Source organism: Mastacembelus armatus, unplaced genomic scaffold (genome assembly GCF_900324485.2).
Source record: "Mastacembelus armatus unplaced genomic scaffold, fMasArm1.2, whole genome shotgun sequence".
Classification (NCBI taxonomy): Eukaryota; Metazoa; Chordata; class Actinopteri; order Synbranchiformes; family Mastacembelidae; genus Mastacembelus; species Mastacembelus armatus.
Window position 1 is genome coordinate 2,255,076 of NW_022872938.1, and position 63,989 is coordinate 2,319,064.

The following is a 63,989-nucleotide window of genomic DNA, read 5'->3' on the forward strand; positions in this document are numbered from 1 at the left end:
TACAACCACGACCCACATTTAATTCATTGTACTGCATTTAATAAACCTTGGAATACTCTGCTTCAGTGTCCTGGGTACTTGTGTTAGACGGGGTTGTGATCCATACAAATTGATACACAAATCATGACAGCAAAGACAAACAATATGCCACACCTTTGACAAAATAACTTTTATTAGAGCTTCAGTGAAAGATAAAATGTGAGATCCACTACAGCAGGGTATTCAACTAAAATGTAAAGAGGTCCAGTTAGAGAAAACTTCTTGAAGCAAAGGTCCGGAAGATCATAATGTCTAACTAGAAAAGGTAATTTCGGAAGAAATTACGTGGGAGAGCTGATACGCTGACGAAAAATACGAGGAGTAATTTGAAGTCAAAAAAGCAGACGAAAGAAAAAAGTGCCAAGGAAGTAAAGAAGTTGACAAAGTAGAAGAAGTTGAAATAAAAGGAAGGAAAATGAAGTTGAAAGTAAAGAAAAAAGGCAAGAAGTAAGCATGAAAAGAGAGGAACTGAAAAAAAGACAGACAAAGAAGAAAGTACAGGATGAGTAAGAAAGGGTTGAAAGGCAATGAAAGTAAGAAAGAAAGGTGATGAAAGAAAAAAGTGCCAAGGAAGCAAAGAAGTTGACAAAGTAGAAGAAGTTGAACGAAAAGGAAGGAAAATGAAGTTGAAAGTAAAGAAAAAAGGCAGGAAGTAAGCATGAAAAGAGAGGCACTGAACAAAAAGACAGACAAAGAAGAAAGTACAGGATGAGTAAGAAAGGGTTGAAAGGCAATGAAAGTAAGAAAGAAAGGTGAGGAAAGAAAAAAGTGCCAAGGAAGCAAAGAAGTTGACCAAGTAGAAGAAGTTGAACGAAAAGGAAGGAAAATGAAGTTGAAAGTAAAGAAAAAAGGCAGGAAGTAAGCATGAAAGAAGAAGAAGACGTACTTTATTAATCCTCAAGGGGAAATTAAATTGTTACAGCAGTTACTAAAGTTATTAAATGTAATATTATTTAAATTATACAAATTGATTAAGTAATTAATAAAGTAATTAATAAAGCAATCAACGTGTATGTAGAAAAGTAAAGTAATTTGTTTTTGAGAGTTGGAGTGTGTATGTGTGTGTGCATGTGCGTGTATGTGTGTGCGTGCATGCATGCGTGTGTATGTGGTGTGTGTCTGTGTTATTGTTTATATTATGGAATTATAGAGTCTTATGGCCGTGGACACAAAAGACTTCCTGAATCTCTCAGTCTTGGTTTTAGGAGGAATTAGTCTGGGGCCGAATGAACTTTCCGTTCGCCACAGATCCTCATGAAGTGGGTGGGCAGAATTGTCCAGTATGGAGTTGATTTTGTCCATCATCCTCCTCTCTGCCACAGCCTTCAGAATGTCCAGTTGATGGACATACTCCAACCTGTTAGTTGTATTTGATGATAGTCAGTAGCTTGTTGCACACGTCAAAGGAACAGAGTCTCCTGAGGAAGAACAGTCTGCTCTGTCCTTTCTTGAAGAGTGCATCTGTATTGTTTGACCAGTCCAGTTTGTTGTTAATGTGGACTCCAAGGTATTTGTAGGAGTCCACAATCTCTACTTCGTCTCCAAGGATGGAGACAGGGACTGGGGTCTTCCTGCTCCTCCTAAAGTCCACCACCAGTTCTCTGGTATTCTTAATATTGAGCTTTAGACAGTTGTTACACCAATCAACAAAGCTTTTTATCAAGTGAACTCAAAAGAGGGACACTGAAGAAAAAGACAGACAGATAAGAAAGTACAGGATGAATAAGAATTGGTTGAAAGGCAATGAAGGTAAGAAAGAAAGGTGAGGAAAGACAGAACTAGGAAGAAGAAGAACAAGAAGTACTTTATTAATCCCCAAGAGGAAATTAAATTGTTACAGCATTTATTAAAGTTATTACATTTAATATTATTTAAATTATACAAATTGATAATAATTAAGTAATTAATAAAGTAATAAAGCAATCAACCTTCATGTAGAAAAGTAAAGTAATTATTTGTTTTTGGGGGTTGGTGAGTGTGTGTGTGTATGTATGTGTGTATAAAAAAAGGAATATAAACAAACTAAAATAATCAAATAAAGGGGGATAAAGGGTGTGAACATGTCCTGCCTAGTGAAGACGTCAAGGCCAACAATGGTGCCTACGGCAATCTGCCAGGAGCCAAGTGCTTGGTAAGAAGTGAAAGAAGTACGTTTCATGTCATTTCTCGGGGGTGTGCACATATTTACCTGGTTCACCTGAGATTATTTACATGTGAACAGTGAACAGAGTACAAGGGGGGGGGGGGGGGTCGCATTACCTATAATGAGGTGAGACGGGAAAAAACGGACTTCTCCTTACGTTCATACGGATTAAATAAGAAGTGATGATTTGTTTTCGACTTGAATTGTTTCACTCAAAAGAAAACATTTCAAGCTTTCTAGCCATATAATTCTTATTTTTAGGAGCCAAGTATTCGCTGAGATTCTGGTTGTTTTATTTACGCGTCTGTGAAGAGAAATGGCAGAGACAGACAAGGCAGAGATCGCACCCTGTCGGCTTTCTTTATTTAAAAAAAGCACGACGTTTTGTTGTTATTATGATGGTATACCACTAAAACCAGATTTGAATGATAGATTTCTTTTATCTGTACGATCAGAATTGACGGAGTAATTTCAGTTTGTTTCGGCCTTATCAGGAAACGATGCGTCAAAACGCGCCGGCGCTTGCGTCGACCCCAGAGGGTTTTAAGCAGCCAGTCGGGTTTAAGCAGCCAATATATATATATAGCTCGGTGGCTCCACACCAGCTAACGGGGCTAGGCTAGCTGGCTTTGACATTAAGCAGCCAGTCAGTCTAATTAGCAATCACAGATAGCCGCTGTTATGCTAATGCTTTGTTTTGATCTGTTGCTATGGTGACCTAAGCCCAGAGTGGGAGGGGGAGTGACACAGCGCTTTACACACGCTGAGTGAATGAGACGCTAACAAAACTTCACCTCACACAACGGAGGACTACAGAAAAACTATAAGACCTATCGAAATAATTCTTTCACTAACAGTGCCAGGGGGCTTCAACGAAGAGACTGATCTGCTTTTTGTGAAGATATTCCAAAAAATGAACGATTGGTGGCGAGTTAGAAACAGCCTTCATTTGCGTTTTCCCCCAAAACCCTACGACGGTTTTAGAATGGGAGTGAATGAGAGATTGAGCAGTCACTCTCTGTCTGTTTGGCCACGTTGCGAAAAAACCGTAGGTCCTATGAAAATAAGAAAAGCATTGCCTGAAAGAGGACAAAAATCTCTACTACTTTTGAGAAAATGGTGTATGAAGAGTCAAAATTGTGGCCGTGACGGCGAGTTAGAGAGAAAAATTTTCCATAAAGTTAACAGCTTCTCCCGCTCTAGCTGTGACGTCACACGCTCTAGCCTGCTAGAGGATTCTGCAATACACACCAATGGAAAAGTTGAAAAATGAGCAAAAACACCCTAAAATATAAACTGCCAGAAATCAAAAAGTATAAAAGATATCAAGAAGCTGACTTAAAGACTAAAAGTTTAAAGGGTCTAGACCGGTTTAAAGTTGAAATGACGTTTCTAGCCCAAAGTATGACGATTTGGGAAGCTCAAATAAAGAGGAAAGTTTCATGGAAGTTGATAGTTTTCTCCATAGAAAACCATTGTAAAAAAAAGGTGAAAAAAGTTGAATAAAAGAAAAAGTATAAAAGATAAAAAGAAGAAAAGTAATAGCAGGAAAGTCCTCTGAAAGATGCACGTTTTGAAGTTTGAACGGAGTTTCTAGCCCAAAGCGTCTGGAAGAAGATAGCGACCGAAGAAAAGGGCGAAATAATAATAATAAAAAAAACTAGAAAAGGTAATTTCGGAAGAAATTACGTGGGAGAGCTGATACGCTGACGAAAAATACGAGGAGTAATTTAAAGTCAAAAAAGCGGACGAAAGAAAAAAGTGCCAAGGAAGCAAAGAAGTTGACATTAGTAGAAGAAGTTGAAAGAAAAGGAAGGAAAATGAAGTTGAAAGTAAAGAAAAAAGGCAAGAAGTAAGCATGAAAAGTGAGGATCTGAACAAAAAGACAGACAAAGAAGAAAGTACAGGATGAGTAAGAAAGGGTTGAAAGGCAAGGAAAGTAAGAACGAAAGGTTAGGAAAGAAAAAAGTGCCAAGGAAGCAAAGAAGTTGACCAAGTAGAAGAAGTTGAACGAAAAGGAAGGAAAATGAAGTTGAAAGTAAAGAAAAAAGGCAGGAAGTAAGCATGAAAAGAGAGCCACTGAATAAAAAGACAGACAAAGAAGAAAGTACAGGATGAGTAAGAAAGGGTTGAAAGGCAATGAAAGTAAGAAAGAAAGGTGAGGAAAGAAAAAAGTGCCAAGGAAACAAAGAAGTTGTCAAAGTAGAAGAAGTTGAAAGAAAAGGAAGGAAAATGAAGTTGAAAGTAAAGAAAAAAGGCAAGAAGTAAGCATGAAAAGAGGGGCACTGAACAAAAAGACAGAAAGAAGAAAGTACAGGATGAGTAAGAAAGGGTTGAAAGGCAAGGAAAGTAAGAAAGAAAGGTGAGGAAAGAAAAAAGTGCCAAGGAAGCAAAGAAGTTGACAAAGTAGAAGAAGTTGAAAGAAAAGGAAGGAAAATGAAGTTGAAAGTAAAGAAAAAAGGCAAGAAATGTGCAGTTACTATCCCCACCAACTTGCAGTGTCTATTTGTTGTTTATTGTTGCTGTTCTTTTCTCTCTGCTCTATCCACTCACCCCAACCGGTCGAGGCAGATGGCCGCCCAAACTGAGCCCGGTTCTGCTGGAGGTTTTTTTCTTCCGTTAAAGGGAGTTTTTTCCTCTCCAATGTCGCCAAGTGCTTGCTCATAAGGGAATTGTTGGGTTTTTAGTTTTAGTTTTTGTAAAGTGCCTTGAGATGATTTGTATTGTGATTTGGCGCTATACAAATAAAATTGAATTGAATTGAATTGAATTGAAGTTGAAAGTAAAGAAAAAAGGCAGGAAGTAAGCATGATAAGAAGAAGTACTTTATTAATCCCCAAGGGGAAATTACATTGTTACAGCAGTTACTAAATTTATTAAATTTAATATTTTTTAAATTATACAAATTTATAGTAATTAATAAAGTAATTAATAAAGTAATAAAGCAATCAACCTGTATGTATTAAAGTAAAGTAATTTGTTTTTGGGGGTTTCAGTGTGTATGTGTGTGTGCGTGTGTTATTGTTTATATTATGGAATTATAGAGTCTTATGGCCATGGACACAAAAGACTTCCTGAATCTCTCAATCTTGGTTTTAGGAGGAATTAGTCTGGGGCCGAATGAACTTCCCATTCGCCACAGTTCCTCATGAAGTGGGTGGGCAGAATTGTCCAGTATGGAGTTGATTTTGTCCATCATCCTCCTCTCTGCCACAGCCTTCAGAATGTCCAGTTGATGGACATACTCCAACCTGTTAGTTGTATTTGATGATCGTCAGTAGCTTGTTGCACACGCCAAAGGAACAGAGTCTCCTGAGGAAGAACAGTCTGCTCTGTCCTTTCTTGAAGAGTGCATCTGTATTGTTTGACCAGTCCAGTTTGTTGTTAATGTGGACTCCAAGGTATTTGTAGGAGTCCACAATCTCTACTTCGTCTCCAAGGATGGAGACAGGGACTGGGGTCTTCCTGCTCCTCCTAAAGTCCACCACCAGTTCTCTGGTATTCTTAATATTGAGCTTTAGACCGTTGTTACACCAATCAACAAAGCTTTTTATCAAGTGAACTCAAAAGAGGGGCACTGAAGAAAAAGACAGACAGATAAGAAAGTACAGGATGAATAAGAATTGGTTGAAAGGCAATGAAGGTAAGAAAGAAAGGTGAGGAAAGACAGAACTAGGAAGAAGAAGAACAAGAAGTACTTTATTAATCCCCAAGAGGAAATTAAATTGTTACAGCATTTATTAAAGTTATTACATTTAATATTATTTAAATTATACAAATTGATAATAATTAATTAAGTAATTAATAAAGTAATAAAGCAATCAACCTTCATGTAGAAAAGTAAAGTAATTATTTGTTTTTGGGGGTTGGTGAGTGTGTGTGTGTATGTATGTGTGTATAAAAAAAGGAATATAAACAAACTAAAATAATCAAATAAAGGGGGATAAAGGGTGTGAACATGTCCTGCCTAGTGAAGACGTCAAGGCCAACAATGCTGCCTACGGCAATCTGCCAGGAGCCAAGTGCTTGGTAAGAAGTGAAAGAAGTACGTTTCATGTCATTTCTCGGGGGTGTGCACATATTTACCTGGTTCACCTGAGATTATTTACATGTGAACAGTGAACAGAGTACAAGGGGGGGGGGGGGGTCGCATTACCTATAATGAGGTGAGACGGGAAAAAACGGACTTCTCCTTACGTTCATACGGATTAAATAAGAAGTGATGATTTGTTTTCGACTTGAATTGTTTCACTCAAAAGAAAACATTTCAAGCTTTCTAGCCATATAATTCTTATTTTTAGGAGCCAAGTATTCGCTGAGATTCTGGTTGTTTTATTTACGCGTCTGTGAAGAGAAATGGCAGAGACAGACAAGGCAGAGATCGCACCCTGTCGGCTTTCTTTATTTAAAAAAAGCACGACGTTTTGTTGTTATTATGATGGTATACCACTAAAACCAGATTTGAATGATAGATTTCTTTTATCTGTACGATCAGAATTGACGGAGTAATTTCAGTTTGTTTCGGCCTTATCAGGAAACGATGCGTCAAAACGCGCCGGCGCTTGCGTCGACCCCAGAGGGTTTTAAGCAGCCAGTCGGGTTTAAGCAGCCAATATATATATATAGCTCGGTGGCTCCACACCAGCTAACGGGGCTAGGCTAGCTGGCTTTGACATTAAGCAGCCAGTCAGTCTAATTAGCAATCACAGATAGCCGCTGTTATGCTAATGCTTTGTTTTGATCTGTTGCTATGGTGACCTAAGCCCAGAGTGGGAGGGGGAGTGACACAGCGCTTTACACACGCTGAGTGAATGAGACGCTAACAAAACTTCACCTCACACAACGGAGGACTACAGAAAAACTATAAGACCTATCGAAATAATTCTTTCACTAACAGTGCCAGGGGGCTTCAACGAAGAGACTGATCTGCTTTTTGTGAAGATATTCCAAAAAATGAACGATTGGTGGCGAGTTAGAAACAGCCTTCATTTGCGTTTTCCCCCAAAACCCTACGACGGTTTTAGAATGGGAGTGAATGAGAGATTGAGCAGTCACTCTCTGTCTGTTTGGCCACGTTGCGAAAAAACCGTAGGTCCTATGAAAATAAGAAAAGCATTGCCTGAAAGAGGACAAAAATCTCTACTACTTTTGAGAAAATGGTGTATGAAGAGTCAAAATTGTGGCCGTGACGGCGAGTTAGAGAGAAAAATTTTCCATAAAGTTAACAGCTTCTCCCGCTCTAGCTGTGACGTCACACGCTCTAGCCTGCTAGAGGATTCTGCAATACACACCAATGGAAAAGTTGAAAAATGAGCAAAAACACCCTAAAATATAAACTGCCAGAAATCAAAAAGTATAAAAGATATCAAGAAGCTGACTTAAAGACTAAAAGTTTAAAGGGTCTAGACCGGTTTAAAGTTGAAATGACGTTTCTAGCCCAAAGTATGACGATTTGGGAAGCTCAAATAAAGAGGAAAGTTTCATGGAAGTTGATAGTTTTCTCCATAGAAAACCATTGTAAAAAAAAGGTGAAAAAAGTTGAATAAAAGAAAAAGTATAAAAGATAAAAAGAAGAAAAGTAATAGCAGGAAAGTCCTCTGAAAGATGCACGTTTTGAAGTTTGAACGGAGTTTCTAGCCCAAAGCGTCTGGAAGAAGATAGCGACCGAAGAAAAGGGCGAAATAATAATAATAAAAAAAATAATAAAGAGCGAAGATAACATAAGTGGGAGAGCTCAGCTCTCCCACTAATAATAAAGAGCGAAGATAACATAAGTGGGAGAGCTCAGCTCTCCCACTAACTAGTTAGTGTGATATATATTTAAGTAGCCTAGTAGTTTTATCAACATCTGCATGTAATGAATACCTGACTGTCAAATCAAATGAATTCAGTACAATTCAAAAACTTTCTGACAATATTTACTGTCATGTAACACACAACTGAACATATATGTATGGCTGTAGATATGTATAATGTTCTCTCATTAACTAAGTTCTCGCTCTTTCTCCGTCTCACTTTACAGTTTCTCTCTCTTTGTTTTCTACATGTATCGCTCTCTTTCTTTTTCTTTGTACTGTCTTTTCATGCATTGTTGCCAACTCGTCAGTAAGGAAAGTAGCTATTGGCACATGGCTGTAATTGTGATGGACGCTTTTGCCAACTTCAGAAATGGAAAGTAAGAGACGATTGTGATTCCTTATAAGAAATAAGGGACAGAATAAGGGACACTCAAAATATTTGTACTGTGCCATATAATGTAGCATGACGGCCTGCAGTTAATAAGTTCTCAGAACTAAATACATTTGCCTTGCTGTAAATGACTGAGGCTGTTTGAGTCAAATGCAGTGATTTATTTTAGACAAAAAACATTTTACTTTTTTATTTTTTTATTATGCCATGCATCAGTACAGATCACGCACATACATGATCGCACGCGCGATTCATTTGCAGTCGGGACGGGGAGGCGTGAACACTTCCTGCTGTGACTGCAGCTGGGAGGGACGGCCTGCTGCGAGAGGACTGGGCCGCCTGTGAAGGCTTTGTGACGGGGGAGGGGCCCGCGGCTGCAGCTGATTTGCCGTCTTACTGCGGCAAATTGAGAAGTGTAAGAACGGTGCAGTACAGACACAGAGTCTCCAAAAGTCTCAAGTAACACCAGAAAAAGTCGCCAGATTTGTCGCTAGTCGCTTTAAAAAAAAGTGTCGCTAGAGGGGTCTGAATACTCGCTAAATATAGCGATAAAGTCGCTAAGTTGGCAACACTGTTTTCATGTGTAACTTGCCTCTAGCGCTGTTTACACTGTAGAGTCGTAATATTTACCGCCTGGGATGCACAGACTTGATTGCATTTTATTATTGTTTACTTGATGTACAGCACTTTGATCTTCCTTGTGTTGTTGTAAAGTGCTTTATAAATAAACTTTGATTGATTGATTGATGGGATGGCTCAACTCGCATGCAATTGTCTGTGCGTTTCCACTACTGTAAAGTCTAAAAAAGCTGCGCCGGTGGAAATAGAAGCGCCCCGTTAGGTTTTAAATCACAACCTTCTGTTTTGGCTGTAGGTCCGGGTCCGTATGGGGCGGCTTCTGGGTCCACACCCGGACCGCGGTCCGCCTGTTACTGACCTATGCACTACAGCCTGAAGCAATGAGGCTTTGTCAGGACATCCGCTCAGATGCAGTTCTCAATGCGAGTCAGCAGATGCCGCGCTTCTGACTGTATCAAATGGTTCGAATCAGTGTTGTTTTCAGGCCAGTTGTCTCAAAGTGGTTCAGTGCTTCATAAAGCTTCGATCTCGCCATCACTAATATATAATACCTATAACTGATGCCTTATCAGCATCAGGTGTGGCTGATTTCATTGTTTCCTACTGGAACACATAAACACATGGGAAGAGAGAGCCCATGGGTTGGAGAAAACCAGGGAACAAGGCAGACACAGATAAAACTAAAGATTAACATAAAGCTACCGGAGAATAAAACAGGCGATACAGGAAATAGAAACAAAAAATGAAAGTCCCGAAATGGGAGATAGAACATGGATCATGACAGAGAGATATATATACACACATAAAAACATACACTTGCCTTCAGAATTTAGCCACTTTCATAGCAAGGGTACTGTAAGAAATTTAACACGACACACACCTAACTTTGTAGGTATGTGAAACTACCCAGGATGAAAATTTTTTGTAAATACATTAGTGTATCCACGGCCCACAGAAAGTGAAGTATTTGGGATTTTGTGTGTTTTCACACAATGGAATTTAACATACTTCTCTTACGTCAATCATCAGATTTCTGTGTGATGTTAACATATTGCAGATGTCAAATTGTGAGCATTTTTTTTATGTTATAATATGACAAAATGGCATTATGATGAATTTCGATACTTCACCAAATAAACAGGAGACGCATCATAAATTTCAATTGCATTCCTTGACAAACACCAAACTTCAGTGGTTACTGAGAATGATATACACATGTGCAGCACGGCAGACTGACATAGAGCCACCATGTGGAAGCCTAGCAATTAGTGTTTCCTGTCTAAAGGTTGTAAAATTTGGCCCACTCTCATTAAGTTCTGTACATTTGATGGACATCCCATGCTGAGAGTGAAATATTAGATACATGTCAGGGCTTGCGGCACTGGAGGTGCTCGGGCCTGTCGCTGCAGCTTGTGGCTGTATTAGATACTGAAAATGCCCTGTTAGTATGTGTGTGGAAATTGCCGTACAGTGCCAAGTGGTTAAAAGTCCACTTTCAAACAAGATTTTGTTGGTGAAGAAGAAAAGTGCCGTTCACATATAAAAACATTCTTTACACTTGCGTGCTGCTTGACAGAAACAAACTCTGACCATTTCTGCTTAGCTGTCTCTCCCTTTCGTAAAGCATAAAGAGCCTGTGCTTCCCAACAACCAAACACGCACTGTCTCCACAATGCCATTTTGATTAAGCTAAAATAATAACAAAGTAGCGGTGGATCAACAGCTAATCCAAACCATCACCAGAGTAGATCAAGGTTAGGGTTAGCACTGCCTAGAGAGGGGCGGACTTGTAGGAGTGTGCTTCCTGAACAAGGGGGGGTCTGAGGTTTGTAGAACGGAGCGTTTTGATCTCATAGCTCATGCTTTTATGTATGGACAAATTCAAACTTCAAACAAATGTGGTTGCTCATATCTTGTGTTTGCAAATGAGGTTTTTATACCGCTTGATTATTGATGTGCATTTCAGGTCTTGATGGACGAGAAATGGAAGAGAAATATTTATGGACTGTTTATAAAATTTTTTTACACAGTAATCAGTTATACTTTGTGTGAACCAAATTTAATGGACCTCCACACAGCGCTCCAGCTACAGAGGATCATTCTCTGGGCACCCACCCTCCAGAGGAGGTCCTGTATACCAGAGCTGCTCCGCTCTTAGACCCAGAACATCCTCTGAAGCATATCTTTACCTGCCAGCCACATGAATTAGCTAATTGCACAATGGTCAAAGCTGTTGTCTCAAACCACAGTCTACTTTAAAGCTCAAAACCTCCAAACATAGAAATGTTTTCCTCTTCAAATGATGATTTTAATACTAGAATCTGATCCAAATCTAGTATGATTTAATTTCTTTTCCTCCATATTACCTGACTGAACTCACTGTGAAATTATTTTTATTAAAACAGTTATGATTTAGAAACATGAATGTTAAATAAAATAATCAACATGTTTCTATTAATATTAATATGGTTAACAGTTCTGCCATCCAATACAGCATCACTTTGTTTTGGACTGTGTGAAAATAAAGTATAATTGCTGCTGATTGCAGTGTACTGGGCTACTGTTGTGTATTGTCTCAGGAATCTAGGTCAGGCAGGTGCTATGTAACCTGTGTGTGTGTGTGTGTGTGTGTGTGTGTGTGTGTGTGTGTGTGTGTGTGTGTGTGTGTGTGTGTGTGTGTGTGTGTGTGTCCTTGAAAGCATATCTGTGTAAAAGGAAGTACCTAAAAGAACTCATAATGACAAGTGTGAATACTGACCTGCACTTAGACCATGCATAGACAACGATGGGATATGTTTGAGTAAGCATAGAGGCTGTGGTTGTACACATTAGAGAACACCTGTTACTGCATCATTGACCAAGAAATAAATAAAGGATTGAGATTGGGAAAGGAGGGGGAATCACACAAAGCCCAGAAGGAGAAGATGGGAGGGGTGTGATCTCTTAGCATCTTTAAAAAAGAAATTATGTTTAGGTAAGACACAATTATGTCCAAAAAAGAGAAGTTAATAGTGGTAATGAGATGAGAGAAGGGGGAAAGGGGGAAAGGGTGAGGATCAACCCTCTGACCATAGTTATAAAAGCGGGGAGCTTGAGAAACATTGTCAGTCTGCCCTGGGGTGACTCACCTTGTCTGTACTGTGCTTTTTGAATAAACACCTGTGCACTTGGATTCAGCTCTTCTGTTTGTGTTCCTATTGAAGAGGATTGCCATCTATACTTAGTGAGTTTGACACAGTTATAGTGTAGTCGGATTGGAATCTTCACAAAAAGCATCAAGGTCGTCCAGGCACGACACTACTAAGTAAATATTCATCAGCAGTACTTGTACAGATAACATTTCTCTCATCACACCTTAGCAATGGAATAAATAACTGTAAGGAGAAGACAGCAATGCTGAAAGGGAGTTTTTTGCTGTGACTTATCTTGCATAGACACAAGTTATCCTGTCCAGACACATCACTGACCAGGTGTGTTTCCACCAAGACATCCTCCATGTAAACTTTAATCTTAGTGGTCATAAGCACTGTTTTGTCGGATGGGTGCTAAGACTTATTCTCTACATGTTTCAGGTCTCTGCGCCCTCCCACTGTCTGTGAAAATGACAAAAGCTCTGGCCTTCCTTCCAGCACACTTTGGGCTCCAACTCCAGCTGATAAGAACACATTCATAGATACAATAACTCAGCAGAATAGTTACTGCTCAGAAAGTGACCAAAAGTGAAATTTGGATAAGTCACCAAGTGCTGTTAAGTTTATGGGAAAATGAGAAAACCTCAGTTAAAATCCACTGATCAGAAAGTTATGAAGGATTACTTCAGGACACAATGCTGACTTCATTACTTAATAGATGTGTTTCACTTTTCCTCTTATCGGCATGCACTGTGAAAAAGATCAGTGTGTGAGCTTTTTCTATAATCATCCTAATAATAAATGATGTAAAAATGTAGTCTTGGTCAAAAAAACCTCAGACCCTTAGTTCATCCATCTCTGTCATGGATCTGAATGTTTTTCCGACTGTGTACGTTACTGTCATAGATGTTGTCACTGATGGGCTTACCTGAGCAAATGAGATAGATGGAGGAGGAACAGGATGTTGGCTTTGGACAGACCCTCAGAGCAGATTCAGAGTCAAGACAGTCAGACCAGATCCACCACACAGATCTGTAGGAGACCTCCATCTTCTGCTCTACAGAAACAGAAGAGCCACAGTCCAGCTCTCGACAGACAACATTTGCTGTCTTCAGGGTCCAGTCATAGCCATTCACTGGTCTCCAGTCTCCCTGATGTATCAGCTCTAGTGTACCTGCACAGTGCCTGTGTCCTTCCACCAGTCTGACAGTCTCTGAACAGAAACACCACAGTCATCAGTGAAGGAGGTGGAGTTCATTCAAACATGAAACTGAAACTGTACTACTGATTGTGTGGTATGATTTTTTTGATGCCTTTGTTTTGTCTCTTCACCTGTGGACTTCTGTTTTCCTTCTGTCTGGAGTCCTGAGGAGGAAATCAGATAATAATCATCAGAATAAAGCAACATTTTGACAGCAGCACAGCTGTGGACAGCCCAAACACTCTCAGGCTGTTTGGCAAAGGCTTTTCTTTTATAAGCTCAGAAACATTTCAGTGAACTCACCCTGGAGTCTTTTTACCACTTTAGTAGAGGTGTGAATACACACAGCATTAGTCTGCAGACTGGTTTATACACAGTTAAAGGAGCAGTTCCACATTTTAGGAGGAACAATGGTAGAGGCAACACAATTTTCAGAATAGATTTGAAAAATTGGACAATAACTACAGTCATTTATACTGCAGGTATTTTTAACATGCTCTGCTTATTCCACTATGACTGGATAAACTGTGAAAATGAGCAACAGTTTGGTCAGGCCACCCACCCACATAGAGGTAGATGGTTCAATTCAGTTCTATACAATTTATTCATACAGTCCCAAATCACGATAATAAAAAATCTCATGGCATTTTACATACTAACAGTAAGGTGAAGTCCTGACAGTATTACAGAGAAAAACCCAACAAATTCCTGTTGTGCTGCATTGGGTGACAATGGAGAGATATCTAGACAATACACATGTTGTTTATGAGGTGACCTGTGAGCTTTAAATCCAGATGTTTGTTCCTGAGACAATGGTTGTCAAAGTTGCCTCACAATTAAAACATTGAATGCCTTACAAGTGAGGGACCCACTGAGTCACCAAATACATGAAAACACTGATGAGTTTCATGTTTATTTAAACAATGTGAGCAGAGCTGCATTTTATGCCTGTTTCTGAGACTTTGTGCAGGTGAACACACATCTGCTCTACTTTGGTATTTTGATGTTGATGTTCAGTCTGAGATAAATGAATGTCTTTCTAAATTTTGTCCAGATATTCCTGCTAGATATACGCTGACATATAGACTACATTTACATGGGCAGCAATAATCCGACTATTGACCTTATTCCAAATAATGCAACCACAGGGGGGCACAATCCAGTGTCTTCATGTGCCTGTCCCAAGTCCAGGTAAATGCAGAGGGTTGTATCAGGAAGGGCATCCGACAAAATTTAAGCCAAATCAAATATGTGAATCACAAATATGACTTCCATACTGGATCGGTCGCGGCCCGGTTAACACGACCGTCACTGGTGCTGTTGACCTACAGGCTGCCAGTGGAAATTGGACTACTGTTGGTCGAAGAAGGAGAGGAGGAAGGTGTGTTCGTAGGCAAAGAGAGAAGAGGAAGGGCAGGAGTGTAGGACTTAGAGTAGGGACTTTGACTGTAGGGACTTTGTCAGGGAAAACTAGAGAGTTGACTGATATGATGGAGAGAAGAAAGATGGATATCTTGTGTGTTCAGGAGACCAGGTGGAAAGGTAGCAAGGCCTATAGATTAGGAGCAGGGTTCAAACTGTTTTATCATGGTGTGGATGGAAAGAGGAATGGAGTAGGAGTTATCCTGAAGGAGGATTTTGCCTGGAATGTTCTGGAGGTGAAGAGAGTGTCAGATAGGGTGATGAGTCTGAAGCTGGAAGTTGAAGGTGTGATGTTGAATGTTGTCCGTGGTTATGCCCCACAGGTAGGATGTGAGTTAGAAGAGAAGGAGAAATTCTGGAGGGAGATGGATGAGGTGATTCAGGGTATCCCTAGTGGTGAGAGAGTGGTGACTGGGGCAGACTTCAATGGACATGTTGGTGAGGGAAACAGAGGTGATGAGGAAGTGATGGGTAAGTTTGGTATGCAGGACAGGAATGCAGAAGGACAGATGGTGGTAGACTTCGCCAAAAGGATGGAAATGGCTGTAGTGAACACATTTTTCCAGAAAAGGGAGGAGCATAGGGTGACATATAAGAGTGGAGGCAGGAGCACACAAGTTGATTACATCTTGGGCAGACGTTACAACCTGATAGAGATCAGTGACTGCAAAGTAGTGGCTGGGGAGAATGTAGCCAGACAGCATAGGATGGTGGTGTGTAGGATGACTCTTCATTATGGTATGGCCTGACTCATTATCGTTTATATAGAAAACACAGAAAACAAGTATTACATATGTAACCAGGTGGTAAAAGCACCTATAGTAGAAATTAGTGCTGGTTGATGGACAGGCTGGGGTTAGGGTTAGGGTTAGGGTTAGGGTTAGGGTTAGGGTTAGGGTGAATACATATATATTACATACATATTATATTTCCTGAGAGGTCAGGGGCATTTATATATATATATATATATACATATATATCAATGCTGTGAATATTGTGAGTTGTCTCTGCCCTATAAAGGTGCAACATATGTTTTTTCCATTTGACACGTGCTGGAATTTGTTCTCTATTGTAGCCTGTTGGTGTAGTAGCAGGCATTGAGTTGTCTGCATCCCTGTTGTTATTAATTTGTGTCTTGCTTTCATTCCAATTTTATAAGTTGTGTTTTTCCTCTGAAAAATAAGCAGGGAAGTTTTTTTCGACAAATAAAGGAGGAGGACAGGTAGGACCCAAATGCAGAACACAAGTCAGGATTTATTTCTTCTTCCTGGGAACACCAGGGCACAGAAAAAAGAAACACACAAAGAAGAACCGAATATAATGGGACAACAAACAGCCGACTGAAATGGCTGCACAACACTAGCATACACATAAGCCATGTATAATGCTTCCACAAACGCAAAGGGAAGCAGGGCACCTAAATAGAGGGGTGAAACAAAAGGTAATTGACCTCAGGTGAAACAAATTAAGTTAAATTAGTGTGTGAAGCTTCCAGGGACCAGTGCAGGGGAAAAAGGAAGTCTTTTCAAAGTAAAAGGTCCCCAGCAGGAAGTCCCAAAGGGGAACCATGACAAAATTGAAACCTATAATGTCATTTGATGTGCAGTGCATGCAGTTCATCCTGGCTTCACATATTTGCTCACTGCAAAGCTGCAAAACAAATTTAAATTGCTTCACAAATGATGTAGGCCAAAATTATGCACTGTAAAAAATAAACTAAAATGTTTTTATACAGGATTCATAATGAAGATTAGATCAAAAATCTGTCAAAGACAGCCACATGCTAGTTGAAACAATTGTATTAACATGAAAATTAAATTAAAGTCACTGATGTCCAGAAGTAGGCAGATCCACGCATCTTGATTATGAATTAGTCTATAAGCTTTAAAACAGATGTTTGCTCCTGAAATAATAACTGTCAAAATTGTCCCCTGGGCACAGTTTAAACATTGAAGCCAGCTAATAGTACAAAACTATTAAGATGATTTGACATGCACTATGTGCATCTGATTTGTCAATCAAACCTGGCAGCCAAACTCTCCAAAATCTCCACATCAAATACTGACTGTAGCAGCAACAAATAACAATGTCAGATTATAAAACTGGGGCATTTAGTGGGTGACGGAACATAATGACCTCAAGAAGGGAAAGAGTGAAGCTTAATTAATTTCTGTGGAAGTTCCTTTGTCTTTTTTTGTTTAATGCCTGACTTCAGTTTACTGGTAAATCATTTAAACACAACTCCACATGTAACAAAGTTTGTCTCTCACCATGACTCTATCTACATGCAGACAGAAGACCTAAAACAGTTTGAGGATTGTCTCACTGTATTTAATATTATACAGAGGCTGAATTAATAAATAATCCTCATCTGTTACAGGAAAGTAACACGCTGCATTTAAACACAATATAGCTGAGCACAGAGAGCAACATGAGACTAGATGGAGAATTAACAGCACCACCAGTAGATTATTGCATCATTAAGGCATCACTGGTGATATGTTGTTTCCTATAGCTAAACTTTTAAAATCATATTTGTATTTTCATTGATTCTGAATGTAGAAGAGGTGTAAATGTCATTCTAGTAATTTCCAACCACGTAACTAGACTTTTTATAAAAAGTCATGAAAAAAGAAATTATTATTCAAAGCAGAGTATTGTTCTACATCTCCCAACATGTCTGGAGGGATCTTTGAATATGACACATTGTAATTTTAATGTGAAGTATTTTACAAAGTCAAGTTTCGTTTTTCTCTTCTTGCTGTGATCCTTTGATATGATGTGTGTGGGTGGTACTGATGGTGTGTGTGAGCAGATTCAGTAAAAGTAGTGAATAACACATCATCTTTAAACATAGTCCTACCTGAGCTCCACAGCAACAGCAGCAGCACCAACAGGTGATCCATGTCCAGGTAAAGTCTCTCAGTCTGTGTAATCATCACATGTGCAGTCCTCAAGACACATCTGCAAGAGGAAGAGGTGGAGCTGCGCTCCAACATATCTCATCTTTGTACCTTTAGTGTGTTGTCTCTTATGACTGTCAAACGTATAAATGATGTTTCTGCTGAGTCAACTACACAATGCATTTCTGTGAAACACTCTCAAACTTTAATTTGATAAGAAGCTTCTGTCAGATTACATATTGCGAAATTGTTGCTCTGTTCACAGGATAAACATGAAATGACTGAACTACTGATTAAGTGATCTGTGTTTCCTCATCAGCTCTGACATGTTTGATAATATCAGATGTTAATTTTTCCTGTTTCCTGTTCACTTATGAAACTTTCAATTAAACAGTCGTCCTGGCAACTATCAGTGGACATCCATTTTCACGTCTCTTCAGAGATGTTCAAGTCAGGGTTCTGGCTAGGCCACTTTAGGTCATTCACTTTAGGACATGTGTCCCTAAACCACTTCCGTGTTGTCTTGGCTGTGTGCTTAGGGTTGTTGTCATGTTGGAAGGTGAACCTCTGGCCCAGTCTGAGGTCCTAAAGGTTTCTATTGAAAATATCTCTGAACTTTGATCCAGTCAGCTTTCCTGGTGCTGAAAAACACCCCCACAGCATAATGCTGCCACCACCATGCTTCACTGTTGGGATGGTATTTGGCAGCTGATGAGAGGTGCCTTGTTGGAGGCCTTGGTTTCATCACACCAGACAATCTTGTTCTTCACAGTCTGAGAGTCCTTCAGGTACTTTTTTGCAAACTCTAATCAGCTTTTATGTGTTCTGCACTGAGGAGAGGTTTCCATCTAGCCACTCAAATAAAGCCCAGGTCAGTGGAGAGCTGCAGTGGCAAGTCAAGTTTATTTTTATAGCACAATAGATACACAGAGTAAATTGAAGTGCTTTACAGTAATAAAAGACAAGTTAAAAGTACATAGGCAATAATTAAAATGAATAACAGGAAAATCTAAATTTTAAATAGAATAAAAAACTTACTTGGACTTAAATTAGAACATAATGAATGGAGATACAACACTTTCAGTTGTCATATGCCGAGCTCCACAGAAAAGTTTACAGCTTAGACTCAAACATTTCCAGAGATGAGGATTGTCTACCATCGTCTGGAAGACTATTGAAACTGAAACATTGCTACTCCATGTATAGTCCTGGTCTGGGCATGAGCAGAAGGCCTGTCCCTGATGTTCTCAGAGTTCGAGATGGTTCATATGGAACCATCATGTCAGGGATGTACTGTGTAGCTGAGCCATGAAGAGACTTATAGTAGTGCTTGATCTGAGCAGATTTGAGAACAGGAGTAATGTGGTTGTACTTCCTGGTTCTAGTCAGGACCTGAGCAGCAGCGTTCTGAATGTACTGTAGCTGCCTTACAGCTCTTTTTGAGAGCCCTGTCTTATGGGCCGGTAGTTGTTCAGTACTGTGGCATCAACACTGCTCTTCTTTAGGAGAAATTTTCATGGCCCTTGGAAATGTTCCAGACTGTAATGAGTTATTAACTAATTGAGTGAGTTGTGGTAACAAACTGCTTAGTGCTGATTTCAGAAATCTAGTGGAGGCAGCAGGTGGATGAACTCACACTGGAGATGATCTCTTCAACTGTTATGTCATTGACAGGTGTAAAGTGTGTCAGTTCTACCAAGTGTCTCCTGGATGGCTGCAGAGTTGGGATCTGCCTTGTGCAGTTTATTGCTTGTTTAATACCCTGAATCTTGTCATTAAAACTAAAGGAAACTCTTTGCATTTAGATGTTGAAATTAGTTCTGATGACAATGGAGACGGAGGGTTTGTTCATCTACTCACTGTAGCAAACATGGAACGTGAGGTGTTGATGATTTCAGAAAAATACATTTCTCTCTTTCTACGTAGAGTTTCACTGAACACACAACATCTGCTTATAAATGTCATAATGAACCTGGAGCCTTGATTTATGTCATTTTGGCCTTCCAGCACTCCCTTTCTGTGCCCTGACAGTGTCCTGGTGCTATCATTTATGTGTCTTTTCAGAACAACTGTAGGTCCAGCTGCATGTTTGGGAATTATGGACAGATCAAAAAAGAATTATCAGACAAAGCAACATCAATCTAGTCTAATCAAGTAAATTTTAGGTAGTATATACAATGTATACACTACATTTTTCTCACAGATTTTGGAAACTAGGAGACTGGGTATGAGAAAGTGCACGCCCAGGATGGAGAACTAACTGCCAAATGAGATTGTACATTTTTGGGTTATAACAGTATTATGGAATAATCTTTGTAAGGGAAGATCATTTGCATTAGTGTATAAAGAGTGGCCTCAGCCCAATAGGAACTGAGCAGCTGGGGATGTAACTGAGTGTATATGGGTGCTGCTCCTTTCCTTGCAAAGAAAGAAAACTTAAAAGACAATTTGGTCGGTCATTCTCTTTACTGCTCACCTCCGAGTTTTTGCCACAACGAACACACATAGATCAGTTTTAATTTTCTTAAATACCTGATTATATTGAGCATATTGAACATACTATTTTCAGTGCTTTTGCACTTACTTTTATTAATTTTGCAACTTATTTCCCAACTCCATCGTTTTGTACTTGTTTTGAGATTCTTATCATTGTGGCCTTTCGTGTGTGTGTGTGGGGGCTTATTTGTGTTCATTTTGCATCTCAGATTCTGATTCAGTGACCTATTCGCATGTGGGTCATGCTGTTTTGTGTCTCTTTGAGGTTATTTTGTGGAGTCTTTTAATAGCCATATCTCCTCATTACTATAAATACTAGGCTAAATTAATAAAAAAAATTGAAAAAAGTATTTACATCGTTTCTCAAATGTGAACACTCCCCCAGTTATTTTTTATATTGTCTTCAATAATGTTTGGAACTTTATTTAGCGTTATTAGATGTTAATGTTGTTTGTATTTTCGCACTGTATTTTTACTCCTCATTTGTTTGCAAACTGTAAAATAAACAATCTGGCACAACGTCCCCACAGTTCCGCCCAAAGCGGAAATGACGTCGCTGCAGAAAATGGCGTCGGCGGAGCCTGTGGACTGCTGTGGTTTAATTTAGGGCCGAGTGGGGGGTCTCTATCTATATGGCAGATGGACGATAACAGGGCAGTGCACTGCTGCTATCCGATTTCTTGATCCCGGAATCGAACCCGCAACTTCATGTCCGAAGGCGCCAGAGCTGCCTGGTCGAAGAGGGGTTGTGGGGATTCGCACCGCCGAGGTGAGACGGGGGATGTAGCGGCTAAGCTAACGCTGCTCCCCCGGTCGAGCAGTGTCCGAGCCCCCGTAGCTGCTGTCAGCACAGCTGGGAGTCGTGACAGTAAATCCGGCTGGTCGGACAGCTGACCGTGGAGGGAAATATCTTGATATGATGATCAATACGTGTTAAACATTAACCAGAGAGTTAGCTTAGCCAGAGCTGAGCCGTGAGCCTTTGTTTTGGCTCCAGGTGAGCAGCTAATTTCTCCCTGCTGCTGTTGGCAAGAACAAAGGCTGTAACGGAGGCGAGACTTGTTTCTGTCCCGCTGCTGTGCTGCCAGTGTCGGTGTGAATGTGGTTCAGTAGGTCAGAGTAAGACCAAAATAACACTAACAGCGTCGCCTTAAGCGTTACTGCTGCATACTGCCCCTCGGTCTGTCGTGGCTAACACCAACAAAAACAACCGAGCCGTGACAGGTTAACCACAAATTAGTATAACTGAGCTGTTTGTCAGCTCGGCTGCAGTAACAAGACTCAGTTTGCGCAGACTCTTTACTTTTTGTTTCCCTGAGGCAAACCAGGTCTGAGCCCCATACAGGTGATTACACACATTTACGACGCTGTTTCTGTCACTTATACCACGATTTTACTGTAAATACGTTGAATTTCTGTTGTGATGTCTAGTAACATAGCTCAACAGTGATGCTGTGGGTTATTAGATGAATAATAGCCAATGAAGTGATGATCAGTTGTTTTTTTGTAACTGATGCATATTTATAATCAGGAGAAAAGGACCAGTTTGTTGATCACACATTGACAGATGCCAAATATATGAAACAGATAAACAAGCCATTGCTTATCTGTTTCATTGTGGCTCAAACAATTAGTAACTAAATCAAGATCACTAGCAAATTTTAGAATAAATACTTTGTTAAAAGTTAAAGTTCATAAATAGTGTTGTTGTGTCTTATGCGTAAGTAAACTGCTTGTATTTTAAGGCATTAAGGCACGATTTATTTATTACATTTGTAAATCAGATATGTTAGGTTAAATAAGAAAGATTAACCCATAATGAAATAATTAGTTTTAGCCTTAAAAATAACATTTGTTGCCACTGTAGTTCAATACCTGCAGCACCCTTCCCCATGAGTTAGGAAACAAACAACTTCACATTCTTCACTTTCTTGGAATTTTAGAAGTATGTAGTTATCAAAATATGATTTTTACATAATCAAGCACTCAATCTTTCATGTATATTTATTATTTGTAATGAAATTGAAAAGCCGTAACCTGAAAAACCCCTGAATGAGACACAGATGTTGTGGTACTCTTCACTCCTCTTTCTCCTTCATTATGTGTTTTTTCTGTTTTCCCTTAGAACCAGGGAAACATAAACACAGGAAATGCGAGCGGCCCCTTAGTGCTCAGCTGTCAAAGCCTGTGATTACTCACCCAGGCTCCAAAAGGTATGACTTTAGACTCTTCACCATTGCTTCTTAAACCTGAGCAAGCCTCATTCTGTTACTGTTAACTCAGCATACACTGTACCCATCAATCCTCTCTTTCCTCCTCCCAGCCATCTGCTTTATTTCAATCCAATGCACACTGAGCTGACAGGGTACATGAGTGTTTTACGGTTAGAGTCGTTTGTTGGCACAGTGCTGAAGTCTTCTTTCAGCCAGAGTGAATCCCTTTTACCTCTATGACTGATGATATATAGCTGAGCATGACCTTAGTGCACAGGGGGGAAGGTCATTACAGCAGCACATTTGTTCTGTGTCCAGCACTAGTGATTTATAGAACTTACATGAACGAATAATAATGGTATTATGTACCATTTCATTTACAGCTAAAATGTTTTTATTACTGGGTGGCAGATTTAAAGGATGAGTCTAGTCATTTTCAATATTTTCAACACTCAGCATATAGAGGCTAAAACCATAAATGAATTGCATGTGCTTGCAGTTAATGTCTGTCTCTCTCCAACATGGATTAAGTGGTTCGTCTGTACTGTAGATCTCCATTGTTGTTCAAATTTGATTAAGAACACATCATAGACACACCACTGCAGTGGTAGACATGTTTTTGTTATTTTTTTTTTCATTTCAAAAACCCAGATCTAAATAGTTTTTAAAAATACTCCTGCTCCTGCTCTTCATCCTATTCTGCTCCAGACATTCTACCTTTCTTGAAAAACTGCAATCTGAATTTTAAGAGGATATGTGAAGTCTAAGTAGCATTTTACGTTTTTAAAAAATGTTTAGGTCTAAGGTTACATAATAAAGAATTGTGTCTTTAAATTCAGGTGTGTGTATGTGTTTGTTGCTGGTGTATTTTAATTGTTGAGTGAAAGAATAGTCTACAAAAGGAATGAAGAAGCTAATACAGGTTGGAGACTATCAGATTTTAGCTGTGAGCAGAGGAAATTCATTGTTGGTTTTAGTCTCTTTATGGGAACTGTTGAAAATAATGTTCATAGACAAAATGACTGGTCCTATCCCCCCAGGGGACTGTATCTCCAGTCCTGCTTCTTTTACAACTGTTCCTGCCGTTGCTGTCTGAACACACCTGATCTAGTTAATCGGCAGGGCAGGGACAGTTGGAAAACAAACAGGACAGTGGCCCTCAAGGCCTGGAGTTAGAGACCCCTGTAAAGGGTGTTTCTGGTTCATTATGACTTGATTAGAGGCTTGTTTCTGCAATTTTGGATAGCATTTGTAACAGTTCTATTAATGCTTTATTAATTCAAGTAATTGCTGAACCACAAAATAAATTACTGTGGAGACGTCTGGTCAACAATCAGACAAGATAAAACTGAAAGGTGTGTCAGGAGCCTTTTTTAAACAGGAAATTATGAGCACAAGTATATAAAGTGTAGTGGGCCAAAGTTGAAGAAGGGTATATCGCATAAACTTTAATAGTTGTTTATAACTGAGCAAGTTTTTTTTAACCTGGAGATTTGTTTGCAACCTGTATGACTGCCTGATTCGTGTGTGTATTTGAATGATTGGCAAATTTTCTTTTGCATTTGTAATAGTAGAGTTAAATCCAGAATTAGTTTTTGATTTTTCTATATTATTTTTAAATTATACAGTAAATTATGCTAGAAAGCGTTCAGCCATACACAGTTTATTTTTAAATTACAACTTAAATGTTTTTAACAACACAAAAACAAAAAATCATTGTGTTCAGAATTATTCATACCCTGTTTCAATAATCACTTGCAAAGCCTCTATTTGTAATCACAGCCTTCAAATGATTCCTGTAATTGCTCACAAGTTTATTACAAAAGTCTTTAGGAAGTTTTAAGCACTCGTTCTTTGCAAAACCTTCAAGATCCTTCAGGTTGTAAAGCCTCCTTGCTGCGACCCTTTTCTTGAATTCAACCCATAAGTTCTCAACGGGGTTGAGATCAGGACTTTGACTAGGCCATTCCAAAACATTCACATCATTGTCTTGCAACCATTTCTTCACCACTTTGGTCATATATTTTGGGTCGTTGTCCTGTTGGTAAGTCCAACACTCCCCCAGGTCCAGATTCTCAGCTGATTGCTTGATGTTTTCTTCAAGAATCTTGAGATATTGCTCTTTATTCATAATGCCTTCCACTTTAACTCAGTTGCCAGTACCACTTGCTGCAAAGCACCCCCAGAACATTAGGCTACCGCCCCTCTGCTTCATGGTGGTTTGTAGGCCTCATTTTTCTTTTGCCACACAGAAGCCACATCTCTGAGCTCAATCTTTATTTCATCTGGAGTGTCTGCCTTGATATATTCACACCAGTTGAGCTCAGTTCTGCCAGCAAAGCCTTTGTAGTAATTCTTGGATTGATCTGGACTTGTCACTGAATCTTTTTGCTAAACCGAGTTGACACTGTTGCCTTCCGACCCCGTCCATGGAGAATTTTCAAAGTGTTACACTTATTGTATTTTTTTACAATACTTTGCACGATTGAAACTAGCAGTTTAAATTTTTGTATCCTTTTCCTTCCGTTTGGGCATCAATAATCCTAGCTTGCAAGTCTTCACCATCCTGTTTGGTCTTTGGCATGACAGTTGCTGTGTTGATTCCAAAATGAAATTTAAAGAGCTACTCAACTTATATAGGGCAGAAAACTGGTCTTGAAAATTCAAGAAACATTTACAATGCTATTTAATACATTTCTGCCCAAAAAACATTAGTTTGTTGTAACATTTCATGGTTGGTTGACAATGATTACAAGAGGGTATGAATAAGTTTGGACGTAGTAATTTTTTGTTATCATTCTCTAAAAGGTGTTTGCTTGTGTAGTAATTCAGAACTAAATGGTGTGTGCTGTTGTTCATTCTATATTATTATCCCATTTTTTGGGTGGAGAGCTATTGTATAAATTTGAATGCTTCTTGCCTCTGTAGTTACATATGAATGTAATGTTCAGGAGTCCACATACTTTAGGCTGTGACTGAAGATGCCACAGTGTGCCTCACTGTGTGGATTATTTATTGCAGTCATTCATGCTTTAATGTGGCGGTTGTGTTGGCTTTGTCGTCCAGGTGATTGACGCTCAGAAAAGGGAGATTTTAGCATCTACTGGACACAAGGGGCACTGTCCTCTGATTGGCTCGGACAACCCCTCTGACATGCCCGTGGCCAATCAGAGGTAAGTGTGCTGTGTGCGCGTGTTCATTCACATTTTTTGTGAGTAATTGAGTTTGTGTAGGTGTGAAAGTAACTGTTTCTTTTTGCTACTCTCTCTTATGGGTGAAATTAAAAATATACATTTTGTGTGTGTGTGTGTGTGTGTGTGTATTTTTTAGTATGTGACTTGTGTACATATATATGTCTGTGTGTTTTCATACTGAAGATACTGATTAATGAAATGTAGGATGCTTTTTTTTCTCATGGATTTCCTCTATCTATATTTTCTATTAGTCTCACGGTGCTGCAGTGAAGTAGGGTATTTCCCCAGTGTGTGTGTGTGTGTGTGTGAGGAATCACACACAGTGCATTTAGCCGTGAAAGTGCAACAGCTTGTTAGGTTGCAGCTGCTGAAGAGCTGAGTTTTTAATGCTGAATGTCCTTGCAGAGTTGGAATTAATGTTTCAGCCCCACCAAACAACTTAATCTTTTCCTTGTCTTTGTGCTTTCATCCCTGCTTTATGTTCAGAGTAGATAAATGTGGACAGGTTTAGTTTTTAGACTTTATAGAAATGTTTTGACCCTTTCAGCCTGTCTCCCTTTCCCTTCATGCTGCTTTTTGCTCTCCTTCATGCCTCTAGGTGTGTTATGTCGGGGGCGGATGTGGAGGTGTACCTGTCCCAGGTGCACGATGGGAGTGTGTCATCTGGATTTCGGGCACTCTATGAGGAGCGTCTGCTTCTCGATGTCACACTGTTAATAGAGGAGCACCACTTCCAGGTACACCAATAAAGCTGAAAACACACATTTTAGAATTAAATTCTAATAAATAATAGATTTTCAGCTGTTTTATTCCTTGATGTGTTGAGATAATGATAACATGTATTTATTAGACAGTTTTGTGGAAGGAGACGTGTGATGCCTCTAGTCGGAACTGTGCAATTAATCAAATTTTGTTATCGATTTTGGGTCTCAACAATCACAAAAACTATGTAATTGAGGGAAAGAAATGATTATTCCGTTTTTCCAGTTATTTTGACCTGCGTTCTTAATGACGCGCATGTGCACTTTCACCGCTCCGGAAGCCCAAACTCTCTCAGCCTATACTGTTGTCGAAACAAGTCGCGTATGTGGTATCTGGTGGCGCTTAAAAATCAGCGTGGGTGAAGATGGAAAGAGGTGGAAATAGAGCAGCCACAGAAGTCTTTGGACAACAAAGGAGGTGGAAGCAATTCTGTTGTTTGGATTCGAAGAAGCGGACGTGGATCAAAAATGTATTATGTGCCTGATTCACTGATTCAAGATTTGCTACGTTGTGGTGTTGGCACCGCTATTTATGCATGGATATATTTTATATTATTTGTTTTAAGCAGAAATCATTGTTTTGTTCAATAAATGCAACATATTTCCAAAGTCAATGAGTAATCTTGTAAAATAATAGCGATTTCAATAATGGCCAAAATAATTGTGATAATGATTTTTTTTTTTTTTTTACATAATTGAACAGCCCTAGTTGGAACACACCTTTCTTTTTTTAAAGTATTATTTTTTTGGGCAGTTTTTGCCTTTATTTTGACAGGACAGTGTAGATAGACAGGAAGCCAAGGTAGAGAGGAGGGGAGGACATGCAGGTATACAGGCCTGCGTACATGGATGGGCACGCTACCACTACACCACCAGCGGCCCCCGGACCTGCCAATTCTGGTGTTCTCTGGTAAATGGCACTGCATGGTCTGGGGCTCTGAGCAAATCTCATAGTAGAGGAAGTTGGGGCTCATGGAGTCTGTTTCTGACAGGTTAGTCAGAATCATGTACACCAGTAGCCTGCTGGAGATTGTTTTTGTTGGGCTTTCCTAGAGAGAGCTCCTTCTGTTCCTTTGTGCACTAAGGAGCAGATATCAGTTCTGCTGCTGGGTTGTTGCCTTTCTACAGCCCTGTCCAGCTCTCCTGCTGTAATGGCCAGTCTCCTGGTATCACCTCCATGCTCTTGAGACTATGCTGGGAGACACAGCAAACCTTATGACTGCATAGATGGATGTGCCATCTTGGAGTTATTGGACTAGGTTTTTGCAAACCTTCACCCTGACTGGGCTGAAGTTACTGCCTCATGCTACCAATAGTAGCAGAAGCAAGGACACAAAAAGGACAGTAGCAAAACACAAAACTTGAGAAGAGTCAGTCAGGAAGGATAAGGAGAGAGCATTTGTCTGTGGCCACCACATTTAAAACCATTCCATTGCTGGGCGTTGTCTTGATTTTGCCTCTCCATTGCACCTGTTGTCAGTTTAATGTGCACCAAATTACGGTAATAAATTTTTGGGTCAATCCAGTGCTGCGAATGTTTTTTTTTAAGTTTTGCTTTTTTTCCTTTTTTTTTGCCCTCAGTTCCCTGACAAGCTTTGTACTGTAAATTTGCTAAACTATTAAAGCTGGGATTTTTTTTTTTCTAATGAAACAATGTACTATTGTGGTGATTCTAAAATAATTGAAGTAAACATGCACAGATGAACCATAACTTGTAGTACTCACATTGCATCTGTTGACGTAGATTGGTGGTATTACCTTTGGTCACTGAAACCTTTTCTGCAGTGTTAACATTTGACTCCTTTTTGTTCTGCTATCTTCACTAAAGCCAAAACGCGTCCAAACAACAGACATGGCATTTTTCTTTGGTTCTCGATTTGCTTAGTTGGCTCAGGATCTACGTTGCAGAGTGAACAGGGTGGAGTACACACAAAGTAGTATTATTTTAAGGGGACATTACAATGTTGAAAGATTTACAGACATGTGACTGTCCGCTCTGCTTCTCCTACAGGCCCACAAGGCGCTTCTGGCCACCCAGAGCGACTATTTCCGGGTCATGTTCACAGCAGACATGAGAGAGAGGGACCAGGACAAGATCCACATGAAAGGGCTGACAGCTGCTGGGTTTGGCCACATCCTCCGATTTATGTACTATGGCTCACTGGAGCTTAGTATGCCCACTGTTCAAGAGATCCTGCAGGTAACATCATACAAATTAATCATTCAACCACAATATTAAAACATTAGTAGGGTAAGTAAATAACATTAATTATCTAATCTTAGTGCTATTTATTAAAGGCTATATATATATATATATATATAAGTCAGCAAATAACTTGATGTGTTAGCAAAACAATAAAATGGGAAAGAGTAATAGTGCGTTCTCGCCCATGCCTTCAAAAATCTGGACCAGGACAACTCCCATTCATTTCAAAGGAGAACTGGTTTTGAAGCTGTGCCAACAGCAGGTGTTGTTGGCTGTTTCCAGTCTGCAACGGTCACTATCTACCAAAAGTGTCCAAGGAAGGACAGCTGAGATGACATGGTGGACAATGAATCTGTTATTCTGGATGTCCCACTGTCACAAGTTGCCAACTATTTGCCAACTTAAGTGAACTTGTGACAGTATGTTTCACATCTCCATATAGTTTTAGGATTGCAACTTCATTGAAATGTTAAAGCAACGGTAAAATGTAGCAACACTGTAATGTATTAATGAGGTTTCGGAAGCCAATGTTTTTAACAGTGCTGTGTAGGCGTTTGCCCTTACATATGAAAGATGCACCAGACTTGTTTCTTGAGCATGCAGAGAACTGGATGGGAACTTCAATGCAAAGGCCTTCTCGAGTAGAGCTTGTTTTGGATGTGCAGGTTGTATTTTTGGGTAATGTCTCAAAACACTTTTTGAAATGTTTTGTATTTCCACAGTATATCACCTCAGTGTTGCACATCTTACCCATGGTTTTGTTTTTGTAGAGCTCCCCACTCTCTCCATACTCTTGAAATCTGAAATGCACCCAGACATTTGCCTTAACATTGACATTGCATTCAGCAGAATAGCCTCTGTTGAGTAGCCATGTTGATGGATGATTCGCTCAACTCTTGTGTAGCCACATTTTGTTGCACAAAGAAGAAAAGCCTGAAGTGGTTATGAGAGAATAACAGGGTTAAAAGTCTAGTCTAGCTTCAAGCATCCATAGAAGGCATAAATTAATTGATTGATGTTGAGAATTTATAAATCGACTTTGAAAAATTCAAAGGAAGCACCTGCTGCTGACGTTCTGGTTTCTGATACCAGAGGAAGGTCAGAACCTGTTGGGAGGCATGTGGAGAACCTACACATTCTTCAGCAGGTGGTTTAATATTGTGGCTGATCAGTGTAGTAATGTAATTTATGCTAATATATTTAATTAAGATTGCAGATTGATTTTTAGGAGTTAAAGCATTTTCTGATATACAGGAGTATTCAAGAGTCAGTCTTTCAATTCACCATTTCAACACACTAACCAATCAAAATTCACCCTCTCCTCCTGTGCTGGCAGGCAGCCATGTATGTGCAGTTGACAGAGGCGGTGGAGTTCTGCTGCTCCTTCCTGCTCGCCAAGATCTGCCTGGAGAACTGTGCTGAGGTCATGCGCCTCCTGGAGGACTTCAGCGTGGGTGTGGAGGGTGTCCAGGAGCAGCTTGACAACTTTCTACTCAACAACTTTGTCCCTCTCATGAGCCGACCCGACTTCTTGTCCTACCTCAGTCTTGAGAGACTTCAGGTTTAGATTACTAACCAATTACTAACAACAAAGCTATGATTGTGCCAGTTGTTTTTTTTAAGTTTTAACCCAAGTAGTCTAAACGTCACAACTATCATATTATAAGCCATGTTGCTCTGTTTTAGAAATTTGGAATCAATCAAATTACTCTTGACATTTACATGAGTTGCATGAAATATACTTGAATTTCATATTAAGGTGAAATTGTCTTAGACTGTAGGAAATTTACTTCCAAAATCTGAAACTGTGTAGCATGTGATCAGCCAAATAATGATCAGCAATTACCATGCTGTTGAAACTTGAAAAGCTTACCCCCTTATCCACACCACAAGCGTATGAACCTCGTGAGACCACTCTTGTGTCTATCCTGGGCTCATGTTCACTCATGCATTGTAAGCACTTTGTTTACAAAAAGCACCCAGAGGAGACTTCAGAAACACATTGGAAAAGGCAACACTGCGGATCAAAACTCTCAAGAAACAACATTATAAAACCAATGATAAAACAAAAGAAAACAAAAACAAAGTTTTGGTGGAACTGTAGGAAAGAAAGCAAAGAAATATGATTTACCCCCCAAGTTATAATGCAAACAAACATGTAGGCAGTGTAAACGGCTGGATTGAATAAGATAGGAGCATATCATTTACATTTGTGTTTTAAAAAAAAAAAGTGTCTGCAGTGCTTGTGGTGTAGACGAGAAAACAAATGGTTATCGTCCTGAATTATTTTTCTTCTGATTCATTTATACAACACTTATGCTGTTTGTTAATAGCCACTTTACCTTTACCTTTCACTTTACCTGACACAAGCATATCCTGCTAATGCTTCAACATCACATCATACGAAAAGCTCAGTGAAAGTTTTGTTAGTGATCAGTGTGAAGTCAATAATGACCTTTTAATAAAGACGCACAGATCAGAAAACTGTGTAGCTCCTATCACTTAATGTATAATGAGCGTTGCTATTTCCTATTAGTAGACGGCACATTGTCTATAGTAGATTATAACATATATAGATTTATCACAGTGAAAGGAAAGAAAATGTTTATTTTGATGGATGTAGACTATGAATACTGTCACATAAACCTGACACTATTCATAGAGACCGATTTTTAAAAAAAAAAAAAAAAAAAAAAAGTTATTACAGTTTTGCTTTCATTTCGTTTTTCTGAACCAGGCATACCTGAACAGTGATGCTCTGAGTCGCTTCCCAGAAATCGAGCTGTATGAAGCTGTCCAGGCGTGGCTACGACATGACAGGCGGCGCTGGAGGCACACGGATACCATTGTACAGTCCATCCGCTTCTCGCTCATGACTCCTGCCAACATCTTTGAGAAGGTGAGTGTGCTTTCTGGATCTAGATATCTGTAGCTGAGGATAATAAAATTTTTAGTTAGTTTTCTTTTTTAATTTTTTTTATTTGTTGATCAGGAGAATATAGAAACTATTTTTAAATTGTGAAAGCGTATAGTTCTTTCTGTGACAGTAGTGCACAGGTTTCAAGCTGCATTAATTAATTTCTTTTCAGCCTATAAACGGTCTAATGAGATTCAAAACCATAAACCACTCCTAACCACTCTTTATCCCCTCTATCACATCCTATCATTTCCTAGCAACAGTGTGAGCTATAGATGCTTGGCTGGGACAAACTGTACAAAAAGCAGCCTCTAGTCTAAGGCTAGCATTAGCTGACTAACAATCAGTATCACAAGCTTTATGATACATACTTTATACATTAGGTTAACTAGAGGATGGATTTTTTTTTTTTTTAAATGTCATGTCTGTTTTGATGAGGAGATTCACAGCTCACACTGTTATGCTAACTGGACTGTGTCGACAAAACAACTGTGGCACACATGACACACATAACTCCTCTCTGTCTAGACTTTTGGCTGCAAAGAGCTCCTCCATGGCTGACTGATAGAAATAACTGCTCACAGCGTGAAATATGCTTCTTATAAGCTTTGCTGGGTGGCAGGCAGGGCAGATTTATAGACATATTTGTTAAAAACAGTTTAGAAAAGCTGGAATAACAACGAAACATATCTACGTAAGAGAATGTCATGCAGAGGGGTACTATAACCGGGTACTACAACACGTCCTAAAGTCTAAGTTAAATGATCTTTAACAATGTTGTCACTGTGACTTCCGTCCTCCTTTTCCTCCTCACAGGTGAAGACATCAGAGTTTTACCGTTACTCCAGACAGCTGAGGCAGGAGGTAGACCAGGCACTCAGCTATTTCCATGATGTCAACCAGCAGCCCCTGGTGGAAACACGCTCAAACCGCATCCGCTCCATCCGCCCGCAGATTGCTGTCTTCAGGGGAATGATCGGTCACAGCATGGTTAACAGCAAGATCCTGCTGCTGCAGCGTCCGAAGGTGCCTGCTCATTTTTCTGCCCAGGAGGGGCATGTTTTATTTTTTTAATTTAGTTAAGATAATTCTCATGTTAAGTATTGTGCTGGGGACGCCCCGATAGCCGAGTGGTTTCGGCGGCGCACCATATACATAAGTGTGTGCGCGACATCAGCGGTTTGTGTCCCGCTGCCGAAATTTGTCGCAGGTCTTCCCCCTCTCTCTTTCCCTGTTTCCACCATTTCCTGTTGACTTCTATGACCCACTTGAAAATAAAGGCTGAAAAGCCCCAAAATAACTTACCCTGTATATGTGCTCCATATACAGCTTGTAAATGCCAGTAACTCTGCTGCAGTGTGACTAAGATAGTTGGAAAAGTGCATGTATATCAGCAAACGTTTGTTCTGTTAGTGTTTCCATGAAACTGTTCTGCAGTTGACCATGACCTCTGACTTCTTTTTGAATACACAAAGACAACATGGCTTCACTACTAATCTTAAAGCACTACAAAGGTGGTTTGTAATCAAGGGAGTTTCCAGTGGGTTAAAGGAGCCTAATGAGTTGTGGTTGACTTGGACTTTCAAAGCATGCTACAAACATTTAAACTCATAAATTATGAATAAAACCAAAGTTGAGTTAAGACAGTTTAAGGGCAATCCTGACCAAACTAATAAACACACACAAAACTAAAATGAACATGAGCACCCAGGAGGAACTTACAGGGTTTTAAGCTTTCTTTTAACTAACAAGGGTAGTAACTGGACTAATCCACCAATTAGTCCTTTAAGAGTCTATTCCTGAATACCTTTGGGGCTTAACCAATGAATAGATTTAGCAAAAACAAAATTTATTTTGAACTGTTGCAGGAAAAAAAGTTAGTTTCTACTTGTTCTGTTGTACAATTGTGGTCCCTCACTCTAATCTGTTTGTATAATATGGATTGATCAGTGTCTGTCAGCTTCGCTAACTTGGGTTGTAATCCTTCAGGTGTGGTGGGAGCTGGAGGGACCTCAGGTGCCGTTGAGACCCGACTGTTTGGCTATCGTCAACAACTTTGCCTTCCTGTTAGGTGGAGAAGAACTGGGGCCGGACGGAGAGTTTCATGCCTCTTCCAAAGTCTACCGCTACGACCCTCGACAAAACTCCTGGTTACGCATGGCTGACATGTCTGTACCAAGGTTAGAGTAGCCCAACAATCTGTGCGTTTATACTGTAATACAAAAATGGCTTTGCTTTGTTTGTTATTGCATTTATTGTCACATCATATAGATATTTAGCTGTTTTTTGCCAACTCCCAACCCACCGTAATTAGTAACATTTTTTTTTATTATTATTATTTTTGGTGTTGCAGGTCGGAGTTTGCTGTGGGTGTCATCGGTAAGTTTATTTATGCCGTAGCAGGCCGTACACGAGATGAGACGTTCTATTCCACAGAGAGATATGACATAACAGAGGACCGCTGGGAGTTTGTGGACCCATATCCTGTAAACAAATATGGCCATGAGGGAACAGTCCTTAATGGGAAACTTTACATCACAGGGGGCATCACCTCCTCCTCCACCTCCAAACAGGTGTGTGTGTTTGATCCAGGGCGGGAAGCAGGAGGTGGAGGAGGAGGGAGCTCAGGTGGCTCGGACGCACACAGGACACGTGCGGGCCGAAGCTCGCTGCTGCCTGGCACTCACACCAGCTGCTGGGAGAACAAATCCAAAATGAACTATGCCCGGTGCTTCCATAAGATGATCTCTCACAATGGGAAGCTGTACGTGTTCGGGGGTGTGTGCGTAATCCTACGAGCTTCCTTCGAGTCGCAGGGCTGTCCGTCTACAGAGGTGTACGACCCTGAGACTGATGAGTGGACTATTCTCGCCTCCATGCCTATTGGTCGCAGCGGCCATGGGGTGGCAGTGCTAGACAGGCAGATTATGGTACTGGGTGGCCTGTGTTACAATGGCCACTACAGTGACTCTATCCTCACCTTTGATCCTGAAGAAAACAAGTGGAAGGAGGATGAGTATCCCAGGATGCCTTGCAAACTGGACGGTCTGCAGGTTTGCAGTCTGCACTTTCCAGAGTATGTGCTAGAGCATGTCAGGCGCTGCAGCTGAGGTCTGCTCCACAACAAAGTTCCTTTTTATAGACATAAGTATACACTGTTCAAGAACTGAAGTCTCCCACCAGGAGACTATGCTGACGCGCAGGCTTTCAGACCAGCACTAAACCTAAGGTGAGGAAAAGTTTGTTGTTCTTAATGAAGGAAATTGAAGTGTGGCATGGTCAGACATCATGTTAACAGTCAGCTTGAACATTTTCAGAATTAGCTTTCTCAGAAAATTGAGGAAAAAATTTGGGGATAAAAAGAGGTTTCCTTTTGGTGGTTCGTGTTTTGACTGTGGTCGGTTTCCTATTCTACTAGTCACCTACTGTATTTAGGATGTCCAGTTAGGCTTGCTGCAGCAACGCATTGGAAGCATCAGATTCACCCATATACAAAGGGACCTGTTTATTTAATTTCATCTTTATCACAGATCTTGTCTGATTTAGGTTTCTTTGCCTGTATCCTGAGATATCTTATTAGCCATTGACCTATTTAAATGCAAACATCCTGTATATCATTAATCAATTTGCTCTCTTTGAAAAATAGCATAGTAAAAGCCAAACATGGCTGCAGCTAATAAACTCAAATCATCCCCTATACAATATATAACTTGAAATTAAAGCATACAATCAGATTTTAAACAAAATATCATTGATAGTATATAATATGGTATAGCTAATCTTATACTATGTCTCCCAATATATAAAGCAGACCATAGGCGAAGGAGACCATCAGCCTCATGTGATCAGTGTTGCTGAGGCTCTAATCTGCTACCAGCTATAAACTGATTCATAAATTTCAGTGACCGGTTTTTGCTTCCAGTGCATTCTGGCTTTTATTCCTAATTCTTCTCTTCCAGATATTCACCATACTGTGCTCATGTTGATATAAGATCACTGTGTCTCTCTGTGCCCCCTGTCCTTCCTCATTCTCATGAGAGGTGTGTGTGTGTGTGTGTGTGTGTGTGTGTGTGTGTGTGTGTGTGTGTGTGTGTGTGTGTGTGTGTGTGTGTGTGTGTGTGTGTGTGTGTGTGTGTGTGTGTGTGTGTGTGAATGAACGAGAGCTAGTGCAAGACTAGAGGAGAAAACACTACATGGTACATGGGGGCTCATTCTATGTTTGCAATGCTGAAGATGGTGATGTATGTTGACAGTGATAGCGACTCGTACACCAGAGGGCGAAGGGTTTTTGTGTTTGTTTTGTTTTGTTTTTTTAGAGGTAAAGCATAGGAAATAAAGATCTTTCTCTCAGAGCAGTTTTGGATCTGTCTAGTCACTGGCAGTGCTTTATGTACTGTGGTCTACATTTCTTGCACTTTATCGGTTCTTATTTGTGGCTCTTGTTGGGTGTTAATGCAGTTTACCAACTAACCTTCCAAGGAGGTTTAGTATTACATCATGGGGTCGTTTATCTCTGTCTGAAATGAACCTTCTGGCTGACATGTCAGTAACTAAAACTGTACCCACTATTTAAATATGCAGCTAGGTGTAATATATATAAAAATATACTCTCCCCTCCCAAAGTATTGGAATTATGAGGCCTATTGCTTTATTTTTTGCTGTAGACTCTAAACATTTGGGTTTGACATCAAAAGATGAATATGAGACAAGAGATCAACATTTCAGCTTTTTTTTTCCAGGTATTTACATCTGGATCTGATACACAACTTAGAAGATTAAATTATTTGTAACGAAACACCAAATTTTTAGGTGAGCAAAAGTATTGGAACAGATGGACTTAAAATCATTTACAGTGAATCAGACTTAAGTTTAGTTTCAAATCATTTGCTTGCAATAACTGCATCAAGCCTGTGACCCACTGACATCACCAAACGTTTGCAATTTTCTTTTGTGATGCTTTTCCAGACATTCACTGCAGCCTCTTTCAGTTTGTTTTGGGGGGTTCAGTCTCCTCTTTAGCAGGTAAAATGCTGCTCTATAGGGTTTACGTCTGGAGACTGACTTGGCCACTTCTTGTCCCTGATGAACTCCTGTGTTGTTTGTTCTGCATGGTGAAGGTTCTCCCAATCAGTTTAGTTGCATCTGTCTGTCTGACAAAATGTTTCTGTACATGTCCGAGTTCATTTTGCTGCTGCCATCATGTTTTACATCATCAATGAAGATTAATGAGCCGTCCCAGAAGAAGCCATGCAAGCCCAAGCCATGGCATTACCTCCACTGTGTTACACAGGATCATGAGCAGATCCTTTCTTTCTCCAAACTTTAGGCTTTCCATCACTTTGGTAAAGATTCATCTTTGTCTCATCAGTCCATAAAACTTTGTCCCAGAATTTTTGAGGCTTGTCTCTTTACTTTTAGGCAAATTCCAGCCAGGCCTTCCTCTTCTTCTTGCTAAAGAGGGGTTTGCATCTTCTGGTGTAGCCTCTGTACTTTTGTTCATGAAGTCTTCTGCAAACAGTATATTGTGATACCTTCTCTCCAGCCCTCTGGAGATTGTTGCTGATGTTATTAACAATTGTTTTAGGGTCTTTCTTTTTCAGGACCTTCCAAATGCTTGGCCACTGGCTATGGTCAATGTTCTGATTGATTTCCATCTTTTGTCACCTTCACAATTTCTTGTTTTTCACCCATAGACAGTTTTGTGGTTTTCATGTTGGTTGCAGCTCTAACTATAAATGCAGTCTGCACAGGCAAAACCTAAATCTGAAACTGAGCGTAGACATTCAGCACTATTTATTGTTTGAATAGTCAATGTAATAGCCACACCTGGGCAACAAAACACATCTGTAATTCACATGTTCCAATATTTTTGCTCACATGAAAAATGGGTTGGTTCAAACATCAGGTGCAATCTTCTAAGTTGTATACTAGATCCAGATGTAAATACCTGGAAATAAAAGCTGAAATGTTGATCTCTTGTCCCCTGTTCATATTTTGATGTCAAACCCAAATGTTTTAAGTTTACAGCAAAAATAAAGGAATTGGCCTCACTTTTCTAATACTTTTGGAGGGGAGTGTATCTCATATACCTACAAATTTGTGTACACATCATGTCTGACATAAAATAAAACACTAGGTTCTGTATTTCAATTCAGTGTAACCGAGGTGTTTTAGCTGTGAAAACATTACCACCCAGTGTCTTTACCAGGAAATGCTGATTATTACAAGCATTTTAGCAGCTGTGTTAAGTTCAGACGCCTGGACTGCTTCAGTCATATCAGAAGCATTATTTGGCAGATGCAAAATTTCCCATAGCTTTCAGATTCAAGCTGTTCAGCACCTTGATCCTGCAGCCCAGCAAGCACTGCTCAATGACCAACATGATGGTTTGGACCTTGTTCTGTCTTTATTTATTTACATTTTGTAAAGAACCAACTGTGAAAAGGGCTAGAGCAGACACTGATGCAGTTCTTTCACCTATGTATTTATCATATTTATTTTCAGAGGTATTTCTTTTCCCTGAGCTATGCAGTAACAGTAGTAGAATTATTTTTAATGACAAAAATTTCATTGTCAACTGTTGCCTGTCCTCTCCACCTCAGCAGCACTGCATGTGGCTAATAAATAGATGCTCAGAGTACTGCCTTTCTTCCAGTGTAAATTCGCCAGATTGCCAAGAAGGTGTCTACAATGAAGTTGAGTTTACAGATTTATTAAGTCGGAAGTACAGACCATTTTGAAGGTGACATGTTTTTGAGGGATCAGACTAACACTCACGTTTTATCATTTTGTCCGTTGTTCTGCGTACCAGCAATGTCCCTTTTGTCCACACATACCTCTGAAATCCTGAGCTGCAGTTTTACAGTGTTATTACAATGCCACTGGAGTTTGTGTTTTTGAGGGAATCTTCAGTGCTTTGTATGAAACTTACATTATGTAAACTTCCCAATAATGCCTCTGCAGCAGTGTCTTTCACTGTCGATTTCATAATAACTAATTGAGAAAAATGTTTAAAAGGGAAAATGTTTTGTCAAGAAATTCTGTAACATAAGATCATATTTTAATTAATTTGATCATTACTTTTGTGATTAATGTAGTCTATAAAATGTATCACACTGATAAAGGTCTGTGATTTCTAATGTCACTGATGATAAAGAAAAGGAACAAATCCTTGCATTTGAGGAAATAGAACCAGCAAATCATTGGCATTTTTGCCTGTAAAGTGTTTTTTTGTTTGTTTGTTTTTTCTCAAAGAGATGATTACTTAGGTTGATGGGGCAGCTCTAAAATGTAGCCATAGCTCAATAATTTTGTAAACTAAGCTAACTGAAATTTAGTAAACCAAAGCTAAATTAAGTAAAAGGAAGAAAATATTTATGCTTCCTGCCAACCCTTTTTTTTTTCTATTTTTGTTTTTAGTCTTGTCATTTTTGTTTTTACATATTGTCAACCTTCAGAATAACAAGTGTCATATGAGGTACACACCAGTAATCACACTGAGAGGCACGCCTGGTTGCGAAACAAACCTCTTCAGCTCCATGTCCTCTTACATCTCTTGCCACTTTGCTTTGCGGCTGATATCAAGTACATCTCATCTGTCAGTCTGCTGTCCCCTCGCTGCCCCTCCTCTCATGTCGCTGACAGACAAGAAAAATTTAACTGGTCAGATACTACTGTCCTGATTTTAGGCACATTCAGTCATAGCATAGCATCCTTTAGTCCATCAGTCTTCAGTCTCTCAGTAGGAAAACAGAATAGAGGATTTAAAAGAAAAAACATATCTTCCTATAATGACTGTATCTGAAAAAGAGTAAAAATAAATTAACATATCTTATAATCTGAGTAGACACTGTTTCAAAGCAATTTGTAACTTCTTTCCAGAAATAAATGTTCATATTGATCAACTTTCATCTGGTTTTCTGAGTCTTTTATATCTGTTCTCTGGTTCTTCTTAACACTATAGAACTGCCAAGGGGTAATTTTTATCCCTCCTGTTTTAAAATGCCTGTAACTGTCAAAAGTCCTATTTATCTCAGTGCATGACTTTTCCTAAAATGGTGTTATTCATTATCTAGTGAATTATGTTATGTTGGGGGGTGGAGTTAAAAGAAAATTATGAGCATAACAGCTGAGGTGTCAATTTTACCCCTAACAGAACCCGTTGCCTAACTGTATAGGCGCTGTCTAACACTGTGCTCAACTTTCACACTATATGCCTGGTTGCTCAGCAACACGTCTTGTTAGCTCCAGCTATGTTTGCCAGATTACCTAATTAACAGGTTCTGTCTCATTGGTGCGCAGCCCTCTGGGCTATCGCTATGGATCATATCCCCTCTTCGCACCTGCGCACTGAAGAGAAATTAATTTACGCCCACCCGGAGTGGGCCCCCCTCGCCCGAACCGGGTGTCCACACGTCTCACATTTTCAGCTCCCATATATAAGGCGGCGGTTCGGGCAAGCTCTTTCCTTTCTTTTCTTCAGCCCTAGGCACTGAGAACAAGATCTTCGAACAATATGACTTGTGGCAAGTGTGGTACCAGCTACATCTTCAGGAACGACCTGCACCCCCACTGCATGGGAGCAGAACACGCCGGCAGAGCCCTCACTCCAAGGGCGAACTGCACGTTCTACAAGCAGCTGCCCCTCGAGGCACTCCGCCAGAGAGCAGACTTTTTCATTCTTGTCGCATTCTTCCTGGCAGACCGAGGAAACTCCTGGCCCGGATGACGACCTCGAACCCATCCTGGAATTAGCCTTGGACCCAGAGTCAGACGACTCTGCCTCCTTACTACGCCATTCACCGGACAGCCTGGCCTCTCTGTTTGGAGCAAAGTGCGTGCTACGGGACGTGCTAGCTGCTAAGCTAGCGGACAGGTCCAATCAGCACATCTTCCAGACCGCCGCTGCAGCTAATAACATCTCCGTCCTGGTTCACTCCCTGTCCGAGCTTGCGGTGGGCCCCCGAGGCCCTCCCACCTTAATCGCTCAGAGGAGGTTAGCAAGATGGCGGGCACTATTCTGTCTCTCTGCGCCCCCATTGCTGTGGGAGCGGCCCGCATTGCCACGTGGCAGATGATGGCGCACCGGGATATTTGGCTGCACGTCTCTCCCATCCCAGAGACTGTGAGGAAGGATTTGTTGGAGGGTCCCATTAGCCGTGACAGCTTATTGATGTTTGGACACTTCCAGGAGCTGGTTGAGGAGCGCCAATACGCTGCAGATGAGGTTTCGACGCCATGTGACGGCCCCACCTTGCACCCCTTGGGCAGGGCGTGGGCGCCATGATTATCACCCAAGGGCGAGACATCCCACCGGGTCCTGAACTCCCACTCCCGGTCACCCCCCTCGACCAGCGGTCACTACGGCTCTGACTCCTTCCTCCTCGGACCAGATGTCTCCAGCTCCTGGTCTACCCCGGTGCAGGCATTGCGAGACGCACCGCTAGATGGACAAGCTCACCCACAGCGGCCATACTCTTCAGTTTGCACAGCCCCCTATGCCATTCAGCGGGGCAATAGACACTCGCCTCACCATGTCAGCGCATGCGTGGGGGTTGCTAACAGAGATACAAGATCTGTTATCAAAGGGAGTTGTTTCTGTTGTTCGACCGGTGGATGTGACCGGTGGAACAATAGAAACAACTCGGTGGATTTTATTCCCGTTATTTCCTGGTTCTCAAAATATCGGGAGAGATGAGGCCCGTCCTAGATCTGATGCGTCTCAACAAATCAATGCAGGTCAGGAGATTTCACGTTAACAACGGCCCATCTCGATCTATCGACTGGTTCACGTCAATAGATCAGAAGGACACGTATTTCCACATCTCCATCACTCCCCAATACAGGGAATTCTTCCGTTTCCAGGGGACCAGCTACCAGTACAACCGCTTGCCGTGCGGGTACTGGCTCGCTCCCCGCACTTTCTCGAAGTGCATCGAGACGGCACTGGAGCCCCTTCGGGAATGAGAGTCCTGTTCTACCTAGACGACCTGCTTCTGCTGGCCCAGTCCCCAGAGGAGTCATGGCAGCAGACGGCGGAACTAGTGGATCATTTGAGCTCTTTAGGTTTCACCATAAACTGGAAAAAGAGCGCGCCCCAGCCCACTTCGTTCATAGTGTATCTAAGGGTGGAACCGAACTCATTACATATGAGGACTCAACTCTCCGAGGAGAGGTCGGTGACCCTCTTGTGTTGGTCTATTGCATACGAGGCTGTTTCAGCGCTGGTTTATCCGACTGAGGGTCGATCCAGTATGTCACCAGCAGCGCATACTATCCCTTCCTCCATCAGTGGTCCCGGATCTGCTTTACTGGATAAACGTGCTCTGACGCAAGGGGTTTCCCTGGGCATTCCATCGAATCATGTGTCAGTGTTCCCGGATGCTTCCCTGTTCGGTTGGGGTGGGACGTGCCTCTCCTGTCAGCAGGGGTTGTAGCCAAAAGTGTGACCTGTCAGTGGCACGAGCCATTAGAGGAGCCGTCTCTAGGGGCGCTATTCTGTGGCCTGTGTGTGGCCTGTGTGGCACCAGCCATTACAGGAGCTGACTCTAGGGGCACTGTTCTGTGGCAGCAGTGTGGCCTGTCTGGTCCATGCCTGCCAGGTGTCTGATCTCGCTCAAAGATTTGAGGTCCGTGCCATGGTACGTGTGGTCCTGGTGGTTTGTGGCATCTATATAAATGCATGTCATTTTATTAAAATCACAACACGATGTCGCACTAAGCAGGATTTCGCGAACAGTCCAAAAATAAAATACAGCATGACTTTCCGAACATACAGACCTGTATGTTACAGGTTCCTGTTCAGGGAGGTTGCTGTGGTCTGCTCTCAGATCTGGTATGTATAGATAGATAGATAGATAGATAGATATCTATAGATATCCCTCCCTCCGTCCAGTCCAGTCCAGTCCAGTCCAGTCCAGTCCAGACCAGTCCAGACCAGACCAGACCAGACCAGACCAGACCAGACCAGACCAGACCAGACCAGACCAACCTCCCTGAACAGGAACCCGTAACCATCAGAACGGCAGATATCCGAGAAAGGGTCTCAAACATGAAGAACTGGACAGCACCTGGGCCTGACATGATCCACACCTACTGGCTAAAGAAACTAACTGCCCTCCACGAGCTCAAATGAACCAGCTACTAATGGATGAGACTCACCCAGAGTGGCTACCTGAAGGCAGGACAGTCCTGATCCCCAAAAAGGGAGCAGTCCCATCCAACTACCTGATAACCTGCTTTTGCACAACATGGAAGCTCCTGTCAGGCAGCACATGGCTCAATACATGAGCGGGGCCCAGAAAGGAATGGGTAAGGACACCAAACATCAATGACTGGTAGATAAAGCAGTCACTTGTGTCTGTAAGACCAGACAGATAAACCTGTGCACCACCTGGATTTGACTACAAGAAAGTCTACGACTCAATGCCCCACACATGGATCCTGGAATGCCTGGAGCTGTACAACATCAATAGGACTCTAAGAACCTTCATAAGGAACTCAATGGAACTGTGGAAAACAATCCTACTGGCCAACCTCAAGCCAATTGCACAAGTCTCCATCAAGTGCGGCATCTACCAAGGAGATGCTCTGTCCCCACTGCTGTTCTGCATAGGCCTGAACCCCCTCAGCCAGATCATCACTAAGACTGGCTTCGGATACCGACTACAAAATGGAGCAACCATCATCCACCTCCTGTACATGGATGACATCAAGCTGTATGCCAGGAATGAGCAAGACATCGACTCACTGATACACACCACCAGGATATACAGCAACGACATTGGAATGTCATTCGGACTGGACAAGTGTGGTCGAATGAGAACGAAGAGAGGGAAGGTTGTCAGGACTGAAGGAGTTGAACTCCCATAAGGCAGCATAGCGGATGTTGAGGGAAGCTACAAGTACCTTGGAATCCAATGGGCAAATGAGAACCAAGAAGAAGCCTCAAGGAAAGCAGCCACAGAGTATGAGTATGAGTATAGCTGCTGTTCATTTTATGGTAAACTATAAATATTTGCTGTGTTGTTGAATAATGAAATGTTTGAATGCTTCTATTTAGGCTGTGATAAATCATAATATACATTATTATTATGCTGTTTTTGTTTCTCTGTTTCGTCAGAATAAGAAAATATAGTGTACAATAGCCTAAAAGTTATTGAAAATAATTATTGCAGCCTTTCTTAACATAATAATTTGCATTTAGCAAAAAACAAAGCAATATTATGACAAGGGTTTTACCGTTTTACACATAAAAATGAACAAATAAATAGCTAGATACTTTATTCATCCCCCATGGGGGAAATTCAGATTGTCCTGCTGCTCTTATATTAACTAACATAGAGATTTCACTATAAAATATAAATATTATATATATATATATATATATATATATCTCAATGGTAAAACATCAATGAGATTCTATAATCATTAAACTTAGATACAAGATAAACTTTATTCATTCAATTCAGGTAGACTTGTATTGAAAGAAGCAATGAGTCCTAAGTAGTAAAAGTAGTCAGTAAGAATCCAGTTCATGTTGGTTAGCCATCTAACATTGGCTAAGGTGTTGTAGAGCCTGATGGCAGTGGGAATGGAGGATCTCCTGTATCACTCAGTCCTGGAGCTCAGTGATGTGAGTCAACCACTGCAGCTGCTTCTCTGCTCCATCAGGATGTTGTGAAGGTCAGTTTATTCCAGGATGGTCTCTACCTTTTTTTTTTTTTTTGTCTGCATCTTGCATGGGTTTTCTCCAGGTACTCTGGTTTCCTCCCACAGTCCAAAAACATGTATGTCAGGTTGATTGGTGACTCTAAATTGCCCATAGGAGTGAGTGTGAGTGTGTGAGGTTGTTTGTCTCTATGTGGCCCTGTGATGGACTGGGGACCTGTCCAGGGTGTACCCCTGCCTTTCACCCAAAGAGAGCTGGGATAGGCTCCAGCAGATCCCCGTGACTCCAAACAGGAGAAAGCTCCGGGTATAGATAATGATGGGATGAATAAATGAATGAATGAGTACTAGCGTATATCGCGCATGCGCCTCTTGCCGCTGCTCTGGCTTGCCGTAGCAAAACCAGAAGTCGTCTCGGGGAATATGTCATTTTTAAAACTGGTAACTATTCTTAATGATGTTAAGTTTTTATCGTCTTAAACTGTGTTTACTCCACGAACAATGGCTGCCATCTGTTGAAATATAGCTTCATATCTACACCCTGAAATATGGCAACGAACGGTTAATCAAATGCAGCTAAATTAGCTTTAGCATGTTTCCAGCTGCTAACAGGCTGCCGTTCTTGAAGAGTACTTTGCAATAAATTGCTTATTATGTCCATGTCGGGTTTACCGTTTCTGAATAAGTGCTTGAAGTGTTTTTTTCTTGGCGGCGTGGACTCATGTAGCACTTCCAAGCTCTGCGAGCCAGTGTCAATGTGTCTATTGTGCTGCTGTGCCTCCAGGTGGCGCTGTGGGCTGCAGCCCCGGTGCAGGCAGCTGGTGACGGGAAGAAGAAGAGCTCACAGCCGACTCTGAGCATTGATGAGGTGACAAACGTAAACATTTGACCAAGACACACGCTGAGTGTCTCAAATAACCTTACAGCTCTAGGAGAGTTTAGTTGATACATTTTGTGTTTCATTAGTTATTTTAAGTGTTGTCTACTGTTACTAATAAAACACATTAATTAAATGACCTAAGTCTGTGTTCAGACTGGACCATATTTATAAAAAAATATATAAAACTTTCCAAAGAAGCTGCCAAGTAGCTACATGTATAGAAGATGAATAGCCAATCAGAGATTGTACATGCTTACATTTTATTCAGTGGTGCCTTAATCTGCAAGGACATCTAGAATTGTAGTGTTTTAAAAATATCATTGTGTTTGTCTGCAAATCTTTAGATCTCCATTAAAGTGAAATGAGCAACAATCTAATACATTTATCAAGTACAAATATTTATGGAGTGAGGAAATTTGCCAAATGAAACTGCCAGAAATGTAAACAAAACTCTGCTCTTGGTAGACATTGTCAGAAAGAATGAATTTTATTAAGATTAAGCAGTAAAAATTAGATTTCATACTTTTATCCTCCACTTCACTATTTTACTTTAATCAGCTTGTCATTTGTTTTAGTTGCCATCTTTATATACCAACCCTGAAGCAGAGCTTCGGCATGAGGTGTCAGAGCCAAATCCATTGGAGCAGTATGTCGCAGCCCTGAGGAAATCTGCAGAGCCATACACAGCTCAGTGTCAGGTATTCTCATGTCTGAAGCCACATTTCACAACCCTGAAGGTCAAAGACAACTACAGCATTACATTTTTAAAAAATTTCTATGTCCATTTTCAGCTTCAGAATTCCTACCACCTGCATGCTGGAAATAGAGTAGCAATGTTTGCTCTATGTCTGTGTTTCACTGTAAAATGTCAAATCTCAATTTATCTAACCATTCTGTCTTTACAAACTGATCTAAACTTCTTATGTAAACATAATACTTTTCAACCTGTGATCCATAAATAGGTATTTGTCCAAGTTGCAAGCTGGTCAAGAAAACCTCAGAAATCTATAAAGGAAATGCTAAAAATAAGATGTATTTTTGTGACCCTTTGTTGATTAGTTTGGACATAGCCTAGCAGATAGAAAATACCTTAATACTCAATTCTAAGACTTACAGAAGTATGAAGTAACGTAGAAGTGCAAATGCCTGATGTAATTTTTTTAAATCGTCATTTTCATCACTATTCTAGCACTAAAATTAAATTGAAGATACAAAGAAAAAAAGGAATCATTCTGATGACCTGTAGGTGCTTATAGGTTCTAGAAATAAAAATGATATTTGGCTGAGGTCATATTACAAACAAACTTTAATGTCAACTTACACTAGTCACTTTTTGTAGATTTCGTGGCCATGTTGTGTTTCTGGAACTGGTCAGAAGCCTAAATATAATAGAGAACATAAAATGCCATATAAATCAACTGACTTAAACTTGTTTTGTGTTTTTATAGCAAATTGGCCAGGTTGCAATGGAGAAGGTTGAGGTTAGTAACCTGTAGAAGCTGCAGTTTCACTTATTTATTTATTGTTACTTTATGTCAAGATGTTTAGTTGACATGTGAGGCTGTTTGATAACATTTTGAGTTCTTGTTCAGTATCTTCACTTTGGCACTTACCACTAAAACGTGTCCAACCTATGTATGACAAACATCCCAGCTTTGTCCATTGTTTGCAAATGAAATGTATAAATGCTATTTTTAAGATAAGATAAGAAACCTTTATTTGTCCCACAATCGGGAAATTGCATTGTTGCAACAGCAAAGTACAAGTACAAAGCAGAGTGCCAAAAGTAGAAAAGATGTGAGATAAATAAGAATTTAAAAATATTTAAAAGTAGTTTTATTGCACAGTTACTGCACGAAAGTATTTAAAGGCATTGCATGTGGCTGCACATCTCAGACAAAGGCTTTTGTCAAATGAAATTAACCTATTCTTCTGCTTGTGTGGCTGCTGATATTCTTTGGACCGCAGCGAGTTTACAGGACTGTTGAGCCCACAATCAACACCACCATAACGACAGTCACAGGTGAGAAAACACACTTTGTAAAGTTCATAGTTAACCTGACTAGCAGTGTAATCCAATGTGTGCCATAATTGTGCCATAATTGTTGAAAAGTAGTTTCAATAGCTGCTTAACAAATAGACTTCAGAAACAGTGTGTAAGTCATGTAGTGGTGGTTGTTTCATTTTGTCACTAATCTGCAGTCGTAGCAGCAGATCCTATAAGTATTTGATCCGCACTATTTGGCACAGGCTGCCTTTGGCTATCAAAGTTTCAAATTGACAGTTAGCAGACACGTCTCACTGGGAGATAGAGTACAGCCAGCTACATTTTGATCATGTTTCCTCTCAATACTGTCAACTTTTGTCATAAACTACACTGCAACATGGGAATCATAGATATTGACACTGGTCAGTATACAACAATAAAATTAGTGTGTAATCCTTCTGCACTGCTGTATTGCTCTGGATTCTTTTCATGCTGTGTTCATGCTGGTGCAGTAACACCTGGAGGACATGTCATACCATAAGAATAAACTTTATTTGTCCCACAGTGGGGAAATTCACATTGTCACAGCAGTAATGCAAGTATTACAATAAACAATAAAAATAAATAAAGATAGAAAAATTGAAATCTAAAAAATATATTGCATACAGGTATATTGTATATTTACAGATAGGTGTGTGGGGTTAGCTTGTGGGTGAGCTGGGAGAAGTGTTGGTTGTCCAGTCTGACAGCAGCAGGAAGGAAGGACCTGCGATAGTGCTCCGTCACACCCTTAGGATGACTCAGTCTGTCAAAGCTACCCAGTCACATGCGCAGGCTTCTGCTGCCACAATTCAACAAGGTCTTTTTTGTTCGAATCTCAAACATTTTATTTTCATTTGACCTCCTCCTGTTACATTTATGTTTGGTGCCAGCATTATGTTGATCACTGTGTCATTTGCAGTCCTATTGGTATGTTAGCAAATTGCTGTTGTGTTGATTCTTCTTCAAGGTGTTTTTTTTTTTTTTTTTTTTTTTTTGATTGTCACTAAACTCAATAAAGCAGGCAAAGTGGTGAATGTGTTCATTTTACACTGGGATTCTGATGCTGAGGCTTTATGCTTGATGTGATGCCTGATGTGACACACACATGCTGTAAAACTCTTACCTTGAATGGTTAGTGTAAATTGGTTAACTGTGACATGATTATTGTAAATTCTGACAATGGACATCTTTAAACCTCTCTTACACTGCAACGTAGAACTGCTATTTTAGAACCATGACCAATGATATCACCAAGTTTGGTCATCTTTTGTCACACAGTGAATACCCACCTTTAGTTTTTGTGTACTGTAGCTCAGCAGAATCTTTACACTAAAACCACCCATTTGATTTGTCTACATCTGACTACCAAATATCTAATTACCTTCAGATAACATTTTGTGGATTTTATAAGGAGTATGCAATGGATCTTTGTTTATGGACTATTTATTCTGTTATTACTGCAAGTTCCTGTTGATAAGTCACTCAAAGTTAACCAGTGCTTTTGGATTCCTAAGTCCTTCCCCCACTATCTTCTCACTTGCACATTTACTGGCCTGAACTAAAAATACAGGCAAGGGCACTTTAGTTAACAACAGCCTTGTACTCACTGTAGCTGTGGTTATGGGTGATAGAAAATGTTTAAGCTGCAAAATATATATTTCCTGATAGGGAAATGTTAGTTTCAGTCTCGCCTTGATGGCATGATCAGCTCGTGCTTATGTGACAAAGCACATGTTCAGTTTCAACAAGTTCTGGCACTATTTTGTTCATGACAACATTTTACCACAATCATGATCTGATATTTTGCTTATCACTGCTTTGTCATCATTTTTTTAAGACACATCCTTTTAGTCCAGCCAGTATGTTCAGTCTGTCTGGTACTTTCCATCAGTACTTTTCACTTCCCCTTTTTTCAGACATGTCATTTTCTCAACATTTTTATTTTTCATAAATCACTTGTGATTTTTTAAAACATAATAATAATATAGTATATTATAATATAATATACTATAATTAATAATATATAATAATATAATATAATAATAATAATAAGTATATATGTGAAATACATCAGTTACTTTATTCCTGACTATAACTTTTCATTGATTATCATGTTTAATATTAAATTTAAATGTTGCTTAGTTGTTAAAAAAATATTTTTTGGTTGTACTCCTTCTTCAGGCCCCTCAGGCTTCTGTTATTGGATACATGCAGGTGGAGTAATTGAATAATTCTGGTTCTTGTGTAAAATGGGCATGATGTGTTTCTTACCTGTCTTTTCCTATGGGCTGTTTTCTGAGTTGACTCTTCACACGAGAAGGACTTCTCTCGGCCATGTTCCTTTATGTGGTCCTGACAGACTGTCTGAATTGATCATCAGTGTCAGTCTTATGGTCTCTGATAGCAGCAAGCAAGTTTCAGTGTTCATACTGGTTGGTTTAACTTGAAAAATTCTGAACCTGTCCTTTAATCCTTCCTTGTGTGATATTGCTTTTTTTTTAGCTGGTCTAAGGCTCTTGCTTGTTAAATCATTAGAACATTTTGGCATATCACCAGCAGATCCTTTAAGGTAAAAAGAAAATGTGATTCAGCAGTCTGTGATACAAATAAAAAATATGTATAGATTTTCCTGTTGAATGTATTATTAAGGGTTTACACCACCCCTGCTATTTAAAATTCCTTCTGATCAGGCCAGATCAGTCTGTGCCCACTGGGGTGGTCACATGATGCACTTTTGCTCTGGTTGGCCTGTTACTCTGATTATTAGAGGAATGTTTGGTCCCATGTAAACGCAGCTAGTGACCCCTGGGCACCCACAACCCTGTTGCTGGTTCACCATTTGTCCTTGCTGGCAGATACTGACCACTACAGACCAAAAACTCCCCACAACACCTGCACTTTGGGAGATGCTCATCAAAGTTTGGTCCTCGTCAAAGTCTTTCAGATGCTTATGCCAGTTTTTTCTGCCTGACTGTTGACTTTCTACCTAATATACCTTTTTGAGAAGTGCAGTAAATGAGATAATCAATGTTATTAACTTTACTTGCCAGTGCTTTGAATGTTGTGGCTGAGTGGTTTATGTGTGAAAATACTTTGCACATTGTATTATGGGGTAATTGCTTAATGAAAATTTTGTAGGGTCCTACAATAATTTTTCATCACATATAGTGAAATGTCTGAATTAGACATAGAAATTAAAATGTTTTTGTATCATTTCTTTATTTGCATAAATAGATGACTCCCTACAGTTTTGTCGACTCTTCCTTCCTCTATCCTTATTTCCCACCTTTATTTTGTCAGATGTGTACCAGTTCCTCAGTGAGCCTCCTCCTGACCTCTACCCTACTGTGGCAGTGGTGGGTTTCTCTGGTTTCCTGGGACTTTATTTGGCCAAAGGTAAACTGTGCACTTCTGCACCTTTGCACTCACACAAACACGTACAGAATAATCAGGCCAAAGATGGAAGACCAGCTGATGAAGTTTCTTTTTCCTTTAACCCAAGAGATTTTTCAGCTGTGCGAGATAAAAAAAAAAAAAATATGTGAACCTAGAAGCCCAGAAGCTTAATGTTTTTTCCTTCAGTCAGTTTATCCCCATCTACCTGGTCCACTACGAGCTAAACATAACTTCCTACAATTCCCCAAAGTCTTTTATCAACTTTGAGTGTCACTGTCGTCTGGCCTTTTTGTGTAATATTTTTCCTGCTACATGGTATCTCCTAAACGCTGAGGTTTTCACTCTGATGAAGTGGATAGGTATGCGATTAGGCGAAAGGGACATGGGACAGTATTAGCATCTCTGATATCTATTGCAAATAAACAAATCTGCCTAAACACCACAGATTAAAGACAGCATCTCCAGAATTTGCATTCAAATTATCACATTTTTTAGTTTTACTTAATTTAAAAGAAATTCATTTGTAGTTTGTGCATCCATGGATCCACTGCCAACAGGAGGTGCTAATAGCTAATTCAGCATATGTTTAATGTAAAATAATAATGTTTGATTATTCTGGACTGACAAATAAAACTATCCTCCAAACACCCAGTAAACACTTGTTACCCCATCAAGTGACTGTTGCCTATTTTCAAGTTTAATTATTAAGGAAAAACAAAACAAAAAATTGGTAAAGTAAAAGTAATGAGGAGTAAAACAAAAGGTTTTAACAACAGCTTCTTACTCCCCCTCTCTTTTTCAGGCTCCAGGGTGAATAGACTCATATTTCCAGTTGGACTCATGGCTCTGACCACCTCCATGTTTTACCCTCAGCAGACTGTGTCCCTGTTAAAGGTAACCCATAATGAACAAACGTTCATTATTAAAGTTCATTAAACGTTCAAACATATTTTTTGCTGAACCATCAAAAGCGTTTTCGTTTTCGTTCATACTTAATTTAGACCCTTTGCTATAGCAGCTACAAAAGGCCTCAAGAACCCAGAAGAACAAAATTGTCACTCTAAAGCTTTGATTATGCTTCACCCATTGGTCACTGCACATTCAAATTCTGACATGAACAAAGAGTCAGAATTGTTTACACTCATAATTGAGGTGCACTTCACTTGCTGTGCTGTCTAAACAACAGGTGTCTCTGCTGAGAAAGACAATGCTGGAATAGAAAAATCAATGTACCAAACCGTTGCTGCTCTCTCCATAAATTCTGTTCCACCCAATTGTGTCATGAAGGGGGGTTGTACAGACGTTTGTGCAGACAAACCTGCAAACAGCTCCTCAATTTTCCAACCCTTTTCTTCTTTTCTGGGGATTGTCAAGCTTTACACTGCAAACACACAACAAGTTACAGAAATGCCCACAACACGGTAGCATTTGTAACAGTAATCATACATTTACTGTAACAGAACTTCAGAGTTTGCTAGGCACTACTCATTGCCTGTAAACACCATCACTACAGTGAAGCAGGGTCAGTCTCCTCTTGACCTCTGGTGGCAGCATCAGAAGCAGGGACAAGGAGACTGGTCAGAATTGAGGGAAGCATGAATGCAGCCCAATACAGAACATGACTGGGATTATGCTTCACCTTTCAGCACAACAATGACCTGAAGCAAACAGCCAAGTGGTGTCCATCAGTGCATGTGGCACCAGGACACCTTAGTTCAGAGATCGATGATCAACTTCGTGGTCGTGTCATCTGACCTTCGGGTGAAGAGAGGGGCTGAGCTGCCAACTGATCACCACCTTGTGGTGAGTTGGATCCGCTGGTAGAGGAGGAAGCTGGACAGACTCGGCAGACCTAAACGAATTGTGAGGGTCTGTTGGGAACGTGTGGCTGAACGGTCTGTCAGAGAGGTCTTCAACTCCCACCTCCAACCAACTAAATCCCAAGGGAGGTTGAGAGCAAATCTTGCACATAATATATTTTTGATCTGCTTCTTCGAATCCAAACTGTTCCCAAACAATGGAATTGCTTCTACCTCTTTTGTTGACCAAAGACTTCTGTGGCTGCTCTCTTTCCTCCATCTCGCTGATTTTTAAATGCCACCAGATACCACATATGCGTAGTTCGGGTTTCCGGAGGGGCGAAAGTGCGCATGCATGTCATTAAGAACACAGACCAAAATAACTTGAAAAATGGAATAATCTTTTTTTTTCTATCACATAGTTTTTGTGATCATTGAAACCCGAAATCAAAATCAAAATTTGATTAATTGCACAGACCTACTGAGGAGGGTGTTCCAACCTAGGGGGATCACACTCCTTAGCCTCCCTGGGAAGTCTATGCCAGGGTACTGGAGAGGAGGATTCGGCTGAGAGTAGAGCCTTGGATCCAGGAGGAACAATGAGGTTATCGTCCTGGTCATGGAACGCTGGACCAGCTCTATACCCTCTCTAGGGTACACGAGGGTTCATGGGAGTTTGCCCAACCAGTCTACATGTGCTTTGAAGACTTGGACAAAGTATTCGACTCTGTCCGTCGTGGCATTGTGTGGGGGGGTGCTTTGGGTAAGTATGGGGTCTGTGGCCTGCTAAGGGCTGTCCGGTCTCTGTATGAACGGAGCAGGAGGTTGGTTCGCATAGCCAGCAGTAAATCAGACCTGTTCCCAGTGCATGTTGGACTCCGGCAGGGCTGCCCTTTGTCATTGATTCTGTTCATTATTTTTATGGACAGAATTTCTAGGCACAGCCAGGGGCCGGAGGGAATCCAGTTCAGGAACCACAAGATTCCATCTCTGTTTTTTGCAGATGATGATGTCCTGTTGGCTTCATCGAGCCAGGACCTTCATCATGCGCTGGGGTGGTTTGTAGCCGAGTGTGAAGTGGGTCCAATCACTTAAGATGCCTGGATTTTTTCTAATGCCTGAATAGTTAAAAAGTCAGACATTAGCACAAAATTCACATAATTTATAATTTATCGCATATGTTATTTTTAGGTACAGATTAATCTTGTTTTTTATTCCTAGGACAGTTTTTATAACAGGAAACCACTGTGGAAAGTTACACCCTCACCTCATGGTCTCCACCAGCTTTGATGAACATTGAGCAGATAAAAACTTTCCAGACAGGTCTCAAACAGCAGTCAGTCTTATATTTGTTCATATATAGCTATTTTTTGTTCTGCAAGTGGTGGAAAATGTCCTTAAATGGAAGGCCATTGATTTTCTTTTTTTTTATTATTATTATTATTAGCATTATTATTATTTTTTACAAATCTCATACAGAAACAAAAACCTACAATGAATTACATGTACTTACTGTCAGCTTGTCTGTTTGTTATAAGAATGTCTAGCTTGAATGCACACACCTGAGACTAACATTTAATGTTAGCACAGAGAAACTGAATTGGTTTTATGTTTTTCGTTCCACCAGTCTAGTCGAGACTCTGCATACACCTGGGCTCAGCAGGGCCGCATCAGCCTGGAAACCTTTTGGAAGGATCCATCGTTTGGCAAAAGGAAGGTGAGTGTTGAACTGTTACCTGCTTTGGTTCACTTGCTTGCTCAGCAGCACAAATATTTAAAGTTTTCTTGTTACTGTCATCATAATTATTGGCATTTCTGGTGCTTTGTCTGTCTGTTTTTGCAGTCTGAGAAGAAAGAGCAAACAGAGAGCAGCGACACAACCAGTTGAGACAGCAAGAAAACACACAGCTGTTCATCCTGACACCCTCACCTTACAGTACTACGCACACACACCTGTACCACTGCTGTAGACGAGCATGTATTAACATCCGACCAAATTGCCAGACTCACAAATCAAGGCCAGATCATTCCTGAACACCACTGCGTATTGTAATGGTGCAAATTACTGATTTTTCTAGACACCGTAAATTTTCTGTTTTGTTCTTGTTAGCTTCCAGCAGCTAGCACGTCTTCAGACTGGTGCAGACAGACCTGAAATTAAATTTCAGAAATACTGTAAAACATCAATCATGGAGTTTGAGCTGAAACTATTATTACATTTATTGATTGACAGAAAATTAAAAAGCAACTATTGTTTTCAAGCATAAATGCTCAACATTTAATGGTTTAATGTGCTCCTTTTCCTTGTGTTTGCTTTTCCTTGAATATGTTTAAATATTTTAAAAAAACAGTTTTGCTACCTTGGACACATGGAGACTGTGATGGACATTTACATTAATTTCTGATCTTTAATGACCAAACAATTATTGACAAGTAAATAATTTCCGGATGGATAATGAAAATAAGTGTTAGCTGCAATCAAGAGAGCATAACCAAGAATTTTTGCTATCTCAGCTTGTTTTTTGTTTATATTTTTCACCATTTTCGGTTATATTAAATTAGGATTGTGGAAACTAGAGTGCTCAGTTTTATCAATGAATTATGACTAACAGTATATTTCTGGAATATATTTCAGTATTTTACAGTTCGAGCTCTTTTGCAAACGTTATAATGACATAACACTGTTTTTAAAGTATTTTAAATGAACACACTGACACTTTTTTTCTTGCTGAGCATTAGAGGACAAATTAATATCATGCTCACATCTTTACACTAAATATGAAGCTCGCAGCTGGTTAGTTTTGCTTAGGACAAAGACTGAAAATGGATAAAACAGCCAGATTATCTCTGTCCAGAAGCACCAAAATATATCTGATAGAAAAAATATCCAATATAATAAAAAGAACAACACAGATTAAGGTGAAGAAACACACTGGTGAATACACACGACATACATTGAACTCATCCAGAGAGGTAAGAGTATTGCAGATAGAGTAAGTTAAGTTTAAGTTTAAGTTAAGTTTGACTTTATCATTACTGCTACTGCGTTTGTTGTAATGTCACGTGTGTTGGCTCGCATTATGCTGTTTTCATTGTGCCACACTGACTGTCGGCCAATGCAGACCTCTGGCTCATGGTTATCTGATAAACTAAAAACATGTTTGCATGCATGACACCTGTCTTATGATGTGGTGTTGATAACATTACTGATTATATTATATTATTATATCACAGGATTGCAAAAAGCTAAGAGGTTGTGCACTTCATCTCTAGTTTGCCCTAGATGTATACAATATCCCTGATTCAATTCCTATGTTTATCTGCAAGAGTCTAAGGGAAAAGTCATACAGTCTGAGGCAGCTCAGAGGAACACTGTATTAACCCACAATAAACCCTTATTATGCTGGATACACTTTAAAAGGAGAAAATGCTCTTGTAATAGACATAAATTTGGAAATATCAGAGGCTTGAGACCTGAATTTGGCAGAAACTTCCTCATTGAAGTGAGTACAGCTCAGACCTCTTGCAAGTAGGAAATTATGTTTATTGTGATGCACAGGCATTTGTTTGTAAGGACTGTTCACAGGGAGTCGATATTACCTGGGGTCTCCACAGGCATTGCTGACTGAAATATCAAACCCACTCATATCACTTTATCTCTCAGCAGCAATTAGCTCCTCTCTCCTTCCCCACCCTCTGGTAGCGCTGTGATGGGGTGGAAGGGAAGCTTTGTCTTGTTTTAACAGAGTTAAATGATGATAATGATAATGTGCTCAGTGCACATATTAAAGAAGTGAAAAAAGTCCATTTCAAAACCAAAGCATTACAGACAAGTTGTGGTTTTAAAGGTTATGAGCTGGATTATTTGTCAGTTGAGACCACTAACTTAGTAGTGTCAGAGTACGTGCACATTAGTATTTTCATAACTATTTCTATAATGTGTAAATCTGAAAATGCTGGCTCTGTGTACAGGGTAAACAGAGCATTTCCGAAACAATGATCTATACAGGTTGTCTTGCAGTAAAATTAAGATGACTTTTAGTCAGGCTGACAGTCTTCCCATTTTTAGTTTTTATGCTAAGATAAGATAACCAGCTGAGTTTTCCGTATAATGAAGTTCAGATATCTATGACAAGCCAATATCCTTGAAGAACGAGGCTGCGGCCGCACTGGAGTGCGAGTGCCCTATAGTGCCCGATAGTGTCCGTTCATGTAAGCAAGGCTGTACGTGGTTAGTACTTGGATGGGAGACCAACTTGAAATACCAGGGGCTGCTATCCTCAGACACTGAGGTTTCGTCAGGAAGGGCATGGCGTAAAACTGGAGTAAAATCAACAATGTGGATCTATTGATCTGCTGGTGACCCCAAATGGGAGGAAGCTGAAAGAAAAAAAAAATCCCTCAAAAACAAGGCTGGTGATTTTCTTTTTTTTTTTTGTTTACACTTTTGTCATTGTCCCACGAAAGCCCCAAAACATCACTGAATGTGTTCTGCTAACAAGTTTTGTTTGTGTATTAAAAACCTGATATGGCTCATTCATAGGTGCAGTAGAAGCTCCACACATCCTGACTATTAAAAACACTTAAACAAAACAATTGCACTGCGTGATGTATTTCTTCATTTCAACATGGGCACTTTGTGTATCTACACACAGCTCCACACACTGAGGGTGGCAACGTTCAGTTTCTGTAAGGCAGAAGTCACTGAGCATGCTCACACACAGTTGTGTTTATGTTGCTTCATTAACTTGTTTCACTGCACATCACAAAGTTTTGACTAAGGACTAATGTCTGGAAAAGTCTGATCAATACAAGTATGACGATATACTGAGCAGATTATTAGGTAAAACTAGTTCAGTCTAGGGCAGCATGGTGGCTCCGTCAGAATCCTGGTTTCTGGACTTCCTGCCCCAGGTTTTTATTTTGGTTTCTATTTCCTGCATCACCTGGTATTACCCCAGTTAGCTTTATGTTCATCAGTTTTATTAGTTTCACCTGTGCCTGCCCTGTGCCATGTAATCACCAGGATCTGCAGCACCTGTGGCTTGCTGCATAAAAGCAGGTATGCAGTGTAATGGAAAAATGAGTTGTAATGATTGATTATTCTCACTGATTATGATTGTTATTGTTTCTTACTGTATTCTTGGTTTTTTAGGTTTCACAGGTTTTCATTTACAGGTCGATTCACAGAGTTCACTAAGACTTGTGTTTTTCATAATCATATCTGATGTTTATGTTCTGTCTGACCTAGTACAGTCTGACACTAAGGGACACAGTGTTCTCAAGGATGTTGGAGAAGAGTATCTGGGAGAAAGTTTTCCTTAAGACACTAGGTGTGAGGAAGGGACAAGTACAACAGGGCACGCCCAGGATGTAGCGGCCTCAGCCTAGTAGGGGCTGAGCAACTGGGGAACAACATGGGTAGACTCTGATCCATTGTGTTCTATTATGTTTGCTCCTTTCTTGCAAGAAATATATTCATAAAAGACAATCTGTCTGCACTCTCTTTATTGCTCATCCAACGGTTGTTTTGCCACAACAGCAACCACACACTCTGCCATCGTGGATGTTATCCCATGTTGTTCACAGTCCAGCCCTGCCTGAATTGGCTTTCTGCCTTACCATGATTTCAAGCCTGAAGACCTAAAGCCTGATTCTTGAGTCCTTGCCGATTCCTGATGGCTTTACCTGTTTGTTGAATGCTTTGCCTGTTCATGAAGGCTGAACCCGTTCCATGATGTCCCGTGAAGGCCGAACCTGTTTCCTGAAGGCAGACCCTAATTTAAAAACCTGACTCACGAGGACCTAACCTGATTCTTGAGGTCCTAACCTGTCTCATGAAGACCTTAACTCATTCTGAAGATCATGAGATCTCTAATGAGCTAATCTGACCTTTGAAGGTAATCTGATGTCTGGATGCCTAAAGTGATTCCTCATTACCTGAAGTTGATTCTTGAATCCTGATCATGGGCTCTAAAGGCCACTTCCATTGTTTGCTTGACTCAAGTTGTTAACCTGACTGATCTCCTCGTACTCATCTCTGCCTATTATTGTCACCAGTTCATAGAATTCAAGGAAACTTGAATGAAAATACTATTGTCTATGGGATGCAAGCCTAGTGATAAGACCTGAGTTTGTTTTTGTAATTTTTCATAGGCTTCTTGTATGACCCGAAGCCTTCTATAGTCACCTGTTGATGGATTTCCCTTAGTTTGCTAAATCCCTGGTTTCAGGTTGTGCTGCCTTGACTATTTGAGTTAAGATGTTCACAGAGGTGTTTGTTTGAAATAAGTCTCATGATCATTTTCTGTGTTTGTACCAAGTTCCCTGGTACCTCTATCACAGCCACTCATTGTGTATCTCTAAATAAAACCTGGTAAACCTCAGTCCTTATATGTCAAGCATTTTTTCTGAGCTCAAACCGTAAAAACCCTTAAAAAATCCTAACAGGCTGAGTGGTTAGCACTGTTGCCTCACAGCAAGAAGGTTCCTGGTTTGACACCCAGCAGGGGCCTTTCTGTGTGGAGTCTGCATGTTCTCCCTGTGCTTGTGTGGGTTTTCTCCAGGTACTCTGGTTTCCTCCCACAGTCCAAAAACATGTATGTCAGGTTGATTGGTGACTCTAAATTGCCCATAGGAGTGAGTGTGAGTGTGTGAGGTTGTTTGTCTCTATGTGGCCCTGTGATGGACTGGGGACCTGTCCAGGGTGGACCCCTGTCTTTCACCCAAAGAGAGCTGGCTCCAGCTGATCCCTGTGACCCAGGTTAGAAATAAGGGGGTGGAGATGATGGATGGATGGATAGTTCAGTCTAATGGAACAGTCGTGCAATACGTTAACCATCATGAATGTGGTAATGTTTTTGTTAAAAATGTTTTCAAACCTTGTTAATAGAAACGTGAGGGACTAAATAATAGACACCTATCAAGATCACTTAGCACATCCAATATTGTTTGAATACAAATTTAACATTATCATCTTCATGGTGGAGATGTCAGTTGTGGTGAATTTATGGAGTTTGAGTATTTAGAAGAGCAAATAAAACAGAAACATGCCATGCATTCACTATTCTTTGCATGGAATTTCTTTTGACAATAATTAAAATATAGACCATTGTCAGTCTAACCTTTTAAGTAGTATAGGAACTGTGTAAACCAACACACTAAAAAGTTCAAAAACCCAAGTCAGAATGCTTTTTTTTCCCCTCTGGAGTGTCACATGATCATCTTTAGTGTTGCTTTCAGCAGTTTGTTTGTTTCATGGAAAATCATTTTCTGTGAATGACATGTTATCCAGTCAGTATTTATTTATTTTACCAGATGTATTCAGATCACATTCTGATAATAAACAATAAAGGAAATATTGTGTGGATTTCATTGATTGATATTGTTAAACTGAACAGAATGATGCAGCCTTTGTCTTTGGCCGGTGTTGCATTGTATACTCTGAGATTTTATTGTAATGCCATGTAATTAAATCTGATAAATGACTGCTCTGATGCCTTTTTTCATGAATTGACATTCATGAGTGAATGTTTATTTTCTTTTTAATAGTAATTAGTAATCCTTGAAAATACAAAAGGAAAGGATTTATTTTGTGATTGTGTCCATTTATAATACTGGAAGATTATAACTGTTGTTTTTCCTCTGGCTTTGCTAGGACCTTTTTGACAGCAAAGGTTTTTTTATGAGTGAGGTGGTGAATTTTGCTCCAGAAAAGTTTCCAACTGTGTTACACTCCTACAGGAAAAGTTGAAAAGCTGTCAAAAGTATTTGTACCTGGCAACCTGTCTCAAATTATCCACCAGGCAAAAGCTTAGACTTGATATAAAGGTACGTCAAACGTCAAGTTTCATTTTGCTAATTTTTGGTTTTTATTTTCAAAAGATCATGGCCATGGTAAATCGCAGACTTCATGAGAATATCACCTTTTTGTAATTATAATATATTGCTACTGTTAACATAACACAGCAGATTCAATCCAATGTAGTATTTGCAGAAACAGAAATAAAAGGTTGCTGTTACTTAGACAGTCTCAGTCCAGTGGTTTAGATAAAAAAAAAACATGCTAAATCAATTTCCTGTCTCAGCTGTTTTTTTTTGGACAACAGGAAAACAGTTTATTCATAGTGCAACCTCATGACTTTGCAGCTGATTTACTGATTTACATTTACTGTTGTGGAGTCAGCACTGCAGGTTATTGTAAAGACAGCTTGGATATAAAAATAATGACAAATCATAGACTGTATATAAAGATCAATGACATGACAGTTCCCCAGAAGTGAACCCGCAGTAATTGAGCATTGAGAGATCATTCTTCTGAAGCTTGTTTTAATAACTTATAGAAACAGCTGCATTCCAAACAATTAACAGCTTTGATTGGTGGTCTGATACCAGGGCTGCAGTATGTGTACAAAAAGAGGATGGCAGTGGTCTCCAGCTGTATCAGTTTGAGTCACTGGCTCTAGCTCCAGTAATGGCTGAAGGTGGAGGTCTCTGAAGTGAGGCAATGCTAATAAACACTAAGCTAATGTTAGCCGACACACACTAAGAACTAACTCAAAACTCCAACTACTGAAGCTAGAAAAAACTTAGAAACCTACTAGCACTGCTACAAAAAACACTAAATACTGTAAAGGTACACTAAAATATCAAACTACTTTGTCACTTAATTCCAGCTCCTATCTCAAAAGACAGTCTGCATTGGCCAGAGATGCAACTTTATAGGGGTGGGAGAGTTTGGTGGTTGATGATAAAAACTGCCGCTGTACATATCACCTGCCACCAACTCAGCTAATAGCAAACTTGACTAACAAGAGCTGGGTTTCAACCAGTGGAGGACAGTTCCTATATATACTTGTAAAACAATATGAAGAATTATAACAATTTCACTAAAATGTCAAGAATCAATCAGCAACTCTACTAAATGCCCATAAACTGGTTTTCAGCTGAATGGATGTAGTTTCTCTTTAAGTGTAAAACTCATTAGCCATATCAAACATAATCTATGTACCTCTTTCCCAGCTATACCGACAGTAACATTTTCCACACACCATCTATATGTGAGCAGATTTGAATATCTGAAAAATGAGCAACTCATTACGAAATGTTTACTGCATTCAATTCTCCATCCATCCATCATCTATACCCCCTTATTCCTTAACCAGGGTCACAGGGATCTGCTGGAGCCTATCCCAGCTCTCTTTGGGTGAAAGGCAGTCTCCAGACTCTCCAGGTGAAGAGTGAAAGCAAAGAAACCTACAAGTGCAAAACATTTGTGGGAACTTCTGCAGCAGTGCTGTCTATCCCAACAATATTTGGTTTCAGCTGGAGAGACAGTGATACAGTGTATTAGGCTGCTGGATGAGACACTTAATAATCCGAGCCCCTGAGAAATTACAGGAAACTACATACATTTTTGTAACAACTGGAAAAAGAAAACAACTTCAAAATTTTCCTGGTGGTGTTTTTGTAACAATCTGATATTAAAGTAAAGCTTCATTTCACATCCCCAAACAGATCCAAGATCATATGAGTAATGCTAGATTTTCTAATCCTGGCTAAGGCCACCTGGTTATTCCAGTTCTTTTACTTTGGGCTTGTGGTTCTGTAATAAAAGATTCACAAAGAGTTGTTACCTTTTTGAGCTTATTCACACATGTGCACAAGTAGGAGCATGAGCCTCTGGTGACAAATTGACAAACTGAGGCAAAGTTGAGCACTGACATTTATACATATGGCCACACCCTTTACTGGAAATTTCCATTACAGTTTCATCCTTGTTTATCACTCCTATGCACCCACAGAGGGTTGGGGGGGGCATTTTGCCTAATTATAGATAGACATTAGTAAACTGTATTTTTGTGAACGAGTAGAAGAGTAAAACATTCCATTGTACTACCCTTTTGACATTTTATTCAAACTAAACAATTAAGTTGCAGGTACAAAATGTGATTTCAAATGATGCTGGAAGGCAGAGTTAATCACCCTGAAATACATCCCACATAGCCTAAGTGTCATCATCGGCTTCAGCATGAAAAGGAGTAAACCACTCAAAAGCCAGATCACGTTCAGCCCCACTGTTGTATGAACTTTGAGTACAGCAGTCAGAACAGAATATTAGTAGCAGAGAAAGTGTCAGAACTGGTGCCATCATTGCTCATCAATCATGAGCCGTCTAGCCAGCATTGTTAGCTTTCATTAACTCTATAGGCAGATGCTTATGCAGATCTCTTCCTGGTGAAGTGTGATTAGGGGTCACAAAGGTTGTCAGATGTCTGTTGTGATTGGTCTGGTGATATTACCACACAGTTCATCTATGAACTAGAAGAGAGGTGGAACTATCAATATTATTAAAAGAAAGCGAAAAACAGCTGTGTTCCAGGGCTGCAGCCAGCTGTTTTAACAGTCTACATCCTGTAGCTTGCATTGGAGTTGACCCATGTGTTTTCAATGTGCACACTGTCAGATAAATCAAGTGAAAATGGAACAAAAAGTGTTGTCTCTCAGCTATATCTCCCTCCATGATGCTTTGCTCCCTACAGACCTGCTGTTATTTTTCCTGCTTTTCTACTGATTGTGAAGATACAGTTTATAAAATAGCCCCGCCTGTAAGGGACAGTTATAAAAAGCATTTTTCAAAACGTGAGTAGTCATTTCAAAGATCCAGGAGGAGCCCTCTGCATCCAGAAGTCAGAAGCTGTGGCTGCCAGAGCCAAGAGACTGTATTGTTTTGTATAGCGAAAGTGGGACAAAGACCAAAAACCAGCGTTAACATTAATTTGTCTTTCTGACATGGACAGAGTTAAAACAGCCATAAGTACGGTGGCCGACAAGGGCAAACGTCCCGCAACAGCCAAAACACATGCAAAAGAGAAACGCTGCAACGGAAGTGCGCCAAGCCTCTAGGGGGACCCCGAACTGAGGGATGCTATGAACAAAGTTTGGCTAACTTTTAAATAAATCATCAGATTATCAACTTGCTGAGGTGCTTACAGACCAAACAAACTTTTTCATAATTTTTATAATCTTTTGAGGAAATTCCCATTTTTTGTGTAGGAACCACAGGAACTGAGAACTATAACTTTACACTGATTAGTCAAACACTAAGCCAATGCTGTACCAGCAACTGGCATTTTTAAAAGTTAATTTGTGTAAATAACAGTTTTCCCAAGCAACATAAAAAAACAAAGAAGGTACAGGCTGCCTGTGTGATGGAGAAAATACAGAGATGTTGACCAATGAAAGCAAAATGTAAACATTTTTGTTAGTGTTGTTTAAATTTGGTCAGAAGTGATGTTGTTATTACAAGCAGCAGTTTTCATTACTTCAACATTCCTACTGGTGGTGTGAAGGGACAAGTTAAGACCACTTGTATTTTGTGTTGTTGAATGAGATGCAGTATGACCCTGCCTTGGCTAGATGCGCACACATATTTCTGCGCTCCCTGCCTGCAGATCTTGTACAAATCTTCATTCACGATTCCTGCTTTTATTAAGGTGTTGAATACAAGAATTTTGTTTCCCATTAATTACCTAGTCTGTCACAGCCAAGTTTCATAATGAACCAAAATATTTCTATATGTGTCATAATAACCTAAAACTCCCTGCTGTTGGCACACATGAAGAATGACACCAATGCACTAATAAAAAATGTTAATTACAGTATCAAATGCAGTAATCCACTATAGTCCAAACACAATTTTGTCATTATCAGTGCACGACCGTAAACAGGTAAGCTTTATTACTTTATTACTTTATTACTAATGATAAGCTAACATTGGCTAAAGATATTAGTTGTCAGTCTCCTTGCTTAAGTAAACTGAC

At 40.1% G+C, this 63,989-nt stretch overlaps 2 protein-coding genes and 1 long non-coding RNA gene across 8 annotated transcripts; 2 read left to right on the forward strand and 1 right to left on the reverse strand.

Moving 5' to 3' along the window:
• The first annotated feature begins 20,660 nt into the window (after positions 1-20,660).
• klhl15 (kelch-like family member 15) lies at positions 20,661-39,304 on the forward strand. Of its 5 annotated transcripts, none has more exons than XM_026305782.1 (10): positions 20,820-20,872; positions 22,229-22,316; positions 25,383-25,489; positions 26,109-26,247; positions 28,283-28,471; positions 29,814-30,038; positions 31,215-31,376; positions 32,211-32,420; positions 33,384-33,574; positions 33,748-39,304. In XM_026305782.1, exons 3-10 carry the CDS (start codon positions 25,470-25,472, stop codon positions 34,502-34,504), a joined length of 1,893 nt encoding a protein of 630 aa, XP_026161567.1. In that variant the 5' UTR covers positions 20,820-20,872; positions 22,229-22,316; positions 25,383-25,469; the 3' UTR covers positions 34,505-39,304. The 5 variants fall into 5 exon arrangements, with proteins under 5 accessions (XP_026161566.1, XP_026161571.1, XP_026161567.1 ...); XM_026305783.1 differs by lacking the exon at positions 20,820-20,872 and adding an exon at positions 20,879-21,448; XM_026305781.1 differs by lacking the exon at positions 25,383-25,489 and having other exon boundaries at positions 20,661-20,872.
• Positions 39,305-44,443: 5,139 nt separating this feature from the next.
• On the forward strand, positions 44,444-54,781 carry apoob (apolipoprotein O, b). 2 transcript variants are annotated; one of them, XR_003295634.1, is made up of 10 exons: positions 44,444-44,504; positions 44,848-44,931; positions 45,519-45,641; positions 46,392-46,424; positions 46,912-46,966; positions 50,273-50,368; positions 51,171-51,262; positions 52,015-52,930; positions 53,795-53,884; positions 54,011-54,058. XR_003295634.1 is itself a non-coding variant. In XM_026305787.2 (9 exons), the coding sequence occupies exons 1-9, from the start codon at positions 44,487-44,489 to the stop codon at positions 54,053-54,055; spliced, it is 636 nt and encodes a 211-aa protein (XP_026161572.1). In that variant the 5' UTR covers positions 44,444-44,486; the 3' UTR covers positions 54,056-54,781. The 2 variants fall into 2 exon arrangements, 1 of the variants encoding a protein (XP_026161572.1); XM_026305787.2 differs by lacking the exon at positions 52,015-52,930 and having other exon boundaries at positions 54,011-54,781.
• LOC113129724 (uncharacterized) lies at positions 45,511-49,845 on the reverse strand. The gene is made up of 3 exons (XR_003295635.2): positions 49,244-49,845; positions 46,265-46,322; positions 45,511-45,674 (listed from the first exon to the last, which is right to left on the reverse strand). It is a non-coding gene; the product is annotated as an uncharacterized LOC113129724 (long non-coding RNA).
• Positions 54,782-63,989: the final 9,208 nt, after the last annotated feature.

What these genes read in the sequence shown, in the direction of transcription:
- klhl15 (XM_026305781.1), top strand. Translation starts at nt 20,812, where the DNA reads ATGTCCGAAGGCGCCAGAGCTGCCTGGTCGAAGAGGGGTTGTGGGGAT. An exon ending in ACTCACCCAGGCTCCAAAAG is followed by an intron (nt 22,317 to 26,108) that starts GTATGACTTTAG and finishes TCATGCCTCTAG; the next exon opens with GTGTGTTATGTCGGGGGCGG. An exon ending in GCTGACATGTCTGTACCAAG is followed by an intron (nt 33,575 to 33,747) that starts GTTAGAGTAGCC and finishes TTGGTGTTGCAG; the next exon opens with GTCGGAGTTTGCTGTGGGTG.
- apoob (XM_026305787.2), top strand. An exon ending in CGACTCTGAGCATTGATGAG is followed by an intron (nt 44,932 to 45,518) that starts GTGACAAACGTA and finishes CATTTGTTTTAG; the next exon opens with TTGCCATCTTTATATACCAA. An exon ending in GGGACTTTATTTGGCCAAAG is followed by an intron (nt 50,369 to 51,170) that starts GTAAACTGTGCA and finishes TCTCTTTTTCAG; the next exon opens with GCTCCAGGGTGAATAGACTC.